The 65,857-nt window shown below is 28.2% G+C and overlaps 3 protein-coding genes across 3 annotated transcripts in view; 2 read left to right on the forward strand and 1 right to left on the reverse strand.

Moving 5' to 3' along the window:
* Positions 1–38,739: 38,739 nt before the first annotated feature.
* On the forward strand, positions 38,740–39,809 carry LOC119689643 (dnaJ homolog subfamily C member 8-like). The gene is made up of 3 exons (XM_038104515.1): positions 38,740–38,851; positions 38,952–39,272; positions 39,334–39,809. The coding sequence occupies exons 1-3, from the start codon at positions 38,789–38,791 to the stop codon at positions 39,673–39,675; spliced, it is 726 nt and encodes a 241-aa protein (XP_037960443.1). The 5' UTR covers positions 38,740–38,788; the 3' UTR covers positions 39,676–39,809.
* Positions 39,810–44,587: 4,778 nt separating this feature from the next.
* Positions 44,588–45,474, forward strand: LOC119662406. Its single transcript, XM_038072011.1, has 3 exons — positions 44,588–44,696; positions 44,750–45,193; positions 45,256–45,474. The coding sequence occupies exons 1-2, from the start codon at positions 44,682–44,684 to the stop codon at positions 45,173–45,175; spliced, it is 441 nt and encodes a 146-aa protein (XP_037927939.1). The 5' UTR covers positions 44,588–44,681; the 3' UTR covers positions 45,176–45,193; positions 45,256–45,474.
* An 18,636-nt stretch (positions 45,475–64,110) lies between these two features.
* Positions 64,111–65,857, reverse strand: part of LOC119662558 (eukaryotic translation initiation factor 5B-like) — a 2,830-nt gene continuing 1,083 nt past the window's right edge. The window contains exons 1-4 of the mRNA XM_038072196.1: positions 65,821–65,857; positions 64,921–65,211; positions 64,644–64,865; positions 64,111–64,571 (exon numbers count right to left, since the gene is read on the reverse strand). The exon at positions 65,821–65,857 is cut by the window's right edge and continues 1,083 nt beyond it. Coding sequence (XP_037928124.1) covers positions 64,159–64,571; positions 64,644–64,865; positions 64,921–65,211; positions 65,821–65,857 — 963 coding nt within the window. The 3' untranslated portion in view covers positions 64,111–64,158. The remainder of the gene's footprint in view (positions 64,572–64,643; positions 64,866–64,920; positions 65,212–65,820) is intronic.

Consider the following 65,857-nt stretch of genomic DNA (forward strand, 5'->3'; position numbering starts at 1 on the left):
AACACCGCGCTATCGAATCTCAGAATGGTCTGCATTATCTCCTCGGAGAGAAATGCAGATCTGAGGTCAGTTGTTGCTTAGGCTGATGAAGTGATAAAGAAGGGCTAAGAAAGAGTAAAAGTGCTTAACTGCACTGGCTCAAATAGCTTCAACATAATTAAAAGTGAACACTACTTAGATTTTTTCATTATGGCTAGTTAGGAATAAGCAAATATTTCACAAAGACGGTCTGTGTAGAATATATGATAATAAATCTGTATTAAATTTTTATTTTATAATATCAAAGGTCAGTTTATTATTTTTGCCAATTGATATTAAAACAAAATTCTCTTGTGAATAAGTATAACTATAATATTTAGTATTTTTACAAATTTTCAAACTTCAAGCTATATTTCATTCTTTATTATACAGTATATATATATTACTGTATGCATATAAGGACTTGGGAGAGCGAATATTTTCTATACTAATTATATTTATTCAATTATATTAAAACTGATACTGTAGCGTGTACAACACAACTAATATTATGGATAATACTATATATATATAGCCAATAAAGTGTAAACTTAATGGAATTATTTTGTGTTGCATTATATTACTACTTTGTAGCACTTTTATTGAGATATATGCTTCTTCTTCTTCTTCTTCTTCTTGAGTTAGTGCTATTACGCACTTTTACTCTATAATGGCTGGGGGGTTTATCACTACCCCACACTAGGCTTTAATTAGGCTAAAAAATCATATCATTTATTTGTCTTTTAGTTGATGACGGACCTTAAATCAGCATATCTTCCTGAGAGTCCAGAATATGTTGAATTTTAATTTATGGCTTGAGAATATTATTCTTATTATTAATTGAAAAATTTTCTTCGTGCATTTAGTTAACTAATTGGTTCACCAGTGAAAGTGGACAAAGCAGTACTAGAGTCGATGTATCCAAAATTATTGAAATTTGTGTGATGAAAAGTGTAACTAAAACATTGGCATTATTAAAAACTCCAACAATCGGATTGGTATAAAATGTTTTCTATCGATTGATTATCAAATCTAAATTTGTCTATAGCTACGAAGATATCATATCTGAGTTGTCTACTATCAAAAAAGAAAATCTAGTCTAAATTTTAAAACATATGCAATTCGAAACAGAAAAAAAAGTTGCGAAGAATGGGTTCCAACTGCTTTTTTAGATTTAGGGCTCCTGTATGTGATGAACGCTTAGCAGACTATATCGAACGTAAATTAAGTTAATAGTAAATAATTAACTTTATTAATTAATATAGTAAATGAAAGCAAGTCCTTTAACTTAATAATAATAAATCAAACAATCTTAAAAAATTTCATTTAATTTAAATCACGATTTCTTGTTCGGGTATGCTTCTGTTACCAGCCACTTCTCAAAAATAGAATCACAGAACACGAAAAATAAAATGATTTTGCATGATATAGACTAAAATATCCTGTGTCCTCTTCTTGTTTTCATTAAACCATAGAAGTTGAAAAATTGAACAAAAAAAAATTATTACATTTATTATTAACATTAATTTGTTCAGGCTAATTTAGCTGAATTTTTCAATTATAATTCAATAAACTTTCAGTTACGAAAATGGGCCTATTGGCGCATTGTGATGCAGTATAAAAAGCTAAAGGTTTCAAAACCATCTTGTACCTTTAGCAAAGCTTAGAATGCTCTTTAGAGGAAAGTACTGGAGCTGATCAAGACCCCCAAAATAGGTAGTTCAATGTATCTTACTGTGAACTGTGGAAAGGAAGATTTCCTTTATATATTAAAGAAGCAGAAAAGTATGCTTTAAAGAATGTGTTGAGTCTTAAAAATCCTAGTATCTGAAATATGACCGCTTCAAATAGCTTACATAATTAATTAATCTAAGAACAAACCAACAATATCCTTATCTGTGATAATTAATACTGATATGTTATTTATAAATGGTTTCGAAAATTCTGTTCGCTCAAATATATTTTTAGAAAATTTTATATGTATTAAAAAATGGTTTATAAAATTATTAGCTAGAGTGACTTCAGAAGTAAGCATTTAACTTTACACTTAAATAAATTATGGAAATATAAATAAACATTTTAAATTTAATTTTCCATATTAATTCCAACGAAATGAATTGTTTCCTTAATAGAAACAAAATTTCTTGAAAGAAATTATTTTCTGAAAAGATGTGGCTGAAGTTTTAATAAAATTTTGTAACTTACTATCTTTCGCATAATTTAATACCTTTGAAATAATTACTTTAAATGTAAGCTAAAACTAAAAGTAAACTAAAATAAGTGCTAAGTAGTTTTTGTAAATCATCAAACTCAATCAAATTCAATCAAACCACTTAATTGAGTCCATCTTCTGTACACAAATCAAGACCGAATTCGTATTTGTTCTAATTACAAGCTGATTTAGCACACAAAATGATTTTACGTAATTCTCGAAAGTATCTAATCCTTAAATGTGCTACTTCCAAACCGGTATGAGTAATTATTAACATAGTATGAGATAACTGGAGTAAATAGTGCAAATGACAGTGAAATGGTGCTCTTTATTCTTCTCGAATTAAGCATAAAATAAAGACTTTTATCATTTTTAATAAGTTTGCTATCTTAAAAAAATTATAGTTTATTAATATAAATATTAAATATATCAAAATTTAAGTTAAAACAAAACAAATTTAAAATTTTTCGTGATGAACTCTCAAATAACTGTAATTTGCTCAAATTTTTCAAATTTGTGTCAACCATGTGCACCATTTTACCGACAATATACAATTCTAGTACATGTCGACTTTGCTAAAAGGATTGCATGCAAACAACCAATTATTATGTCACTCAAATCCCTTACTCAACCTAAATTATTTGATAGTAACTCAAACGATAACAATATTTTTGGTCAAATTGTTTATTTACTCAATAAAATTAAATGCTAAACTCATTTAAATGCATTTGTTAAATAATTTTTTTACTTAATGGCAATTTCATAATATAAACATAGCCAGTATTTAAGTACTTTCCATTAAAACACTCATAATGCAGTTTATAACTCACTCGAAAACATAAACATTACTTTCTTACTCATACGTTTTGATTAAATAGATACTCAATCAAAGTGAATATTCACTAATATTCATTTCAAGTGCATTACTCAAAACATGCTAAGAATAAGTAGTGAACATTTACTCAATTATTTACTCAACCACTCATTTTGATTTCTACTACTCACAGCAATTGTGAGTGTAAATTTTGTTTACAAATTCTCATGGCTAACAGAACTCAGCTGGTAGCGCTAACAATTTGTATTGCTCTATTGCAGTTTACTACGATTTACTTAAGCCATATATGTATATTGCTCACACAGCTGTTTGTCATTACACTCGTAACCTCAAAACCCTTAAAATATCAGAGTACAAAAAGCAAAAGCAAAAGTAAAAGTAAAAGCAAAAGCAAAATCAAAAGCAAAAGCAATATCGAAAATACAAGTAGAAGTAAAAACAGAAATAAAAGTTACAAAAAATTCTGCACGGCTACTAGCACTACTACCGCTACTTTGCAATGAAAACAACAACAACAACAACAACAACAACAACAACAGCAGCAGCAGCAAAAACGACAGCATTAAAAACGCAAGTAGCACATGTACGTACGACCCTTTTTGGCCGAATTCCTTTAACTTATTTTCATTATATGAATTCATTTTTCTTTTCTACGCTTGTATTGTATCTCCCACGCTGCTTTAACTGCCACCCCTACTGTTACTGCTCCCGCTGCTGTCACTGCTGTCACTGCTACCACTGCTACTACTGCTGTTATTGCTACCACTGCTACCACTGCTGCTGCTGCTGCTTTTGCTAAGGCTATGCCAAAGTAGATTTGCCCTTTGTGCACGTTATTTTTTATATTATTTTTGTTGCTTATTTTCTTATTTCGGCTATACATTTTTTCTCTCACATTTTTGCTTCAATTTTGTTTTCTTTTTATAATATTTTTGTTTTTTTTTTTTTTTTTTGATTTTCGTTATTTGCTTCGCCTTGTTTCGCTTTCATTTTTCATTGCGTTTTTCTAGTTTACTAGGTAATCCTGTGAAAGTGTGTGCAAATGTATTCTGTTAACAATGTTTATGTGTGGCGAGTGTGTGTGTGTGTGTGTGTGTGTGCGCTCATGTTTGGCTATGTTTTATGTAAGCGCAAATCATAGTATAATATGTGCTATATACGTAGGCATGTCACAACCACTACCAATGTTTGTGTAACTTTGTGTAAGTTTGTACTGCAATATACATCTCGGTGTGCACGTAAGTATGATTTTTTTCGTACAATGCTTCTCCTGCGGCTTTTTTTAATTGTCTATGCAGTAGCAGTAGTGGCAACTAACAGCACAACCATTAGCAGAAACTTTGCCAAGCCATCGAAAGTACACAAATTTACTCAGATAAAAATGTATGTATGTAAATGTTCCTTTATTATTATAAATATGAAGACATTTTATTTACTCATGGTTTTGTTAGTGTTAAATCAGTAATTACCAATTTTGTAATTGTAATTACGTGAAGAACTATTACAAGAGATATACTAAATGATTATAAGCACTCATACTCATATAAACTTTATCATGTCATCCAGAATATTGAACAGAATTTAATTGCTTATCACAGCAAATGTGATAATGTGATGTGTTTTTAATACCATAAATATAAAATAATAATCCAATATTAAAAAAAATAATAATAAATACTAAAAATTTAATAATAATAATAATACTAGGAATTAATATTAAATCCTACTCCTCTGCTAATTATTTATTATTAAAAATATATGAATTTATATTTATATATATTTATATTATATTTATATAATATAATTTATATTTTATATAAATATATATCATATATATCATATATATATATATCATATATATATCATATATAAATATTATCATAAAAAAATAATAATAAGTACTAAAAATTTAATTGTAATAATAATACTATGTGTTAATATTAAATCCTACTAGTCTGATAATTATTTATTATTAAAAATATATGAATTTATATTTATATATATTATATTATTTTATATAATATAATTTTTATTTTATATAATATATATAATATATATCATATATATTATATATATCATATATATATATTATTATATATATATTCATATATAAATATTATATAAAATAATAATAATAAGTACTAAAATTAATTGTAATAATAATACTATGTGTTAATATTAAATCCTACTAGTTTGCTAATTATTTATTACTAAAAATATATTAATTTATATTTATTTGTATATATATACCATATATATTTATTTTATATTTATGTAATATAATTTATATTTATTTTTTTATTATAATAAAAAAATAATAGTAAATACTGAAAATTTAATAATTATTATGCTTGAAGTTAATACTAAATTATACTCTGCTAATTATTTATTATCAAAAATATATTAATTTATATTTATTTATATATTTTTATATTATATTTATATAACATAATTAATATTTATTTTTTTATTATAAAAAAAATAATAATAAATACGTAAGATTTAATAATAATAATACTAGGAGTTAATACTAAATCCTACTCTTCTAATAATTATTTATTACTGAAAATGTATTAATTAATATTTATATTTATTTAAATATATATTTATTTTATATTATAACATAATTTACATTTATTTTTTTATTATTCTAAAAAAAATAATAATAAATATTAAAAATTGAATAATAATAATGCTAAATGTGGATACTAAATCCTACTCCTCTGATAATTGGCTGTTATTAAAAATATATTAATTTATATGTATATATTTATTTTATATTAATTTAACATAATTTACATTTATTTATTTAAAAAAAATAATAAATGCTTAAAATTTAATAATAATAATAATACTAGGAATTAATATTAAATCCTACTCCTCTGATAATTATTAAATATTATTTATTGACGAATTTTAAAATGATTTTAATTTAATTGCATATTTTTAGGAGCACACAAGTTATAAGTTGAAGATAAATTTTATCAATTATAATAACAGTAATATATAATCTTTTTTATGTTACATATTTACTATTTGTAAACTCTAAGCTTAATTTAAATTTTTATTACAAATTAATTTGAAATCTTCCTTTTCCAGTAAAAATATAAGTGTCACGTACATACAAAGGCTTAGATTAAATGTTGACAAATTTTAAAATAAGTAGTGAAAATGACTATTGTATTAGATAGAACGAAAAGCTGTATTAGCTTTTCGTCATTAGCACGGTTAACGTTCATATCTACTGTGAAAGAATCAACTGACCAACGATATGAAAGCATTCCATACTATCAACTGGCACTGTGAACGAGTATATTACTAAATAATGGCATGAAGTTACAGCAGATCTATATTAATTTTGAACAAATATATTAAACATCAAGTAGATGTCTGTATGGAATTTATAGTGCTCGAACATTATATAGTGAAAAGTGACGATGCTAGTTGCAACTAAATTGTATTACATAAATTTTACGATTTCCGATGAAAGCATATTTACTGATTTTATAGAATAACTATAGGCAATATCGAACTATTAATAGATAACGCAAAACTATATTCTGCTAAAGTATCTTTTGTTGGCTTAAAAATAATAATAAAAAATTCAGAAACCAACGAGACTTTAAGGAAGACGTACCCATCATTTAAAGAGAATTTCTGTCATTCCTTTACCATTTCTGGTTTGATCTTATTTCAATTAAAGAAATATTTACTACTAATTACTGATAGTTGGATATAGAAAAATAATATTCTAAGAGTAAGGATAAATATTGAGATATGGCTTGGATTTGAAAGTAATTTATAAACCACAGCCAGCATATTGTCCGCTATTACCAGTAATAGCATGCCCGGAATAATTATTAATTTAATGACATAGACTATCAGCGGTTATTTAAAAAAAAAAACAGATGAACGATTATGAGCAGATAGGTCATCAGTTAATGATAGACTAATATATGAAATGCTTTTATCGTTATTTAAATAGGTATTTAATACCGCCTTGAGTTCTGGTAAAGAAAACAGCAGCAAAGGCTACACCCACTTCTATATGCAGATCTGGATTTCTGCATGGACTTTTGGTTTCAAACAAAACATGTGCTTTGTTATACTTGTTATAAACTTTTATTTTAAAACCCCTTGTTATCTTAGCCTGCAATAATAAAACAGGAAAGCACACAAAACACTCCATTACAGAGATAACATGGCCCCAGTCACAAAGTTTATCGTTGATCTCACCCGCTAACTATACGTAACTCCACCCCCTTCAATATTACCTATTCTACTTAATTCATGTTCTTGCTTTCTGGCTTAGATGAATCTAGTTCACTAGGTATTAAGTCGATCTACACTCATCTCTCTTCACTGATTACTGGAATGAAGTTTCCACATTGCTGTGGAAATCTTCTCCATTCATTCCAAAGAGGTGATGTTAGTGGCTTCAAGTCTCACACTGTGGCTTTCGATGCTTTCCAACTACTGCAAAAAAAATAAAAAATGTACCAGTACATGCTAACTTCGTGTGTCATCCCATTATATTCATTCAAAAACAACAAACAGTATTTATACAATATATGTCAAATATATGTATATGGAACGAGACAGTAATACAAAGAAATTAATAAGAAAACTACTTAATGTGTATAGCCTAAAATTATGCAATAGGTTATGAAAAAAAATACTCATCCGTATTATTTTATATTCGTTTGCTATGAAAATATGAAATTACAATATTTTTATTTGATTTATTTATTTATTGAAAAATTTTATTTATCGTTCTTGTTTTGTTTTTTCTAACTTCATAAAATAAATCTATATATACGTCTAGTTTTGAGACCTTACAGATTTTTCAGCTTCTCTCACACTAACGAATCACAGTTTGTTATATTCTGACACCTCTGCCTTTATTGAGATTATGTTTTTGTAGTTATATTACTTCATTTTTTTATATTATCGTTTGTAGTGATTGCGTAACATAACTGTTAATGTATTCCTTGTTATAACATTTAAGCCAAATAGCAAAACCCTACAAACGAACAAGCAAGAAGGAACGTTGGTGGCGAAAGCAACAATTAATAAGTAGCTCAGACTCGTTCTTTTTAATATACGAGCACATGTCTACACACATCCACTTATATTTATGAGTACATATTTATATACAACATAGAGCTTTGCGTGTCAAAATTAAAGAAAACGGAAAAAAAATTTTTACAAGAAAGAAAAATCAACAATAAGCAGTAAATGGTAACTTGAATGTAAGTGTTTTTTAGCCCAGAGCACTTCATGTACAGCCAATTACCAGTCAATAAAATTCCTAAGCAAATTTCGGTTATTTTTTACATATACGTAAAAAAATAGGTTATAACTATTTTAGGATTATACAAATTAATTATTTGTTTAATGACAATGTCTAATCAAGTATTAAGTACAATTGCTATATTATTCGCAACAATTTCTGATAGTCACTTAACCTTAAAAATTGTGAAACTGTATAGAAAAAAAATCTATTCAAGCTTAACAATAGTCCCATTATTTACAATTATTTAGTTTAATTGGAGTGTAGAATTAAGTTTCTAATCTTTCTTAATAATATATGTCTTGTTTAGGACTTATTTTCTCTTTCTCCTCTTACTAAACAGTTTATAATTATTTTGTTGCATACGTATAGGAATATGCAAAACCCAAAAAAACAAAAAAGTGCTTGCACAAACCAAATTACAACTACAAATGATATTCGACGATGCAAATGGAACAAGGGAGAGGGCACTCTCATAAAACTGAGTCGTGTTACTATATGAAAGACATGGGGTTGGAATCCGTCGGATTACAGGTAGTCTGGCTTGTTAGTCATGATTTGAGCAGATTACACATGAAATAATATCGCTGTTAACTCTTATATTAAGGTTAGATTTAAATTCAAAACAAAGGCTTTTTTACTGTGAAGAACAGAAATTCATATATACAAACATATATACATACTCGCATGTATGAATCATGTATTTTTTGTTTATCATAGATGCTCCTACTTCCACTTAAGAGAACAGAAATTCATACGTGGATGCCTATTTACACATTCCTACTCCTAAGATGCATATATAAATATAAGATTGATAAAAGGATTCATCTACAGGTGACCTTTTCAGTGATCTTCATATTATGATTATTATCTCCAATTGTTTCTTCGCCTTGAAGTATGTCTGTACAAAATATTTAAAAATATGTTGAAAATAAGACATTGTTGATTTTGTAATCTAGTATCTTCATCCTTTTAGTTGGCCATTACAGACGTGAGTCGTACAACCAATCCTTTGATGTAGTATATTAGGCTTAAATACAACTAATTAAATGAATTGCTTTGCAGTACATATTCTTGTAGAATCCCCTTGGGTCTATTTAATGCAATTTACATGACGAAACATGGATGTCGCAGGAGACTTAGGGACTAAGAGAGCAAAGCAAAATACTAGAAATCAGAATGCTAAATTAAAAATAATCTTTTTTGAGAGGATTATAGAGAGCTATCAAAATGAATAAATCAATCAGCTAGAAAGGATAAACGATTATGAATCGAGGAACAAGCTGGTCAAGCAGAAGCTGCAGCAGCAATAAGCAAGTTCACATACATAAAAAGCCCCATTACGGGTCGAGATGGAAAATGATTGACAACAGCAGAAGAACAATTGATACAATCCGCTAGAACTACGGGCTTATACAGATCAGCAAATACTAGCTGAACGTATATCACGTATATCACGTTCAGCTAGTATGCTATCTGGCATAAATTGTTCATCACAAACAAAAATCGATGTAAATAATGCTATGAAAAACCTAAAAAGCAGCAAGCCATTTGGAAATGATAATATCTGTGCTAAATTATAGCACATACAGAACTGACAGCCGCAATATTACTGCAGTGCCATACTAATTTCAAAAATCTGAAATAAGGAGTCTTTACCGAGCTTGTGGAATGAAGGCACTCTAGCAAAAATTCCCAAAATAGGAGACATCAAAGAATGCAACAAGTATCGGGGCATAACCTAACTCTCTATTCCAAGTAAGATACTAAGCCGAAATCTTCAGGACATTCGTATACGCAGCTTTTATTGACTTCAAAAAGGAATTTCATAGTGTCAGCAGAAGATTTCTTTGGAATATTTTAGAGAAACGACAAATTTAAATCACAATAATAAATCTTACAAACGCAATGCACACGGGATTAAAGTGTCGAGTATTGCACAACGGGTTGTTATCAAGCACATTTGAAGCAGCTACGGAATTAAGGCAAGAGTGAATATTAGCAACACTTTTATTTATCCTCGTGGGCAACAAAGGCATCCAGTGGAATCCATTCATGCACATGGAAGATGTAAAATATGCAGATAACGTTTGTCTACTCAGCCATACTTTCAGAGACTTACAAGAAAATAATGCAGCACTTGGGATAAATGCAGCAATCGCCGGCCTAAAGATTATTCCCAACATGACAAAAGTAATCGCTGCGGGATATAGCTTAACCTTTTCGCCAGTTGCTAAAATAAAAGAAGAAACAGTGATATGCGTGGATAAATTCAATTATCTAGGTATCATAGTCGCAACAAAGAGAGGCACTGACGAAGACATTCAGTCGCACTTAACCAAAGCCAAGACTGCATTTGGCATGTTACGTGTTGTGTATTTACACTCGCACAAAACTTTGCATACACAACTCCAACGTAAAGTCTATGCTATTCTATGCTTGTAAGAACAAGAGAACAAATACCCACGCCAAACATTAAGAATATGGTTTTGCAGAATAAGAATTGCAATCACCAACCTATGGGCCGTCACTAATCAATCACTTGCTACTGTTGAGATATTTAGAAGCAAATGGCGCAGAATAGACTGCAATCTCCGCAAACCCACTGAAAATATTGCACGCCAAGCTCTGAGGTGGAATCCTTAAGGCAGATGTTGACCTGGAGCGCCAGCTAGAGCTTGAAGGAGAACAATGTAAGAGGAGCTAAGAGAAGTTAATTATTGCTGGAATGATATCTGCCGAGAATCAAGTAACAGAATCCGATACAAAAGGATGATGGAGACCCAGTGCTCCAATAGGAAAAGATAATAAGAGAAGAAGAAAGCAAGCTTATTATCTCTCCTTTAGGATCGATTATTTGAAGTGTTCATTGGTTAATTTGGGAGTGTTTTAGTATGGCGATGGGCAATTTCTTCTAGTATCCGTCGTACCTTCTGTTACCTTATCTTATTTATTTGAAAACTGCAATACTCGCAATAGTAGTACAGAAACATAAAATATATTATTATATTATATATATATGTATTCTAGTTTAGTTCAAAAAAAAAAGTTAGTTAGTAATAGTAAAGTAAATTCTAGAGTTGATCCTAAAGTAATATTCGAATACTACCAAATATCCATCTTCGTTGGGCATTAGAGACATCTAACAATTTAATTATCCGTATAATATCTTTGGGTAACAAGTGCCAGAAATCTAAATTTATTGAATGTATGTAACACATAAAATATTTTAATCGATCCGTGTTAGTTTTTCTAATAAATAGCTAGTCTTTTTCTAATAAGACCTGGCTGACTGAGGCCTATGTAAAGGTAACCTATTGATGTATGTAAAAATAAAGGATATTACTTTGTCATTTAATTAAAAAGAGTACAATCCTTTATTCCTATATCAAAGACATCAAGCAGTGTGTGAATGCTAGATTGCAAGTGGCCGACAGTGGCAGAATAAATGAGTAGTGAGTAGTAGACCTGAATTATATATCTTCCAGTTTTTTCAACCGTTTAAATAGAAGTGTAAAAATTTTTACGAATTGCACTGTTTGATTTATATTTTATGTCATAGGTCAAAAGCTTATGCATGCATATTTGACTGGCAAGAATTTTTTCCATAAACTATAGAAATATTTTCAATAGATGGTTCTATTTATACTATTGTCCTAGCACAGCATGTTTCATTTTTCCATATAAATTCAAACTTTGTGGTATTATGCTTAAGTTTTTTATGTTTCAAACAAAAATTCTTTTCAATAAGAGAGATACGTTGCCATCTGTGGTGTGTTTTTATATTCATTTCAATAAATAAATAGAAAAATGTTTTTTGTGTATAAACAAATACTATGTGATATTAAATTGAGAATTCATCTATAAATAATTTTATTTATAACACTAAAATCTGTTAGCCATAATTTTTAATATTACAAAAGCATTTCAGATAAAAATTTTGTTAGAATATTCTATAAATATCTTTAGAGTTAGTTTGAAATATTTTACGCCGTTGTATATTTTGTTATATTTTGTTTGCAGTAAAAGCCATAATAATTATTTATAAATCAAATAATTTAAATATATTAATAAAATTGAAAATGATTCTATATTATTAGATATGTATTTATTTAAGTGTCTTTTAGCTTTTCCAACTTCACAGTTATTAACGTACTCTTCCCACAATTTGTAAAAAATAACTCTATCCTGAGAAAGAAATGAAATAAAATCCGAAATACTGTTGAAATTTATATGAAAGATAGTATTAAAATATATAATAAATTACTTTATTCTAAGAAAGAAGTCAAATACATTAAGACCGAAAAGTTTTCGGAAATTCTCATTTAAAATTCGCGCGCTGTATATTTTTCGATATTTTAAGTTTATGTAGTTTGGCAGCAATTAAGGAAAATTACTATGCAAAAAATGAGCGCGATCTGTCAGACAGTTCGTTTACGGCAGCTGTTGAAACCAGTTCACCTCAGTAGTGCGTTGCGAAAAAAACAATGGAAAAAAATATTGGACAAAGAGTTTGCATCAAATTTTGTGTTTCGAACGAAATTTCGTGTGCAGAATCGTTGCGAATGCTACAAAAGGCTTATGGGGAATCAGTTTTATCGAAAACTCAAGTTTATGAGTGGTACAAAGCCTTTCAGGACGGTCGTACGACCGTCGAAGACATTTCGCAACGCACTACTGAGGGGAACTGGTTTCAACAGCTGCCGTAAACGAACTGTCTGACAGATCGCGCTCATTTTTGGCATAGTAATTAAGGACAGTGCTGCCAAACTACATAAACTTAAAATATCGAAAAATATACAGCGCGCGAATTTTAAATGAGAATTTCCGAAAACTTTTCAGTCTTAATGTAAAATTAAAATACTAACGAAATTTATATAGAAGATAGTATTGAAACATTTAATATTAAGTTATAAAAATTAAATAAATTACTCTATGCTGAGTAAAAAGTCAAACAAAATTCAAAATGCTAATAAAATTTGTGTAGATAATAGTTATAAAAATAAAAATATTTAATTATTTAAATTGGAAACTAATAATAAATAATATTTATTTATTTTCTTGTATATATCCACAGGTTTGTAATTAGAAACCAAGCTTGATCAGATCACATTTCGATAACATTCTTTATTTGATGAGAAATGGAATGACAATCATTGGAAGTTTCGCACATGCGAATCTTTTTCGAATATAAAAAAATTAAAACTGCAAATTTTGTCAAAGATAATTCAAAAGGTTTATTTCACATTTAAAACAAAAATTCTGCCAAATTAAGATAAGCGATATTGAAATCAGCAGTCTTTCATAATATCCTCCACTTTCAGGTTGGGGTATAGATAGGTGTGAAAACAAGCAAAGCATATAAACACACTTTGATGCCAAAGCGATGAAGATATATTTCAAAAACTTGTTAAATTCTTTGCAGAAATTGATATATATATAATAAGATCACTTCTATACAGAGCTCTATAAATGAGATCAAAAATATAATATGGGAAGAAATTTTTGTACGTAATAAAACTCCAAGAAAATATAAAAATTAGAATTTGAATTAAAATAGGTACTACAATAAGATATAAAATAGAATTTGAAATGAAATTAAAATTCCTAAAAGGCAGGATGATGACTCCTAATGTGAAACTTGTACCGCCAATCGACACTAGCAATCCCTCAATCTTTAGAGCAAAGAAAAAAAAAAGTGTGCAATATGAATATCTGCCACAGACCTCTTGTACTGTCAACCGACCCTAACTGAACAAATATTCGTCAGTCTTTTGTTTAAGGTAATAGAAAGAGTGCAATACGAATTTTTGAATATGCCACAGATCTCTTGTACTGCCAATCGACCCTAACTGCAGAAAAATTCCTCAGTCTTTCGAGAGAAGAAAAAAGAAAGAGTGCAATATGAATTTCTGAAAATGCTACAGATGCTGCTATTATAATATTTATTATCAAAAATAGATAAACGAAATGATATGCTTAACAACAGTGCAGTTAAAACGATTTCAAGTACCATAATATATATCACTGTACACACCCGAAAAGACATATCGAAAACCCTAGTAAATATTGAGGAATATTATTTAGGAACTTGTTTCGCAAAATAAATCATGCGTAGAGTGGGCAGATAAGTTCAATTAATTTGCATCGAGATGTCATAGATAAGCCAAGAAACAAGTTCCGTTGAGGGCTATGTGTCCTCACTGTAGACAGATTTGGTTGTTAGCAATTCCATCCCAATGTCATATTTTCTCAACATTATCATAATGTCTTTCTGACTTTCTGTCAAGTTCAAAGAAAGAACATCACTTGAAACAATAGTCGGAAAACTAAACCGATAACTAAAAACATCACAACGAAGATAATGCTAGGTACATGTAGCATCAAGAAGTTTTTGTGATAATATATTTATTTTGTTGATAATTGTTTTCAAAAGCAGGTTGAAAGATGAATACAAAAGAAAGAGAAACCCGGTAAATAGAGTCTATTAAAACCTGACATCAGCAATGGGAAATAGTTAGAAAAGAATATAAAGTAATTGAAGGATATAGCTTTATTGTTTAAAGTCAGAATTGATATGCTAAAGCCAAATGAAAACAGGATTCAGTTGACTAGATTAACACAATCCAGTATGCATAAGACTTGTTAGACTGAGAATACAAAAAACCTTTTCTACTTAAACAATATTCCACTCTGAATAAGTACAATCGGTACGTCAGTTATTAGTAATATAGATAAATAAAGCATTTGAATATTTATATTTAAAAAATAAAATAAAATAAATCAATTAAAAAAGAATTTTAATATGATGGCATATGGGAGTTGAATCATACATAAAATCACTAAAATTCTAATATTCAAAAGAAAATAAATACAACATTTTAGATATATAAAGAAAACTAAAAAATTACCAAAAAAAAAAGAAATTAATATGTCGAAATTATATATTTATTTATTTTTATATATTTATAGACTATAATCGAAATATTAGTGAAAATAAAAAAATTTTTTTTAAACTAATTTAAAAATTTTTATATTGCCCAATTAGTCCGTTTAAAAATATATAAAAATTAACTAATTTAAAAAAATAATATTTATTCAAAGTTATTTTTTTCTTGCCGAGAGTGGTGGGTCTTTATGACGAAAAGAAACTATTTAAAAGTTTAAAAGTTAAATTAAATAAATTTTTATTCTTGTCCTTTCTTTGCTATTCGAATGCGTCTAATTTATATTTCATTTCTTATTAAAATGTTATTTTCGTCATAGCGGAAGAAATCTATTTCAAGTAGAAAAGCGGTTGATAGTAAGGATATTTTAATATCTATAATTCATATTTATTTTTAAATAAGGAGAATACTTAGACTGACCATTCTGCCAAATATTTATCAGTGGTCTTTGGAAATATCTATTCGTTTATTTATACTTTTGTGATTTTTGAAATAAGATTTTTATTGATATTTTGGAAATATTAAATATCGAATTTATTTTTAATAATTTAATTTCTAAATTTCGCAAAACTGTCAGGAAAATATATTATAAAACAATACAGATATCTAACGACTCTTGAATCGTATCTCAGATACTCGATTCATGTATTTCAGATAAAAAAAAACGCTATATTTGAAAACAGAAGCCCTAGAATAATATTACGGACCTATAAATGGTCTACGTGGAGTATGACACGGTTCCACCTTTACACCTGACATTATTTATTTTTAATCCACTGCAATTATATAAATATTATATATTATTTATAATATTTACAAATGCAATATAAACAATTTGAAAACTGTTAAAAAAATGAAATCAATTAAAATAATTACAAAATTTTCGGAAATGTTGAAAAAATACTTGAATTTTTCAAATTCAGTAATAGTCCATAAAATATTTAAAATATTTAATATAATAATTAAATAAGAATACAGTATAAAATACATTAATATATTTAATTATTATATTTAAAAATAATAGAAAAATAGAAATTTGTAAATTTTACAATACAACTGTAACTTTAAGAAATTATTAATATATTAACAATTTGCTAAAACAATTACAAATTAAGAAAAATTAATTATTTAATTAATTTCATTTATTTTACTTGTCGTTACTACTATCTTAATTTTTTTAAAAAATACTTATATATTAAACAAATAAATAATAAATTCTTTTTATGGAAATTTTAAGTTAAAGGTAATATTTCAGATTATATAAAAAAATAATAAATGCTTACTCCAATTATTTAATTAATTTTACTTTTTGTTATTATTATTTTGTTTAAATAGATTATTTATTTTTTTCTTTTTTTTATTATTTTAATCAATACAAAAAAATAAATAAAGCATATTTTCTATATATCTATTTTTATGTATTTTCTATTTTTTAAGTTATTGTGATTTAAATAATCTATACAGTTTTTATAACAAATTGAACTCTTTTTATTATTCAAAAAATTAAACTAAACTAAAATAATTAATTTTAATTGCAAATTTGTCTGAATTAAATTCCTGACACTGGCATTTCAAAACTTATATACGGACAATTAAGCCAAAATATATTTTTAAATATCACATATAATGAATATATAAATCCAAATATTCACTTAATTAAAAAACAAAAATCACTTAATTTATTTTATGAAAAATTAAACATTTTTTTATAGAGTTTTTTCTACTTAAAATATATTTTTTAATATACTTTTTGATTAGGAAATAAATAAGTTTAAATAAAATTTAAAATTAATAATTTTACTATAGTATTTATAAATAAATTTTTAAATTGTTTATTTTATAATTTTTTATTTTTGATTTTTTCTATTCAAAAAATAACTCTTTACCTACAACGAAAAAGTTTTGATCAAAATTAATAATTTTACAAAATATACTGTCAATGAATTATTATTATTTTTATTGCTATTTTTTTTGAAAAATAATTTTTGCATTTAAGTTTTCAATTTTTTTTTTATATAAAATAAAACCTTCACGAGTGACATAAAAATTTTATGTATGATTATATTTTATGGAAATATTCTGTGAGATCTCACACGAAAGAAGAAAACTACTTGTTGATACTAAAGGCAGAAAATATACATAATATATTTAAAAATTTTATAAAAAATAATATTCTTTTGATTAATTATAAAAATTATACTTAATAATCCAAGAACATTACAAAATTTATTGAAAGTAATAACAATTTTAATATATTTTAATTTTTTTTTTTGTTATTCGGTAAATTTTTTTATTAATAAACGGTTTACGAGTTATTTGTGTTTATATTTATTTATTATATTATTATGTTTTTATTCTTAATTATTCATTTAGTCAATTTTTTGATTAATAAATGTTAAATTCATATTTGTTTTTACTTAATAAAATTTAAATTGCGGTGTTTTCATTTTTATTTGAAAGGAGTTTTAGTGTTATATTATTATTAAATACATATTAATAAGATTTCAGTATTAAGTACTTCAATAAAAAATATAAAAATTATAAAATAACCATTAACTAATTAAATAATATTTAAAATACAAATCATCACAAAATTTTTAATATGAAAAAATAAAATTTTTAAACAGAAAATATTTCTTAAAATTATTAAAACTTCGAAACTTGTAATCAATCATTTCTAATTACACAAATTAATTTTAATTATACATTAAGTATTATAAATTTTTTTAAAATTAAAATAAAATAAAATTATAAATTACAAAACATATCTTCAAATTATTTAAACTTTAAAGTTAAAAATTGAAAGCTCAAATAATTTCAAGATATATTTTGTAATTTAAGATTTTTATTTTATTTTATTTAAATATTTTTAAACTTTGAATCTTAAAACCATTTCTGATATCACAAATTAATTATATTTATATTTATTTAGGTTTAAAAATTTTTAATGAAATAAAATAAAATAATATTAAAATAATATCAATAATATAAAATAATAAAATAATATTAAAATTACAAAATATTTCTTGAAATTATTAAAACTCCAAATCTTAAAATCATTTCTATTTTCAAAAATTAATTTTTGGTATATTTTAAAGATTAAAATTTTTTAATAAAATATATTAAAACAAAATAAAATTTTAAATTATAAAACCTTTCTTGAAATTATTAAAATTCAAATTTTAAAACCGTTTCTACTTTCAATAATAAATTTAATAAATATATTTTAAAATTTAAAAATTTTTAAGAAATTAATATGTAATAAAATTTTATATTACAAAACAATTAAAACTTTAAATTTTAAAGTCTTTTCTACTCTCACAAATTAATTTTATTTACATATTTTAAGTAATATAAAATAAGATTTTATATTACGAAAAATTTATTAAATGAAAAATGATTAAAATTTTAAATTTTAAAATCTTTTCTACTCTCACAAATTAATTTTATTTACATATTTTAAGTAATATAAAATAAGATTTTATATTACGAAAAATTTCTTAAATGAAAAATGATTAAAACTTTAAATTTTAAAATCTTTCCTACTCTAACAAATTAATTTTATTTACATATTATAAGTAATATAAAATAAGATTTTATATTACGAAAAATTTCTTAAATGAAAAATGATTAAAACCTTAAATTTTAAAATCTTTTCTACTCTAACAAATTAATTTTATTTACATATTTGAAGTAATATAAAATAAGATTTTATATTACAAATAATTTCTTTTGTTCTCTTAAAAATTAATTTTATTTACATATATAAAAGCGTTTAAACTCAAAAGGGTAAGTTAGACTTAAAGCAAAACTATCTAAATAAATCAATCAAAACCAAATTGTGGAGAAAATCTCATAAATAATTTAGAAATGTAAACAAATAAAATAAAACAAATAAATTAAATAAGTGTCCTACGCCTTGTAGCTTATGGAAAATAAGACACAAAATTCATTTGTAAATAAACTATAGGATATTATAAGCTATTTGTAAAGTAAAAAATTCATAAAAGAATAAATAAATGCCATCTAAACAATACAAATAAATAAAGATAATCCAACATAAGATTAATTTAAATAATTTTTACGCTTTTAACATAAGTATATAATGCACATCTTACCGATTTTGATTCACTCAACACATTAGTCCTTAAACTAATGCCTACTAATATAACAGAAAACCTCAACCTAAAACTTAACAGTACTCAACCAACAAGGATTTTATTTAAATATTTCTTCCTGATTTACAAAGTAAACTATACACAACACTCACACACACTCACATAAACGATTTCAGTATATTTATTTCACTTAAGCAAACACATATATATATATATGGCACTTAGAATGTTCACACTTCACATGAAAGCAGTTTGTTAACAACAGTTTGTTACCACTTTTGGTATAAAAGTTCTAATTTTATCAGTGGAGACCGTAGAGGCTTTGATTTGTGCATTTTCAACTGCCAGAAGCCGACTGTGTTGTGAATTGGTAGTGACTGCCTTTTATAGCAAATCGACGTTATGGTTAATTTTTGGAAATTTCCAACTTAATTATTTTGTTTGTGTAGTTTTTATAACATCCTACACCACATTATAACTCACTCCTGTCGGAGTGAGGACGAATAACTGTCACAAACTCACAAACTCACAAATTGCTCTAATGTGAGAGTAAGTTTATCAAATACACTGGCAAAATAAATGTAAACAATATTAATATTTCGTTAGGAAAACAGCACATCCAAAAACAAAGCGGCAATCACGCATCATGCGATAACGATGCCACATGAATCGAGTTTAACATAACTCACAAAATTCCTATGTTAGTTAACAGTTAATGTTAAGGATGATCATCTATGAGAAATTCGGTTGGTGTTTATTGAAGCACGTGTTCGTTAACAGAGTCAGCGTATAATGTTAAATTATTAGTTGATTTATCATGGATTTTCTGTTTATTTGCTTAATTAAGAAAAGGTTTTAATTTGAGAATAATATATGATTGTGCAAAAATATATTATTTCAAAAACTTACAAGTAGATTAATTTAATTTGTAATTAGGAATATAAATATTTTCGTAATTATTAGTTCTGAAGTAACGAATACGTAAGTTATTTAAGAATAATTAATAAATTTTTTAGTTAATACTTTAAATTTAATAATTCAGAAAATTCAAAGTTAATAGTATTTAATAAATTTTGTAGTTAACACTTTAAAATTAATAATTCAGAAAATTCAAAGTTAACAGTTATTAATAAATTTTGTAGTTAAAACTTTTAAATAAATTATTCAGAAAATGCTAATTAATAAATTTTATAGTTGAAACTGTTAAATTAATAATTTAGAAAATTTAAAGTTAATAGTAATTTTGTAATAATTTATAAAAAATTATTATTAATAATAAAATAATAAGAAATTAATTAAATTTGAAAATGTAATATTAAATTTAATAATAAAAATTCAATAATTAAATAATAATAATAATACAAAATTTTATTTAAATTTTTTAAATAACAAGTAAAAAATTAATAAAATATTAATAAATTAATATTAATAAAACTTTTAAATAAATTTATTATTAATATTTTTGTTTTTTAACAAAAAAATTTTTTGGAAAATACATTATTTAACTATCGTATTGACCAATTAGCCCGTTAAAATACAAAATTATTCTAAATAAATAAGAAAATTAAAAAGTAAATAATAATTAATAAATTTTGCAATCGAAGCATTTGAATTATTAGTCAGAAATCACAAAATCAGAAAACTAAAAATGTTTAAATATAGAGGGTTTTCGAACAGTAGTAAACTACAACAACAAAAACTCATTCTATATTATTTTAATTAATTTAATTTTTGGTTGACCATAAAAATAAAAAATTAAACTTAATTAAATGAAAAAATAAAAAATTACTAATAATAATAAAATAGTAATAAATTAATTGAATTTAAGATATGTAAATTTATTTAATTCGAGAAATAAAATTCAATTATATTAAAAAGTTCATAACAATTATTAACTTCTATAATTAAAACTTTTAATTGAAAAGATTAGAAAATTAAAAAGCCAACAATTTTGTAATTGAAAATATATCAGAAAATTAAAAATTTGATGATAAAAATTAGTAAAAAATTAAAAAGTAATAATAAAATAAATTTTGTCATTAAAACTTTTATATAAATATATTAAAAAATTAGAAATTTATTAATAACAAATAAAACATTCTTTTGTATATGGATTTATTCCAAAACCATTATCACAAATTCTTTTTTCTTAACATTTTATATTTAATTATAATTTGTTTTTTATTTTTTAATTGAAATTAGAAATTGAAATTATTTTTCCCATAATCCTATTTTAAATTTTTTTAATTTACTTGTATGAAGTTTACCTTCATGTATTGTAATTATTATTTTATAAATGGGAGTATACCATATATGAAACGAAGAAATACTAATTTGAACTAATTAAAATTAGATTAAGACTATAAATTCAAGATTCAAAATAAATTTAAACTTTGATCAGCATTTAAAAAATATTACTTATATAAAGTATTTTATTTAAACTAGAATCATAAGATATAAGAAATTAAGAAATTAATTGATTTTAAAAATGTTGTATATTAATAATATATTATATTATATTATATTATATTATATTATATTATATTAATATTATATTATATTATATTTATATTATATTATATTATATTATATTATATTATATTATATTATATTATATTATATTATATTATATTATATTATAAAATTAAATATATTATAAAATTAAATTGAAAAGATATGTTATGCATATAAATTTTAAAAAATACTGAACTACATCTTATTCAATATCTTATATATGTCAATATATAAATATCAATATATCCTCTTCAGAATAAATGAAATATAAAAGTGTGGACATTTAAATTCACTGCACATTGAAGTAATGAATCTCGCTTCTATAGAAAGCATTTCGTAGTTTAAAGTTGAAAACCGATTTTATTTACGTTAACGTAACTCGAATTTTGAATTTTTATACAAAATCTCTTGAATTTATAGTTATTACGCACACAACTTAAACCAAAATAACCAAAATCAAATATAAGAAACAAAATTAATTGCGTTACTCATACGCAGTGTTGTACAAAACACGATTCGGTTAAACAAAAAACAAGTGTCTAAGACAGTTATTGTTCTAAATTTCTAATTAGAAATCTACTTAGAAGGTGTAATAGAGAAGCTGTATATCAAAATACTAATACTAAAGAACTACTACAATAACAATCAATTAAAATCTTTATAGGTGTTATGAAATCGTATAGGATAGTTATTTTAACTACCCTATAATGACTTTTGCTGAAACTGTACTCTAATTCATGTGTTAGTGTTCAACATTGGCTAAGAGAAGGAGACAAAATCTTTAGTGTTCTTTCTATAACGATCTGACGCACTGCCTGGTTCGGAAGTTCGCCAAGGTTGTCGACTTGTCAGTTTGGTTCACATTCACGCGAATGTGGAAATTTTGCCTTTCAGTATTGTTTCTACACTGACCATTGGACCATTGGATCTTTCTGGATTTCATATTAATAAAGCATGGTAACATTACAAACCATTATTTAAGCTAAAGTGGGTTTTTTGCACAAAACCGCCAATACAACCTAATCTGACCTACACAATTAAATAATTATATTTTACATATAAAATTTAAAATTTTATTTTAGACTTCAAACACATCATAAATATTCATAAAAATAATGTATTTACTTTTTATGATATAGGTATATATTATTAAATATATATTATTTACATAACTATATACAAATATTTAAATTTTTTGTTATATAAGCAAATGGCAAAGTGCAACCCTTCCTTCTGAATAGCATTATAAGCTTTTTCAAAGGTTCTAAAAGGATCTAACGCTTGAATTTTTAATTATACAGTAACACAATGGGATTATAGATCTAAGTTTCCTATATAAGCAAATATTATTAACTAATTCAGAATAACACATATAAGCTTTATGCCACATAACAAGGTATAAAATTAAATCACTTACGGCAGAACTACAAATCTAGTCATCTGGTAACTCATCCAAAACTATAAAACTATGAAAGTCGACAATAAAGCTGAAATGATTGATATTAAGATGCTGCATATAAATTTGTGAGCCTTTAACGATCAAGCAATACGAGTAAGAGGAGTAGTTCCATATATGAACTTGCGGGTCATTAACGAGTGATTAATAAAAGTTAGAGATATATCTTATGGAATTTTAGCCTTCTTAAGACCTTTGTGTTAACTCATTCTTCGAATTCGTTAGTTGTTAGTCGAGTTTCAAGGTTCTCAACACTATAACTGATTTTAAGAACTGTAACGGTCTTCTGTTTGACTATTTCTTGCAAATTATAACTTACAAACTAAAATATTTATTATGTATTATATATTATAATATATAAAGCACAGGGAGGTTGTATTTCAACTGTCGACCTTTGTAGTCCACACCAAGACAAAGAGGAAGAATTGTCAAACTCTCAGTAATCAAGTAAATGGCCACACTAAATAAGAAATCGAGCTATATCTCTTGATAAACTGGGTCTTTGAAGACAGAAAAGAACGATTAAAACTCATATCAGAAGTTTTGTAAAATTCTTAATTAAAATGTTTAAAGACTATATATGAAAATTCTATCGCTGAATAGAAAAGTAGTTAATTTTGAGAAAATTTTTAAATAGAAAAAATTAATTTTCAAGCAAGTGAGTTCTTTGGCTGATCAAGACCAGTAGTTAGAAATTTACTTTTGTTGCGCGTGGTAGGGCATTCAGATAACATCAGTTATTTTAAAAAAAATTACCATCTTATTAAACAGTCATATTGAGATAGTAATGAGTGTAAAGATGTAGAAATATAGATTTATTTGGGGGGAGATAGAGGGTGGCTTAAATAAAGCAACTTGAATTCCATCCTTGGCCACCTGCTTGAAATAATCAAACAGCTGTTTTGAGTACTGTAAAATATCTATCAAAAGTGATCTTTGAAAAAACCTATTGATTTTTTATGTGGACGATATTTAATTTTTTAAAAAAATCACAATAATAACAATTATATTAATTACTTTTTATTAAGATTTGCATAAAAATACTTACACTAAATAGCAACACATTAAAGGTAAGGAACAAATTTAAATGAAAATCCAAACAAATACTTTGATTTCCTTATTTGATAAGTTCATTTTTTATGTTTTTAATAAACAAACTTATACCTATGAGAATCTGATACTAAGCAAAAATGCTATAATTTAATATTTCCAGTGACTCCAATTAATTCGTGTTTTTTTTTTTATTATGCAAATCACCTGTAATTGCCTGTGCTACTAACTAGAGATACTAATGATCGGGTTGCCTAGTAGCGGCTACTGGACCCGGCCAAATGCGACTAAGTATATATAACTAAGTATATTTATTCCTTTCTATATAAGATGCAGTATTTTTCGAACGCCTTTGATTTTCTATAAATCATATTTTTCTTTAACAAAAAAGTCTTCAAGGGTCTTAGACAAATTAATGATAAATGCAATTAATGAGCTTCCTTACAGTACCGTACATACAATATGAGTTGTATTATAATTAAACTGAACCACTTATGTTACCTGTAATACTGCAAGTAAACTAACCAATACCGCTGCAACATATTTCCAACACTTAAGTTCATCATATACACAAGTTAATTAAAATCATTAAAAAAGAAAACATATCATTTGAGAAATATATATATACATCAGCTATTTTTCTAGGTTAAAACCTACTTTATATATATATATATATATGCATTTTTTACTGCATAAGAAAAATATATATATTTATAAGTGAAATGACATTTTTTTAGAAAACGTCCACACTGTGGTTCCATTTAATTAAGAGCCTCTTATGCGAAGACAGTTTTATACAAGTGCTCCTAAGCCCACCTACACAAAGGCAAAAAATGTAAAAATACCAAAAAATAAAAAAAATTTAAAAAAAAGCAAAACAAAAACGGAAAAAAAACAACACCAAACAACACACATTCACACTCACAGCCACAAGCATTTGGCTTACACAAGCATACACACAACAATAGGAATAATTTCGTAAGTCATCTGTTTGTTTGTTGGTTTGTTTGCTGCAAGAACATTTACCATTGGCACTCACACAAGCACACACACAGACAAACACTTTAATACTAACAAAAGCATACACACATTCGCACAGTTGCTGTATTGTTACATTTCGTTTTCATTTTCGTTTACATTTGTAAATGATTTTTTTCGTTTAAAAGAAATATTTATTTGTGTTTGTTTGTGTTTTAAAGTTTTGTTTTTTATTACAGACTTTACTATTAACTAATATATTTTTATTAAATAATTTTAATATTACTTGTGTAATTACATATATATATTATTTACTATGAATAGTAAATAATTATTTAAAATTTACTATTTACTATTCATTTTATTAATTTTCTTAAAAAAATTTTTTTTTTATTTTTAATATTTTATTTACATGCATTCTTTTATAATTTCATTCTATTAAAAATAAACTAGTATTAATTAATTTTTGTGCAATATTTATAGTACTTAGTGCATGCTAACTTTATGTAATAATAAATGTAGTTCATTTTCATTTTCTGTTTTGTGTTTATTATATAAATAAAATTATAACTAATTTGCAAGTTGTTAATTAATAAATTTTTGTTTTAATAACTTTATCTAACAATTTATGTATATATTGAAAATATATTTAATAAATAAAATAAATTAACTTATTATTAAAATTTTTTGCATTCATATTAAGTAATTTTCTTTCTATTTATTTCTTATTTCTGTGTTGTTTTATTTATTTGTTTTTATTTTTTCTATCTTTTTTTTTTGTTTTTTGATATACTGCTCTTACAAAACAAACGCGCCCTTCACCTCACTTCTGAAATTCTCACCGCGACTGCTTTAGTAAATGGTGTAACTGCCGTTACAACTACTAACACCGTTATGGCCATTGCTACTGCACCCTACTCCCTCACACTCGTGTAAACACACACTATTACAACGTACAACACGCTGTAATATCCTTTTCACACACACACACACACACCTAAAAATTTTTGTGAGTTTGCTTTATTGCTTGATTATATAAAATAGAATTTTCTATTACAAAAACGAACATTTTTTCTTACTGCAAAAAATATAAATATTATAATAAAACATTGCATTATTATTTCTATTGATTATAATAAATAATTATAACAAACTATTACTTATTATTTAGAAAAAAAAATAAAATGTAAATGTGTGACATTTTAACATAAGATTTATGGCATTAACATTTGCTTACATATTAACGTTATTTCACTTTATGTTATTATTGTACACTTTTGAGTATGTTTCACTTTATTAGGATTTTTGAGTGTAACATTCGATCGAACGCAGTTGTAACTCTTTTTCTTATTCTTCTTTTGTTTCTTGTTTCTTTGTTTTTGTTTTTTTTTTGTTTTTTTTTTGTTTTTGTGTTTTATTATTGTATTTGTTATAATTGCTATTATTGTTTTTTCATCAGGGACTTTTCTGCTGTTTTCGTTTACGTTTACGTTTACGTTTACGTTCTGTTACATGATTTACATGAACAATTTGCTCTGCACTAAAATCAGCACAAAAATGTTTGCTTTACCGTCCGCGTTCCTTCTGAACGTCGTTGTGTGTCACACAACGAACAAAAGTGTTTTTAGTCGCACTCTGCAGACAACGTGGCGTGTATGCTTGCGTGTTGTATGTTTCAACTCATTACGGTTTTGCTATAAAAAGCTCCAACAACAGTCAGAGCAGCGCGGAGAGCAATGAAAAAGCACTGAACAAATATGGCGACTGCGTGTAATGTTGTTAGCAGACTTCACTCACATTTGAGTTCACTGAAAGCTCTTCACATTGAAAATGGTGCTTGAATGGCAGAAAATTGTTGTTAGTGCAGAATCACAGCACACTTTACAGCACATAGTAGACCTACATGCTTTACTAATAAACCAATATGAACCACAGCAATATATGTTAATATTTTTTTATGATATTATTTATGATATTAGTATTTCTATAAACTGATATAATAATTATTTAAAAAATATTAAAAACTAACATGGTTTTTTATATATTGTTTATCTGACTGTAGGTCCTTTCTAGTTCAATAATTAGGCGTTCAATATTTTTTATTATACTCTATATTTACTTTATACTCTATAATTTTAAAAATTTTATAATTGAAAACTAACTAAATTTTTTTTTTTTTCACGGTGTAATACTTCAGTATCAGCACCAACAGTTTACGAATCCATTGAGAATATGAATGTACTAAACAGTCGTCCTTCAGTTCTCGATATTTTTTAATTTTTATTTTTATTTTAGATCTCGAATTGAATTCCCTCAAATAGTCTAATATTATTTTTAACTCCATCGAATTGTCTTCCTCTTCTCCATTGTCTTTTTTTGCATATTTTTCAGATGTAACAATCTTTAGCTGTTCAATTAATAAAAGAATTGGAATAAAATTATCTAATTTTAGGTCGAAATTTAATGTGTTTTATCACTTCATATTCTTTTAAGTTAGATTACAGATTTTTACATTCTTGAATAGCCGTTCCTATCCAATCTTCATTTGATATTCTCAATTTTTTGCTATAATACTCTACAATGTTCTGGTATTATTTTTAACTCCATTGAATTGTCTTCCTCTTCTCCATTGTCTTTTTTTGCATATTCTTTAGCTGTTACAATCAAGTGCCTTTTTTTAACATTCTTGCATAGCCGTTCCTATCCAATCTTCATTTGATATTCACAATTTTTTGCTATAATAATCCACAATGTTCTGGCATTTTTTTTTTTAACTCCATCGAATTGTTTTTCTCTTCTCTATTATTTTCTTTTGCATATTCTTTAGCTGTTACAATCAAGTGCCTTTTTTTAACATTCTTGAATAGTCGTTCCTATCCAATCTTCATTTGATATTCTCCATTTTTTGCTATAGTACTCTAATTGTATATCCACAATGTGCTTGTGTTATTTTTAACTCCAGCTATAAATTTGTTATTGTTTTTCAATTATATATTCACAATGGTTCTATGTTTTTTTTAATTTCATCGAAGAATACTACAGTTCTCCTATTGAATATTCACAATATTCTTATATTATTATTAACTATATGCAGATATATTTTCATCGTCTCTTTTGGATATATCTTAGTTATTACATCCAAGTATCTTTGGTTAAGATTTTGGATAGACGTTTCAATTCAATCTTTCTCTGGCTATATCTAATTTTTATTGCCATACTCAAATTATATCTCTAAAAATTTCTTATAATATTTTTAACTCCATTGATGAATTTATTATAGTTCACCTAAAGTATGTGGGTCATTCTACTACAAATTGGACGGATTTTCGCAAAAAATGTTGTCATTACCTCCGATAAAAAAAATATGACCATATAAATCCAGCAATAAATTTCATTGAAATGTTAGAGACGATCGTCATGTTCAAAAATATAAGAAAGATACTTCACTCCAGAAATGGTTTAATATTTCTGTAAATCATTCTATAAGAACTACATTGAAATATTGTTATAACTGCTTTGCTATTGAGAAAAGCCGATAATAGATTAATAACGAAAAAAATTTTTTTGTTTCCTCTTCATCTTCAACATGTTTCCTCTACCTACAAAATCTGCGGAACTACTGCTCGTAGCCAGTAAAAATAACCTGTAATTGCCGATGCTACTCACTGGCGATAGCAAACCACTGATCGGGTTTGCCAGTGGAGGTTATTGGACGCGGCCAAACACGACTCACAAATAAGGGCCAACTAAATGAGCAAATATTTGTATGCTTTTCTATATCAGATGCAACATTTTTCGAATTTAATTTTTCTATAAATTTAATTTTTTTCCTAGGAAATATGGATCCATAAAGGTTTGACAATTAGGAATGTATAAACGTTTTTAAATGAACATATCTCAGGCTTCATAAATGATATAAACTTGAAATTTGTTGCGTTTTACAGATAATTGATTGAAGTTTTAAGAAAGTTTTCGTTTGAATTTGGATTTGGGTCTTCTTATATACTCTTTTCTGTAGCAATATTTTTAACAATAGTAATCATATACTTTGTGGCATTTGGGAAGTAAGTCGTGACCCTTAGGAAATACCAATTATACATTACACTCCATACTTTCATAATTATAGTTATATTTATTTTTCTGTGGATTCTTTAAAATTGATGCAGGACATCTTCTTCATCGCTATTGTTGAAGTCATCGTAAACAATATTGAAAATTTTAATATCGTGATTTAAAAATAGATATGACGCGAAACTAATTTATTTAATAAAAATACTTCTGAGAAGAATAATATCGTAAAAAGTTAAATTTTCATGAAAAATTTAATGAAAAATTCAATTCAGAAATAAAAATTTTAAATTTTTGTATCATTTCTTGTGGAACATTGATGTAATGGTGTTATGGTGCGAATGAGTAACATATCAGGCGCCTGATAAATAAATTTTTTTAAATACTTCTTAAAACAATATCACACTGAAAATATTTATTTTTTAAGTAGAAATTATTAGTTAATCCGAATCTTTACCTACTGGTTACTGGAATGCGATCTTAGCCAGGTGTCTTCTGATGCCTGATGGCTTAAGTCTTTTCAATTCATTCCAGAGGGATGGTTTTAATGGATTTAAGTCTCACACTATTGTTGTTTTTCTACTACTAAACAAAAAAAATATTTAATTTAATTATATCTTTATATATTTCGTTACTCATTCGTAGGACGTGTCCACACCAGCTCAATCTTTGGGCTTTTATGTGTCGTGTTATAGTTAGGTCTTCGTTCAAAACATTCAATTCGTCGTTATACCATATACGATAGGTATGTCTTTTAAGCACACCCGGTCAAATATTTTCCTGAGTATTTTCTTTCGAATCTCAGTAGCAGGATGTTGTCGCTGGATTTAAGGACCCATGTTTCACTGCCGCAGGTAAGAACCGCTCTAATGACAGTTTCATATATACACAACTTTTGTTCCTTTGATAGTAGCGTTGATTTCATAAGCTTGATATGGGCAAAATATGCTCTGTTAGCTGTTTTAATACGATCTTGTATTGCAAAAGTCGCATCTTTACTTCTGCTGAGAACTACGCCTAGATATTTAAACTCGTTTACAGACTCGAAATTGTAACTGCCTTATTTTATACTCACATATATGAAGTCTAGTGTATCCTTAATACTTATATTTATCCTTAATACTTAGTATTGCTTTTCTTTGTAAATTAAAATAATAAATTTGTCATAAAATAGAAACTTTCGTTTTAAAATCTTATACTAAGTTAATCGTTATGAGTGCTGTCCTATAGTAAATGATAATAAATACTACTAGAATTGCTAATCGATAAATGTATTTTAGTTTCTAAGTTCTTGAATGAAAAATCTGTATAAAATAAAATTATTTAATCGAAAATAACTAACAAAATTGTAGTATAAGGTTACGTGCATGAATCCGTCTGTCTGTAAGTCAGGCTGGTATCAGGCAGAGTCCTTTGAGTATTAAATTTATACCATAAACTTTCTGCTAAAAAAGAACTTTTTCACCTTGTCATTATATTTCTTTGGTTAATATATTTAAAATAATCACAAAGCTACTACATACTTTTCTATTGTATAAAAGGTATTCTCATATCTCATTATGTATTATATATATAGGTCATAAATAATTGCTAATATATGTTATCCAAAAAATTTTATAAATATGTATGACAACATTTAATACGTAAATTATTATTTTAAAATTAGTATTAATATTTGACCATTCAAGAATGTGTAGGATATTAAAATTCAAATCAAATTATTTACGTTATTAAAAATAATAAGCCGATTTGCATAATACTAAGTATTATAAGTTTAAGACAAAAAGTAAGATGAAATTGTCACAACATGAACACTTTTAATACCACTATTTAATATAAATTTTTTTTTATAATAGATACTTTAAGAGAGGTTTAGTTAAAGTGGGACCTTATATCCAAACCTCAATTGGGCTACAATAATAGCCCAATACAAATAATATCAATAGCCAGTGTTACTTAATTTGATTTGTAGATTAAGTTTGTATTCCTATCGATTGAAACTTAAATTAACTAAAACTGTAAGTTATTAGAAGTATTGGAAATCTAGACGATTTCTTAACCCGTTGTGTTTGCATAAAGAATTCGAAACCATTTTGAAACTTGAACAAAAAAATATATGTATTATATTTTGTAAGTAATGAAACTGCCTTAAAAATATGACTTTGGAGTTAGTTAATTAATATTATATTATTTAATAAAAAAATATTACTCAATTTTAATTTATAAATTTGAATATTACTTAATAAAAAGGTTTTTCGAACAGTAGTGACCTACAACAACAATAACTCATTTTATATTATTTTAATTAATTTAATTTTTGACTGACCATACAGCTGTTGGGTATTGCCAAATACCCATTATCAGTGATCTTGGAAATAATTCTTGTATTTAATTATTCGTAAATAATTTTTTTGAGACTGCAAGTACCAGGAATCGAACTTAATTTAATTGAAATTGATATGTGTGAATATTATTTTACCATAAGAAGAATTTTATTATTATATTGTAAAATAAATAACTTAACCTCAATTTTGTTATTAAAAATTAAAAAAAAATTACTCTTTTTGATTTATAAATTTAATTAATAAATTTGAATATTACATTTTAAGATGATTAATATTACTCATTTTTGATTACACTTATAATATTGAACATTCATAAATAAAATATTTATTTTATTATTATATTTCAAAAACAATAAATCTCACTCAGTTTAAATAAAACTAATAAATTTTAATATAAAATAAAATAAATTTTAATTGAAATTTTAAATAAAAAAGCAGTATCGCATTGCCAACTTTTTTAAACTAAATCCTTTCACTCACATATAACATTTACTCAAAATTGAGTCAAAACTCAATTCCTACGTTAAATTTCTCTCAAAATTGAATTAAAGCTTTTTCCTTCCATTATAGCAGCTTTCAATAGAGTAAACCAATTTAGAAGAGCAGCAAGAGAACAGTGGTGCCATAACATTTCACTCAAACAAGTGCAACACTCAACGCACACCAAATTGTTACACTCATACATAAGGCATAGACCACATTCCTGCACATTAACCAATTGTTTACGCGACAAAGATACTCACACATGCCACAACTGACATACATTTATCTCTTCACACAAACGCATTTCCCCAAATCTTAATACATGCATATATGAATACAAACACATACGCAAACACACTCATTTCTATGATTGTATTTGATAATTTCCGGTTGCAAGTCGCGTAAACTAGGCAACGAATATGCAGCACATAAAGAATAAACAAAAATAAATAAATAAAATCAGTTGCAAGCCAAAATTAAATTAAAATTACCCAGCGTCATGCAGAGCGCCGAGTTTGTAACTTAGATGTTATGACAATGATGACATTTGGAGCGTGTTTCGGAACTTCAAGGTTCTTTCTTTCTACATGTTTACTCGTCGTCCTTATGTAAAGTTGAGAGATTATGTTCTTCCAAACAGAGTACTAAGCTAAAGATAATTCGTCATTGCAGTATTAACGGAAAAGTCAAACAAACTACTTAGTATAGTTCGCTTATCCTGTCTAACAAAAAACGAAAAGACAAAACGATAAAAAAGGGTCTCGTCCTTTTACAGCATCAAGCAACTAAAAAGTTTATAATGTTATATATATTAATTATTTAATTAATTGATATCTGAAATAAATATACAACATAATTCATTAAAGCAATTAAGTCAGACAGTTAAAATGTTCTCATTACTAAGTCAACATACATCCACAGAAATGATTATGTTTTACGAGAAGAATTACTTCAAAAACAGTAAATTTTTAATAAAGCAATAATTAATTTACAATTCCACGTTATTTGAATGAATTATATTTGTAAGTAACAAATACACTCAATTAATACACAAAACAACATTGTTATTGTTGCAAATTTAGTCCTTTTTATTTATTTATTCAAGCTTCCTTTTTTTAGGGACCTTTGCCAGCTCTAAGTTTTCCCTCTTACAATCATTTTAGGCAAAGAATCAAGCTTCGAGGTGGTCTTTAAACATTTGAACTCTGATATAGTAAAACAATGGGTAAACAGACCAATATAACCTAACCTAAGTTGTACATCATTATTATGTTAACCCTAATTGAGTCAGTGCATTTGAGCACTTTTACGCTCTATTTACAGCAAGGTTTCTTCATAACCCCTGTCTACGTCTTGACTGGATTTTTGTTAATCACTTTATCAGACCAAGCAATAATTGACCTCAAATCTTCATACTTCCGTGAGGAATCTGTAACTGTTCTGAGATTCGATAACGCAATGTTGGTAAGTCTGTCAGTTTTCGTGAATCATTTCAGGGCTCTATGCTTTAAGTATTTATTGATCGGATGTATCATATTGTATATCAGATTTTAATGTCTGTATAAACCATATGCCAATTGAACTAGTATTTGTTAACCTTTCTTGAGAGTTAAAATAACATGTTTCTAAATCTTATGTTCTTTATGTAACCCATATTCTCTTAACAAATATAGTATATAAACCTAGTTGTTAAGGATTGGAATAGAAATGCTAATTATACTCGTATATATATATTTTTTGTTTTATTTTGGAACATTAAATATACATATGCAACTTACAGTATCATCAGCAAATGCAGCAACAATGGAGTTCTCTGGCCTGACAAATATCGGACCAAACCGGACCAAGCATGCTTCTTTGTGGGACGCCTGCTTTTATAGGTTTTAATCTGAAAAATTATTTTCATGTATAATAAGTATTGCAACTTCCTTCTGAGTTTCCGTTTTTGCGCTATTTCATGTCTAAGCTCGCGCGGATTATTAATGCCGAATTGTTTTGTTTTGGTCTGAGGCGTACTTTCCCAAATTACATTCTGTACAGCTTTGGCAAACTTTAACGCTTCAATCATAATCATTATATTCGTTTTATTTTAGTCAAAAATATTACCAATCAATTTTGCTTTTAGTTAAAAAGGGGTTTTCTTTTAGAAGCATCACATTATCACTTAAAGTAAGATACACAGAGAAGGAATTTGAGTTAAGATTCAAATCTTCTTCAACTTGCGAATAGTTAATTGATAATTTATGCGTTATAAAAAAGTCTAATAGGTCTGGCACCTATTATTAGTTGGCCATTTTGCTGTTTCCCTATGGATATAGTCGTCCATTTTTTTTCACGTAGTGCATATGAGAGAGCTCGGCATACTCGGTATGTTTTGAGTTAAAGTCTCCGCAAAGGACACATCTGCATTTGTGGTGCTTAAATTGTTGCTTATAGCCTTCAGTTGTGATTGTGAGTCGCGGAAGACTATGAATCGCACCACTCGTAAAAGATTGCTTTCGGGTCTTAACAGTTACATATATCAGTACTGAGGTGTTCCTATTCACAGTGTTGTATACTACTTACGATAATGACTGCGCTTCCGCCCAATACTTTCTTGCTGAGATGAATTGTGTGGTATGTTTTAAAGTTTTTAACATGATGATAAGACCCTTTTATAAAATCAGTTTCAGATATTAAATAGATATCTTCTTTTCGGTTTCTAGTAAAGCTTCAAGTTCATTCTTATGGCATTTGTCATACTTAAGCCATTATTTATGCCTATTTCATGGGAAAGATTTAATTAAGAAAACATAGAATACTAATACTAAGGGCAATACTAACATATTTCCAGTAAGATAAAAGAGTTTTAAAGGAAATACGCCATTTTTCATATGATTAACTTAAAGTGTTATTATGTAGCACAATAATGTAAAGAAATGTTTTTGACAATCCATTTTTAACTATATATATTAAACTTTATGTTTTTAATAACTGTGTTTAGTATTTTAATATACTTATTACAATCTGTATGGGTTCGTCGTGTATTTTCTTTATTTTCGGCTTCTTGTACCAAATTCGATTAACGTTATCTAATCGAATATAGTGACAATGGATAATAAACAAAAAAATTTCATGCGAAGTAGTTTCTATCTAATTTTTATATATACTGACATCGAGCCACATTCAATCAATTTTATTGTTCTAAGTTCAAACCTATTCATTTTAAGCAAAACAAGTCGATAGAATTAGCAGTTAGATACACCAGCATTTTTTCATCATCCGATATGCTTGCTGCCTATATCCACTTTAAAACTACTTGTGAAAACAGAAGGTATCAATATCCCTGACCATAGTGTTCCATGAAAAATGTCATAGTAAATTTTTACTAATATGACGGCAGTCTGCAACTAAACCTTCACAAAGTTCTTCCATAAACTACAGAGGTAATTTTATAAAGTATCTCAAATATAAATTTGAAAATAAAACTGATGGCTTAATAATTATTTTGACAATTATAAGTATTTAGAGAAAATTAAATTCAAGTCAGTTTTAGAGATTAGAAAAATCAAATGAACATACCTGGTACTGAAAGTATGCTCTTTTCCCAACCAAGAAGTAATATAATATTTAGTAAGTGTTTTTCAGTTGGGAGAAAAATTTTTCTCGTCAAATAGTGTCGGTGTTTATAAATAAAAGCTAATTGGATCAGAAACTTAGATTTAGTACAACGTCTATATTTCACATGGGCTGCACACATTCAATAAACATTACTCGGACTGCGCTAAGAACTAAAAAGTATGAAAAGCCAATAAAATCTAAAACTTCTCACAGAAATAATTTGTGAAAGATACACAGCACTTTAAGTATAGCTTAGCTATCATTTAAAGTCACGATGATCATCCATAATATTTACTGAGTAAATTGTTTAAAAAAAATTTAATATTGATAACAAAAAGGGTACGTGCTCTAGTCTTTAACTTGCTTTGACAACCTTGTCCTGGAAAAATTAGCTCAGCCGGGAAAGTTAAGTGGGAAAGCATCAAGAACCATTTTAGGCGTGTGAAAAGTTCTTGTTCACCAATAAGGAACTGTTTTTTGAAGTACGGATAGTGAACATTGTTTACATTTGATTTGAAACCATCCAACTTATCGTTATTTTAATCAATTTTTATGTTATATAATGATGTAGCTCTTCATTTAAAATTATCTCGGCAACCATCTCGGTTTTAAAACCTAGCGGTTTACTAATAGTAAGTAATGCTATTTAAAGATCCTAGAAACTGCCTAATCTGAAGTTCTTTTGTACACATAAAGAAAAATTTTTTTTTATAAATAAATTTCTAATAACTCTTCCATTCGCATCATAACCAAATCTCTGTCTTCTGGGATGTCACTTTATAAGTGCAAACGTTAAAAATTAACTTGTACTGTAAGACAATAGATTACATAAAATAGTTTCTCTCATATTTTTTAAAAAAAATTGTGCTAAATTTAGATCCACTCAGACGATATATTTGATGAATCTAGCGATATTTTATCGTCTGTTTAATATTCAAAACGCTTGATTGGTGGATATACATTTCTTGAGCAAGCTATTATGTTAGTTCTCTGATCACATTAATAACTTTTCGCATGCCATTTTGTTAGAGTGCTCGAAACGCTTAATAGATACGACGAATTATGGATATAAGGGTTTTTGAACTTGAAGAAGCTGTTGATAATAAAATTAGTTTGTTTGGAACAAGCTTACCCACCTACACATAGAAAATTCCCTCATAAACGGAACGGCTTCTGAGTTTAACATCTTCGATTCACCTAAATTTTTTTATGTATATGAATTTCAAAATAAAAAAGGCCCTATCTCGGAAAATATTTTTAAAATTATTACCTATAATTATGAATTAAGTATAGTATACTGCAATCTAAAAGGTCTATTGTAAATTCAAATCAATTCTATATGGATGTGTAGCGTTCAGCAAGGCCTCAAATACTTCTATTCGCCAGCTAGAAATTGCATAAAGCCGGGCTCTGAGAAGACTTTTCAAGGTGTAATGGTACTTTAGGACGAATTACTTCCTCAGGGACCTTAAGATTGATTAAAACAAAAAATACATTAAGGTTATAACCCTGAAGGTATGCAAATCTGAAGTTAATTATTGCTTAGTCTAATGAAGTGATAAACAATAATCTAGCCAAGGCGTAGAGAGTGGTTATGAAGAAACCTCGAAGTTAATAGAGAGTAAAAGTGCTCAAGTACACTAACTCAACTAGCCTAAACATAATAATCAAATCAAAAATACAAATTTAATATATTTAAATATGTTTTTCGAAAATTTATTTAACTTATATTAAGTGAGTAGACGTAAAATGTGAGAGACAGCATTAATAATCTATCCAAAATACTTTTAAACGTAATGCCAACGGGAAAGTTTTAGTTTCTTAATTAGTTTCTTCATGTTGAATCTAAATCAAAAATAAAAAATTAAACCTTTCAATGAATAAATTTAAGAAAATTTTTTTTTAAATTAACGGTTAATATAAGTAACTAAATATTAACAATATTAATTATATATATTTATTGCAAGAACTTGGAATTTGTTATCTTCACAAAGCCAAAAGTTTCAGGTGTCCATCATTTATAGAGCCTGAAATATTACAATTTGAAAAGTGGTCACAAATGATCTATTTCAAAACCCCATGGGTCCGTCTCTCATTGAAAAACAATTAAAAAATTTCTTCCCGAGATATAGGTAAATCGCCTATTCTTAAGGCGATTTTTTTTGAGCTCACTAAAAAATAGCTGCCAAATCGGAGGTAATGAGGTCATATATCATGTACATCAAATAAATATATATTTACGACAAAATGTTTAATATAACACAAGTGCCTATTGTGAGTTATCTATTTCCGATAGACAATAGAAAAGCTTCTATCGTTTATAGACACAACCGAATTTTGGTATTGTGAACCAATAGAAATTTTTCTATTGTATTTAAGCAGTACAAGTTTGTTGACCCGATAAAAAAAACTCTTAATGGCAAAATATTTAATATTACATCGATATTGGCTAAACGTTTGGTTCAAAAAATATGCTGTTGAGCATTGCATTTTCTGCTGTCATTATTATTGTTAATGTATTTAAAACTGTCATACAGCCGCTTATTCACAATAGTACACTTGTTTGTCTAGCAAATTTCATAATAATTAAAAATTTACCTTCCAATTAACTCAGTAGACAAATGTCGAAAAAAATTCATAGTTGCTACTACAGGTACAAATTTATTTAATTATAGCAGATACATATTCATTTTAATAAACTGACAACTCTGTGTCACTCAAATTTGACAAAGGAGGTGTCGATTTTATATCTTTTGATTTTCTACCAATTTTGACGTCTGCAACATTTAGTGATTTTTTTTTCTATCAACAAATAAAAGTTTCAAAACTTTTCTAAGTTAATAATTACCATAAACACTCAATTTTCATAAAATGTCGAATAATTCAGATGATATGTCTACTTCAAAGAAATCGTTTAATACATTTTATATTGAAGTAAGTTCGTTCGGATTCTGCATTTATAAATAAATGAATATATTTGTACATATATATGTTCAAAATATTGAAATTTGGGTTCCATACGGATATATTACAGGTTAAAGAAATAGAAAAACGCGATTCTGCACTAACTTCTACTCAACAAATTGATCATCTACTAAGACCAGGTTCGACTTATTTCAATCTCAATCCATTCGAGGTACTGCAAGTGCAAGCAGAAGCTACAATAGATGTCATAAAGAAGCGTTATCATACAATGACTAAACTAGTTCATCCAGATAGAAATCCAGATAACAAAGATCGCGCACGAATGGCGTTCGATATTGTAAATCGTTCTTGGAGAACATTGGAAAATGAAGTCACACGTAAGAAATGTTTGGACATCTACGAAGAAGCTAAAGAGCGTACCAATCATATGGTAATTAATGATAGTATATAAAAAAAAACAATTTATTCACATCTTGTGTGTTTTATATTAGATTGCAAAGAAGCGTAAAAAACAGAAAAAGGAACATAAACGTTTTGAGGATATTCCCGAGGATGATCCGGAGAACTACAAACATGCTCTCCATGTCATGGTTATGAAGCTTTTCGCAGATGTGGAACGAAAACAACAACAACTTGAACAACGTGATCAAGAGGATCGGAAAAGAAAACGTGAAGCTGAAATTGAAGAGGAGGATATACAAGAGTATGAAACAGAATGGCAAAAGAATTATGAAGAATCTCGCCAAAGTCGCGTTGATAGTTGGCATGATTTTCAATCAAAACATATGGGTCGCAAATTGTTACCACCAAAACATAAACCAGAAACCAGATAAATTCGTTTATAATATTATATAATTAAACACACAACATTTTATAATTTCATTAGGATATACACTTATTAAAAAACACCACTTTTGAAACTATGACAGACAAATAAGACAAATTCAGAGACCGTCTTACAAAAATTTTAATACATTATTATATAAATCTCAAATATACATTGTTTACAAATTTGATTTGAACATCAAATTAAATAAAAATTGTATAAATATCTTTTTATGAAATATTAAAGGTTATATTAGAATTCAGTAAGTATAAAAACTAGCTGTAAAAACCATATCACGCTTTATTGAATTTGATGCCGTTTTTATTCTACGCTGCAACCCCGGATTTCGAATACGTACGTAGCCTTGTAGGCTGCGTCCAATCGCTGTATAGCAGAAACAATGATATCTTCTTGAATATGTGTTGGAGTCATTATTTCTGCATAAGCCTAAATAAATATATGTAATATTTGTTGAAATTAGTTATACATTATTACATTTTAATTTGTTTTATTTCTAGCCCGTTCGCAAACTATATACGCGAATCAATCCAATCCTAAAGGTGCTCTCCAGATTCGCTGATGTAATAAAGAAGCTCTTCCTGTACTGTTCTGTCATTGATTTGAAAAATTCTTCAACGCACTACAAAGACGAATTATTTTATTTATTCATTTTAAATTAAATATATCTTATTAAATTATTTTTTCAAATGATTTATGTAATTAATTTATGCATAATATTGTATACAGACATCGTACAGACACCGATGATGGTGAACATTCTGGTCGTTCAATTGAGGTGGTTACTCCAGAAAACATTAAAAAAGTCCAAAAATTGGTTATGTCTAATCTTAAATTGAAATTGCGTGAGATAGCTGAGACCGTAAAGATATCAGAAGGCAGTGTGTTTACAATTATGCATGAACATTTGACCATGAGAAAGTTCTTTTCTAAGTGGGTGCCGCGTTTACTCACAGTCGATTAAAAGCAACAATGTGGTGAAGATTCGGAGCAGTTTTTAGCCATGTTTGCACATATTAAATCAGATTTTTTGCATCGATATGTGACAATGGATGAAACATGGATCCCTCATTTCACTATGAAATCAAAACGATCATCATCTGAATGGACTGCAGCCGGTGAACCACGTCCGAAGAGTCCAAAGGCACAACAGTACAGTCAGCTGGGTAGGTTATGGCTTCAGTATTTTAAAATGCACATGGTATTATCTTCATTGACTATCTCGAAAAGGGAAAAACCATCAATAGTAACTACTCCACGGCATTACTGGATCGTTTGAAAGCAGAAATTATAAAAAAAGGACCGCATATGGCAAAGAAAAAAATTTTGTTTCATTAAGACAATGTACAATGTCACAAGTCAATAAAACCGATAGCAATTACATGCACGAATTACACTTCGAATTGCTTTTTCTTCCACCGTACAGTCCAGATCTGGCCCCCAGCGACTACTGACTATTCACTGATCTCAAAAAAATGCTCGCCGGTAAGAAATTCATCTCAAAAGAAAAAGTAATTGCTGCAACTGAAGCCTTTTTTGAGGCAAAAAAAAAATCCTTCTACAAGCACGGCATCGAGAAGTTAGAGAAGTGTTGGAATGATTGTATTGCCCTTGAAAGAGATTATATTGGTGAGTCAAATCGATTTTTGGCAGAAAAATTTGTTTTTCTTAGTTAGTCACACGACTTATTGAGTGATGTGTTATATACCATATATAATATAAGTAATACAATAAATAAAGTTAATTATATATATCAGTTTTTTATTCCAATAAATTAATTGTTTTTAATAATTTTTTTTATGAATTTAATAATATAATTATAATGTAAATAGTTATATGAAAATCTAACAGTGGTAAGCAAGCTTCATATTTAAATATTTTATTTAATTTATTATGTTATATTGTGAACTCTATAAATTTTTTTTTTTTTGCTTTCCCGCTACTCTTACCAACTACATTTATGTATGAGTATTTCTATACATTTTAACATTTAGATTTATTTGGACGCTTACTTGTTGTGCTGTACAAAAAACGAGTGTTACTCATACGCAGTGAAGCACCGCCTTCACATGTCATTTTAACATGTTTTGAAATTAAAAACCAATACATAGAAAATGACTACGATTGCTCTAAATACGCACATTTTAAACGTATTAAAACATCCACTTAGCGAAATGCACAAATGTGCTTACTCAAATATATATATATGTATATATATATGAGTGTAACCATATAATATACGGGTAGTATACACTTTTATATAAAAACACTTTCATTACAAAACTAACGAAACGTAACAAAATGCAACGAAACAAAACAGAAACAACAAATAACACGGTTGCATGCCTTAATTTCTTTAAGCATAAAGCCAACGTGAGTCTTAAAATAACAACTAAAGCATCTGCATACCTAAATGCTTATAGTTGCAGATCCCAACGGGAATATTGGAGTTAACATATTGCAAATGAGTTAACATTTTGCAAATCAATTCCCACCTAAGTGTAATCAGAAGCACTTTTAAAAGAAGGCCGTTTTAAAGCGGCAGTGGCAACGAGTTCAACATAAGAAAACTACGGGATTCCTAAACGAGGTATCGTAAAATATTGCAGAAACGAAATAAGAAAAGAATTTATTTTTTTTTTATATACCTCCACACATTCCAAAGCGAAGAATATATATTTGCTTGCAGACGGAGAAGTAAAATTCCCGCTGGGTGCAAGAATGCCAACAAACATAATGTCTTCATGCCACTTACACCATGAAAGATGGCCCGCAACACAATGAACAAAGTAAAATGTTGCAATCAGTTAATTCAAGTGCATGGCGACAAGAAAAAACTGAAAAACTGAAACAAATTGAAAACACAAAAACAAAAACAAACACGAACACAATACATATGCCGTGTGTGTGTATGTGTTGCATGGAACGCACACAAATGTATAAATTCATGTGTCCTGACACAGATTGAAAGTTTGTGCGATAAAAAACCAGCCTTGGTAGTTGATTACGTATATTAAAATGCAATATTTTACAGAATTTTGAATCTTAATCTCGGTTAAAATACGAGTTTCGTACACATTTCTGTAGTGTTTTAGTTTTATTTTTAAGACTAAAAAGAAAATTTTATTCAAAGCAATTCATAAAATAAATAAATTCGTAAGTCGTGAATTTGGGTGTTTTTCTGAGTTAGTGCAACTGGACACTTTTACTCTTGCCTATGGTAGTTGGGGATTTTCTACAGAGTCCTTCCCATCTCTTTGACCAATTTTTGTATTCCTTCGTTGATTATTCGATGACTCATCTAAGATGTACATACCGCCCCGTGCGGTTAGTGACTGCTCTAAGATTAGATAAATCCCTAAATAGGGCAGACTGTCAGTTTTCGCTTATAGCTTCAGGGATCTGTTCCTTATATATTTTTTGACTAGGTCTTTTTTGAGATCTTTAACTATGTCATGCGTGCGAATGTATCATGGGTTTAGTGTGACATATCAAATATTAAATATTAACTTGGATGGCATAATTATAGGATGAAAGAACTGAGCAGTATGCTAGTTCGTTCATCCTAAATAACATAACATTCTATAATATCATAATAACTCGTAAAGCTAGAAAACCTTTAAATATTACAATTCAAAAAAATCGATCAGTTGCTTCTAATCACGTCAACTTAGTCTTTATGAAACTATTTTCTTTAGGGATAACAGCGTGATTTTATTGGAGTGTTCTTATCGATAAAAAAGTTTGCAATCTCGATGTTGGATTAAGATTCATATTTAAATGCAGAAGTTTAAATATAAAGTCTGTTCGATTTTTTATTGTTACATAATCTGAATACAAGCCTGGGTAAGCCAGGTTGGTTTCTATCTTTAATCCAATAAAATATTTAAGTACGAAAAGAATTAATATTTATTTTAAAAAAATTAATATTATAAATAAATTTAATTACTATTTTATATATCTACATATTTATGTCTACCAAATCCTATATACACGAGCGGAAGTACAAAGAATATTAGTGAAATCGATGATAATCCCATTTGCTACCCATGCTACTATAGTGTACTGTTATCTTAACTCTAAGCCGGCCTATGTGGTTTCATACTTATTTACCTTCTTCTATTCCTCTATTTTGGAATACAATTAAAAATGTAACGTTTTTTTTTTTTTTATTTACTCAGAATAAGTTATGAACTTCCGTTCATATATTTTCAACCCTTCAGACGGTTGCACTACTTAGACGGCTAAATAGGAAAAGAGTGGCAAACTTAATGCACAGCGATTTGGAAAATAGCTTCGTTTTTACCTTAAATATTCCAATCAAATTACTTATTAATACCTCTTGTTTTAAGAATCGTAAATAAAATATAAAAAAAAAATATATATATATGTAAATATATATAGATATATTTATTTTCAACATCGATTTTTGTGAAAATCGTGTGTTTTTAGTATTTTGCGAGTTCTAACAAAAATTTGAGACAGTAACTCAAACACTTTTTTCAGGCCGTTTATTTCAGTATTTATTTAATTCAATAATTTCTACAGGAAGAATAAGGTCCAAACAAATCATTTTCATTGGTGTCTTTCTGACGCCATCTGATTACAGCACAAAAGGTCAATAATGGTCGCAGCGCTCCACTCCGTTGGGAGCTAGTTCCATTCTGACGGCAAACTTTTAACCTCGCTCCAACTTTTATCGGAAGATTGTAGCTCAGTTCCAATCAACCTCCTCCGGGTCTTCTAGAGCCTTAGCGGTTATAGTTCATGACTTGTTTAATGATATCGCCAACTTTTAGTATAGAAGAATAGAATAATAGAGCATGCCATGGAAAATATATTAGAAATGAAATATAAAAAAAATCTCTTTATGATTTTATTTCACACAATTATTGAAATGATTTAGAAACTAATCTGCATTTCTCAGTTCGGAACAATTTTTAGGCATTACTAGATTAGAGAGTTTGTTTTGGTAATGAAAAATATTTTGCAATAATGGACTGTAGACGAGTAAGTTTTCTTTCATAAAATTTCTGAATTATGATCAATCGTCTCATTAATAGTTTAGCTACGGAGGTGGTGATGTGGACTTCCAAAGGCTTGCAAGGCATCAAATGATTGATTATTACAACTTGCCACTGGTAGGAGGAATACATGCTACTCTTGCATATCCTGAACTTCAAGAGCAAGTGCAGCAACGGTTTCAGGAAGATGTACAGATGTGCCACGCACGCCTTAGACGTCAATTTGTAATTCCAGATTCAGCGTTCGACATTTTCTTCCAGTATTTGAAGACTGGCACTAATATTATTGCTTTTGAAACATTTACATTTAAAATGGATTACAGTCGCGACAACAGACAAAAGCAACTATTGTTCCAGAGACGATTAGATCTATTTACCAAAGTATATTACGGTCGTCGATTGGTTGAATTAACAGTCCGCAGCTGGCAACAGTTAAGACGAAATCAAGTAAATAACACTTCTTAACTTTACCGGAACTGTAAAGTAAGGAAAAATAATCTTTAATTTGATATATATTTATGATATCGATGATTGTTTTATTGCAGTTGGTGTCAGTTAAATCTTTCATCTATATTATTGCATCTCATATGTTGATGATGTTACCTGAATCATTGAAGTCAACGTCACTTACTAACTTTTCTCCAAATGACTAAATTGTGCATGTTTATCAGTTAAATGTTATTCAAAATTTTGCATATAAATTATATAGCTGTTTCCAAATTACTGTAAATTATCTGTAAATTCAATTTGTAATTAAAATTGACTGTCAGTATCATGAACACATTGTGAATATTTTGAGAAATATATTAAATTCTTTAATATTAAAAAAACAGTCGTCTATTACTTATTAGTTTTAAAGATATTATTAAGAAATAATGTGACTATACTCGACAAACATTTATACCGGAAACCAAACCCTACATAAACGATCATAATGATTTTTCATAACCTCCTAGTGCGCCATTCTATCAACAAAGAATGGAAAGATCTTGTATATGTGACAGAACTTACATATATAAAGTCGAAGCAGCTTTTAACCAATTTTAATATTACTGTTGACCCACAGCAAGTCGATGTTATCATAGCACGGAAATGTATGTATGTTATGAAACATTTTTCTGACAAACTAAAATGCCAAATGGCTTTAAAGTGCAAAAACTTTTTGAAAACGAGTTATTTTTCTAGTTGTTCTTATATATCACCAAACACTGGCCAATAGTCGGTGACCTCTGGTGTATGAAAATCGTGAGTATTCATGGAAATTTTCGAAATAACACAGTCATAGATGTAATTATCAGCAACACACAAAAGTGCTCAGTCAAACTCAGGAATCAACAACCCAGCGACTCGAAAGCACCTATATAAACCCGACAATTGAAGAATAACCCCGACATGGAAACGAAATTGGACGAAGTTTTGATTAAGGATAATTAATTAAGCTGTTTAGTATCATGAACTCTTTTCAATAACTTTATTAGTATTGTAATTATTAATTACTCCAGTAGACTTTAATCAGTTTAACATCAATCAGTTAGGATGTCTAACATTCTACGAGCAACTAAAGTTTCAATCTAACGCTTGTAGAACGCTTGCGATTGAAAAATTTTTTTCTTTCTCCATTCTTTCTCCATCCAGTCATCAAGAAAGAGTAGAGAATTAGTATAATGACGTTGCTGCAAAATACTTTACTTCAGCTCACAGTTCAACTCCTCTTCCAAACAATAATCAGGACTTAAGAATAAATATATGAGAGAATTTATTGCACAAATATTGATAGTTGAAACTGACTTAACCTCCGCTATGTTAACATAAATAGTAGTCACGAAGCCAAAGGTTATTTTGATGATATGCCACGTTCAAGTGCACCATTTTCGATGTACACAGAAATAGGTAAATTCAATTAAGTCAACAATATTTATTAATAGGTTTTAAACCATATTCTGCTAGTTCATGGAAACTAATCAGAGTAGATCATCCCATTGATAACGGCACATCTTGATCGTATAACAAAGATCTTTATTTTTAACAATCTTCAGGACCTCCATATACTATATCTGAATCAAATGTTAACACAGTTGTTAACTCTATTAAATATTGTAAACTTATAAAAGATATTTAAGCTTTAAATCATTCTCATACTTGAAAGAAAAAGAGAAAGTAATTGCATATTATGTACATAAAAAGTACATAGGCTTCGGTATCTTAGACACTGGCAGATAAACTATAAACTTAACTGGATGTGCAAGGACAGTAACCGTGTGTTTTTAATATACTACATTAATATCACTTGATAGAAAGGTAGTATTATCTAAATGAATATTTTTCTGATCATGACCAAATAAATCGGTACTATACTAACAGCATTTAATTTTTTGATTCAGCTAATATTGAAAAGACAGGGTCTGGTAGTTTCTCAGATATAAAACAATCTGTTGAAGCAGATACAAATTCACAAAAACTATTACGGTAGCAGAAGTTATGGTAATATCTGTAGATTAATATATCTGTATATATATATTATTATTATTGTAAATTAACATATATCTAACGGTAATATATGGTGATGAACAATGCACTCAATATTGCGCAAGATAAACATTTTAGACAGTGGGTAAATATTTTTACGAGTAATATTTCAAGAAGTTTAAGATTCTGACGATTTTGATCCATAGAAATAAAGTAATACATTTCAGTATGCAGGTCAGACACACATGTATTCTAACATTTGTGTATCTATCGGCAGTTTATACGCCTCGATTATTATATGTATGTATATTAAATACAAAAAGAATAATGCAGCATAATTTTTTAAGTAAAGTTATTATATGAATTCTACCTATTTTACTTATTGTTTTTTGTTCCCTTAGCTGTTGTGTTCTGTTAGTTAACCTTAGTTTTACTAACCAAATAAATATACACTATTGGCCAACCGATGTATCCGGGTACCCATACACAATTTAAATACGAAATCCTGCAACTTTAAAATGTGGTATATATTTGATTTACATGTATTTATTTATATGTAATGAAAATATTTATGGAATAGTTGTACCATCTGCTCAAAAAGTACTCGGATTTTGTAAATAAAATTCACAAATTTAAATTTTATTCCCAATTTATTTTATCTCCTTCAAAATAAGCTCCTTCTTAAGCGATACACATATGCCAACGCTTAACCCAATCTTCCATATACTTTTCGTAGACGAATTCTCTTTTACCGATTCAATCGATTCAAAACGAAGGGGCAATATGAGTTTTGGGAATAGGAAAAAGTCGCACGGCTCCAGATCTGGCGAATATGGTGCCTAAGCGATGACAGTGGTGCCGTGTTTGGGTGTGTGGTCAAAAAATCGCGTACAACAAGAATTTTCCATAGTAAAAATCGCTAAATGTACTTGAGGTAGTCTCACATTAACAACTGTTGTAAACAAACTAATTAACAGATGGCGCTCAAATTTGTACCATATGTCAAGAAAGGGTGTACCAACATAACAAAAAAAATTTTTTTTGAAAAAGGTTTATATCTTAAAGAGTAGTTAACAAACAACAAAATCCGTATACTTTTTGAGCAGAATATAATTGGTTTTCAGTTTTTAAGTTAAGTGATTGAAACTGTATGTTTTCTTTAAAATTAAGTGAGATTATTTGTCTTGATCTTTATCAACAATATTTTATTTTGCAACAATTAAATTTATAATTATAAAAAATATTGGGAGAATAAATAGGTTAAAAAAATTATCATGCACATTTACAATTAAGTGCAGTAATTATAAAGTTAATTTAACTTTATTAATTGTGGAATAAAAAAAAGCTTTAATAATGTTGAAGATCGAATAGAAACGTAAAATTAAAATAATTACTAACCTCGCGTATCCTATAGACAATGAAAATATCATTTAAATGTTAAATTATTATTAAGGAATTATTTCTATCATTTTTTATAGAAACATTTTAGGTGAACTAAAGACCAGTTCTAAAGTAAGCAAAAGTTTTTATATATAACAACTGCAAATACTTTTGACTGAACCGATTTATTTTATTTACAGTAATCTGTTTTTTTTTGTACAGGTCTTTTGGGATGCGATTGAAAAATGTCGGTTATCAGCTGGAACTTTTGTAGGCACCTCCATGTATCGGGTGTTTCTTTAGCTGCAATAGAACTAAAAATGATACTAGTGTCTATCATTTTTCAATCAGCCCAATTTTTGATTATTTTTTGCAATAAATGCAGCAGTATGGCATCAATGGCAGCATGAATATTGGCTTCCAATGTTTTAAGAGTTGCGGGTTTGTCGGCATAAGCCAATCACTTAACATAGTCCAATCCTCATAAAAAGTGATCGGAAGGTGCTAAATTGTACGGACCAGTATGAGGGGACCAGTTAACAGGATCATTTCTACATATAAAGTTGTTACCAAATTGTTTTTTCAATAAATTTCTGTATGGTCGATGTCATTGATGTTTACTGAATAATTTTTGGAAACTAAAATTCAGTCAGCATGGCTCCATAGCGCTCACCATTCATCGGAACGACAGCTCCTTCCTCATTTCGAAAGAAATAAAGACCGATGATGCCACTAGCTTGTAAACTGCACCAAACAATTAATTTTAATGGAAGTAATGGTGATTCGTTAACGGCTTAAGGATTATCTTCGTTTTTATATGTTATTAATTAATTAAACTAATTAAAGAAAGGTACACGTTTAAACTGCCGGAATCCTATGTTGATGTTTGCCGTGTGAAATTTATAGTCACATAGAACTTCGCGAAAAGTTTTATTTCTTTTCAAAGTAAATTTCCACAATCTGATAGTATTGTCTCGTGTTAAACGATTCATAATGAATTGCCAAATCTAAGTGAAGAGGATTCACATTCCTCAAGTGTGTGACATTCTCAAGTGTCAAAAGAAGTAATTATTATTATTATTATTAAAGCCTTGCTCGATGTCAAGCAGTTGATTTTGAGCTGCCTCTTATATTGGGCATAGGCTATCTATAATTCGTTTCCATTATCTTCTTTGCAATGCGATGTCTCTGATCGCGTTGATACTGCTGTAGTTTCAACTAAAAGTTAAACGCTTTTATGTAGAGGAAGGTCGCCCTCTACGCCTGTTGCATTGGGGATTATACTGTAGGGCCATATTTGCGATATTTTCTAGAGGTTTGCATTTTCTTCTCCGAATATCAATATTCATATCTCTCATATTTGTTTTGGACCATAGTTCCTCGTTAGTGATAGTATTTGGTCAGAAGATACGAGCTATTCTGCGAAGATAGCTGCGTAGTAGTAAAAATAATAGTATGCTTTTATTTACTATATTGTATTTAAACAAAAATGCTTTTAAATTTAAAAAAACATATGAATTCTCTAACTGTGGCTGTATTGGGTAAAATTGTAAATGTTCAAAGACTATAGGGACTGTGATTCTTAGAACTTCTATGTAGACAATAATAAACTAAATTGCGATAAATTGTAATATTTAACAGATTGAAAAGTTCATTTGCCAAAATATGCTTATAATTTATGTTAAAAAAATAGATTGACAAAAAATATTATTTTAAAAAAATATTATTTCCATGGAATTACCTTTTTTCAATCAATGCTTCTATCAGTTGTGTTTTAGTTTGACATTACAAACATTTTTCATTAGGCCCTTTTCTTAACCTGCTTCCTGGCTACGCCCATATTACTGAATATTGAATCTCGTTCTGTAGCTAGGAAAATAAGTAATTTGTCTTTTGTATCTAAAAGTTCAATATCCGTTTGAAATTTTTTACTGGTTTGAAAGGCTTTAAAATGAATTTGGTATTATTTTATTGTCTGCTGCTAAATTAGTGAGTAAGTTTAGTTATGGAACAAAATGAATACTAATATAAGAAATGAAGGGATAGTAGAACTTGTTTCCAGTGTTTTTTATCAAAATTTTATAAGTCACTGAATTTGAAACTGAAAGCAAACTAGAATTGTTGTTATGGCCTACGTGTATATAAGTCATGGTTATGTATTAAAATGTGGTTTTCTCATAAATATAGATACCACAACTTTTGGATACTACCAGCTTATGCAGTTGCAAATCCTGATTAGTTAAACATACATTTCATGATTGCATTAGTCTCAAAAGTGTAATACTAGATCACATGTGTTTGTTAAGTGACTCATACAGTTTAATATTAAATATTTTAATCATTATCATATTATTGGTTACTTTTATACTTCAAGTTTACGTATTGCTCATGTAATAGTTTAAATAACTGTTAACGTTAGTACTTTTATATATGTTTTCCTTAACATATTTTAAATAATAGATGATTAATAGGCGTGTCTACTTTATGTTTCAATGTAACTATTAGTATTATCCTAATTGATTGTCGAGCATCAATTGAGGTATTTAATTCTAATGGCTCAATATACTTACATCTGAATTCATATCGAAAGATAATGAATTCATGTTATAGATAATTTAGTTAGTTTTAACTTGAAACGTAAGTAAGAAAACCACAGAACGGCTATTTCAACAGATAAGTAGTTAGCAATTAAGTCACCTAATTTTTCTGAGGTGACTTCTTTGACCAAATCTAACTCATATGGATCCAATTTCTTCCAAACTTGGAAGAAATAAATCGCGCTTTGCTGTATACCAGGGCAGATCCGAAATAAGTGCTATATGTATTAGTAGAAGTAAGAATGTGAAAATTTCAATGATAAGATCAAAGAAAATTCTCATCTCTAACGCTATTATTAATGATATGTAATATCAGCTTTTTTTTATAACTTTTTGTGGCATGTAGCACATTTTTAACTGCAAAGACATATTTTAAATACATAAATGATAGTGTTAACAATATAAACTTTTTCAAGGTAGGTAGAGCAGTTAAAATCCTCCACTTAAACCGATTGTAAATTCATAAAAATGTTCTAAACATCACGTACAGGTCATATTAGTCAACGTTTTGATTTGTATCAGTCGTAAATAATAATATAAAAAAAGACAAATTGGTCGTTTAACTGGCAACTGGTATGCATAAACAATACCTATGAGCTTTACATAGAAAATAAGATGCAAAATCCTGATACTTTTTGAGCAGAAGGTATGTAATACTTTCATATACAATGACCTACATAATCATAAGTACAAATCAACAAAAAACCGCTTTAGCTTAAGTATTCCTTTCTACCCAGAAATGTGCTAAAGCTTATATGTATAGTATAGACTGTATAGTTTGGTTTCTATTCTTTGATCGAAAAAGACGTGTAATATTTTTGTGCTTTGTCACATTTTTTATACTGAAAAGGTTCTGATAATTCTATTCGTACCATGCAATAATGGCTCGATAAAGATTCGAAATATTTATACAATTTCTATGACTTGATATTTATACTACACGTCTATTACATGAATTCAATTATTTATATTATTTATCAGAAAATTTTATACTCTCCATTTTAGCATAAAACTGCATAAAATATTTTAGAGAAGCCCTGATGCCCTGACCTCAAAACTATGATATGGTCCTTACTTTGTTTAATTAGTGACTTAGTAAAAAAAATTACTAGGATAATTTCACAATATAACAACACATAATTAAATTGTATCAATATTATGATAATATATAGCACAATTTTATTCAATAAAGATTAAAAAATCTATATAAACTTTTATAGATGTATTTTGAAAATGATGATATAGAATATTTAATATAAATATTTATCAACTCCAAACAGTACAGTTCAATTAGTTATAACTTCACCATTAAAGTCTGTATTTGCATAAGTGGGAAAGAGTACTTTTATAAGTTGAGCTATTAGCGTAAGCCATTAATGCTAATGATCTCAGAAATTCTACAGTTTTTTTGTGATCGTTGTGTACACTTATCTCTTCTAGTAGTGGTTACCAATCCCATATATATTTCAAATTTCATATCTTCATATGTAAAAAAAATTATTTTTATTGTTTGACAATACAGAACTCTTGAACCTTTCAGTTTTTTCATGATCACATTGTATAATTATAACTCTTGATCATCTTCAATGACTATACATAAATTCTTAAAACATATCTAATTCATCAGAGATGAATTAGATCGAATAATAGATACATGCTTTTCAATAATCCTTTTTAATTGTGAATAATGTATCGAAGTTCAATTCTACGGTGTTCATAATAGAAAAACGATGAAAAGAATACAAACACACCTCATCTGATAAATTTATTCGCTATGATTTCTTTGTGACTGTTGAAATTTCTTTTGATTTTGACTTTTATTGGTCCTCATCTAATCTTTTACCAAAACTAAAGTAACATTAGCTATCTTATTCGCTTCAGTTTTTCCTTAATAACTAAAAAATTTTAAAACATAATAAGAGTTTGATAACCCTACTTTCTCTAACTGGTTTTTTGGGTTTTGTCAGTTTCTAGAGTTCATTATTATATATCCAAAATAATAGCTTCATAATCGCTGTGTGTGTGTGAAAAACTTATACGCTGTCTCTATGTTCCAGTCATTTATGAACGTGAGATCTATTATATTCTATTTTCTTTTTGTATGTTAATGTATGAAAAACTTATATACTCTTCCTATGATTATTAAAATTGTGAAATATCATGATAGAAACGTGAGATTTAGTATAAGTTATCCTCTCTCTGAATGTTAACGTAACTATTTTATTGACTGTGTGCAATTAACCTATTACATGCAAATTTAACACCGTCTCAGAGTGTGACAAAAATAAAATTAGACGCCTAAAATTCGTCATTTTCTAAACCAGTAGAGATATACATTGTCCGGTAGATGAAAAGTATCAAAAGCCACAGTGTGAAATTTCAATCCATTAAAACCACTTCTTAGGAATAAATGGAGAAGATTTTCAGAGCAATACGGAAACTTCATTCCAGTAACTAGGTCTGACAAATGGAAGTGAAATTTCAATCCATTGAAACCACTTCTTAGGAATGAATGGAGAAGATTTTCAGAGCAATACGGAAACTTCATTCCAGTAACTAGGTCAGACAAATGGAAGCGAGAGGTTTAATTCCTAGCGAACTAGGTTTATCTAAGCCATAAAGCATGGACGTAGCGTAACTAGAATGGGTGTAGTGGATGATGAGGGGTTATGGCGGAAGCACTGGAATTAGGCTAGTGATAGACTGTGTGACCAGTGTCACAATAGCCTACGTTGTAAAGAGAGGGACATTACGTAAAAAAAACAAAATTTTATGAGTAATGGGTGTTATAGTATGCAGAACATTACAAAACTTTCTGGATCTTAGTAATTCAGTACAAGTATTAAGTACACCAAATTTAATTTTTCTACGTTTCTAAGCTTTTGAGATATTTAAAAAATGGAAAAGTGGACCAAGGTTAAATTCAACTACCACACCCTGTATCTGTTAGGAGACCCATAGACTCAACTCTATAATCATCTACATTTACTCTGCGCTATATTTTTTCGATTCCTTTTTCTAAAACGAGTCTTTTAGCTCCGAATGCATCTATTGATTTCGTGGGTGGTATTCAAAAAAGCGACTAAAGGTAAAATGAAGGAAAATTTTTAAAAATTTTATTTTAATACAAAAACAAAAACAAAAAATATACTAAAAATATTTTATATTGACTCGTGACAACAATGCCCGTAGGCTGCGCAACATTTCAATAAAAATAAGTCAAGCGGTGAAGAATTTCAAGATGAACGAAATATGAATAAAGATGTTGCCTGCATTTTTTTTTGTTGTTTTTTTTTTGAATTTTTTTTTTGTTATAGTGAATTACTTTTCACTGGTAGGAGGACAAACTGTAAGGACATTTGTAAATATAAACAGCATGAAACTATAGCAAACAAAAACACAAAAGTCAATATAAACACAAACATAAACGCAATACAGAACATGAGAACAAAACAAAACCAAAAATAAAAACAACACAACATGAATATGTGTGTTAAAGCTCATATAAACAGCATAAAATGCAATGACAACAATAACAACAACAGCAATAACTTTAGAACAACTATAAGAATCACAACGACAACAACAACAACACTATAATTGCTGTAAAAAGTAGTTTAATAGCGGCATTCAGCGGTTTTTATATGGAACTAGTAACTGCTTATGTACATACCATACATATATGTATGTATATAAAAATGTGCATAGAAACGCAGCGCACATGTGAAAAGGCAAGCATACCAACAAGGCAAACTAGAGGACTTACACATACGCACACACGCACATACGCACATACTTACATGCGGGTAGTATGTCGTATAGAGTAACAGTAATTGAAATGACGTTTATGAATGTCGACGTTTCAAGGGCACGTTGTCACAACATGTTTCACACAGCATTGCGCAGCTTCAATGCGATGAGATATACTGCAACTATGCAATGGAATTGCGTAAAATAAAAAAAAAATTTAGTAAAATTATTAAAACGTAAATACCCAGCAAACCTTAAGAAACATTTTAACTATTTAAGATACTTAATGGATGACTAAATTAATTTTAATTAAATATTTTGTTTTTGTTTTAATTCTATTAAATACAGTGCAACGATAAAAGTATCCCCTGGAATACTCCTCTTCCACATGTTCAATTTTTGCTAAGTGCATATTACCGATTTCAGATCCATTTCAGTTCCATTTCCAAAAAGTAACAGGACATTAACTGAACAGCACACCAAGAATATATATATATTGAATCCTTTAACTCCTAGGAGGAGCATAGGGCCGCAACAAAGATCTTCCACTCAGTACGATTGTTGGCTAGTAGCTTCAACTCTCCTCAGCTTTTCCACATATCTGACATTTCATATCAATTTATCAATTTGTCTTATTTAAATATGAACAGGTATGCCCCTTCTTCTGCTTTCCATCGGGTTCCACTCAAACGCCATTCTTGTGGTATCACCAGTCGGTTTACGCAAAGTGTGACTGACCCAGTCCCATTTGCGTTTTTTGATTTCGGTTCTTGTAGGTGTTTGTTGAGTTAAACACCATAAACGTTCATTTGGAATTGTTTTTGGTCAAACTACTTTAATAATTTTGCGTAATGATTGATTTACGAAAACTTGTAGTGCATTGATGCCGTTTGTCGCAGCATTCCAAGATCGACATCCATATAGGAGGCAAGATTTTATGTTGGAGTTAAATAGTTTGTTGTTATGATGCTTTCAAGATAGCAGAAAGACTCTACATCCTCAAGACAGCAGTTGTTTATAATAAAAGAATCTTGGACGTTAGCATTAATGCGCATAACTTTTGTTTTAGCAACATTGATTTTAAGTCCCGTTCTGTTTGCCGTAGTTACTAAACGATTAGGTAGCCACCTAAATCCGCAACCTTGGCTCAATGCCTTTGCCAAGACTACTTCGAACGCCGATTTTTATGAATATTTTGTCGCTTAAATATTTTAGTAGACCAAGAATAGCAAAGGTTAAATAATATAGAAAATTCAATTTGTACTTTAGAAGAACTTGAACTCCGTATAAACCACAAAAAAATAATAGAAATACGAAAAACACTGGTTAAGCATATCCTACCATGTCTGATGAAACTTGTTCACATCATAACGATAAACTAAGAGATTCAATTAAGCCTATTAATCCATTTTCTGTGTCCTTCAGATAGAAGTGATAGCAAGACACTCTGCAGTAAAATGGGTCCTCAGTCATACGATATAGTTGTCTCTATCTTCGCGAATATTTTGAATATGTCAGGCTTCATACAACAAGTTGCATGATCTTGATACTGTCCGACTTATATACATAGGTACCCGGATACAGACACTTCTGATATAACTGAAGAAAAAACGAGATTACCAAATAAAGCATGCCGCTCTTTGAAGTTCACTGCTCAGATATTGCTATACATTCACAATGCCACAGCTGGTTATTAAACGAAAATACCAGAAGTTAATAAGAAAAGCTATATATAACATAATTCAAAATTGAATTGACCGCAGTTTGGAACACTTTGTATTTAACTGAAAGTGCTACCTTGTCGTTTCGTAAATCACTTCTCCATGTGCTGTTAATTGCTACTTTTGAATCTTTTAACCTTTTATTAAGATGTGTTTCGAATGTTGCATTATATGATATCCAAACACCTAAATACTTATATGACTTAACTACTTCCAATTGTTCTCCGTTGAGATGCATGTTTTTTAAATATAATTATTTTTGGTTTTGATATATTGACTTCTTAATTCCAGTTATTACAGTTCTCCTTCAGTCTATTTATCATCAGCTGCATCGCTCTTGGTGAATCTGCAAACAGCACCACATCATCTGCATACATCAGAATCTTTATTTACATACCACCAATCATTATACAACCGTTTAAAAAGTAAACCAGATCATCCAAAAATAATGTAAATAAAAGTGAACTTAAAACGCAGCCTTGTTTAACACTTGACTGCGTAAGAAACCATTCAGAAGTAATATTTCTATCCCACACTGCTGCTTTACTACAGTAATAGAAGCTTCAAATAATTCGCATTATTTTTGTTGACAAATTTAAGTTCCCAAGCTTATAAAAGAGCGCATTTCGTAGTATTGAATCGAACTCCGCCTTGAAATCCACTGCATAGAGCTAGGCTTGAAATACCCTATCTCCTACAATACGCTTTTACCAGCTCTAAAAGAAAGAATACCACCTGCTGTGCCTATGTATGGGCACGACTAGAACGAGATAAGTTGGTCAGATTGTGGTGAAGTGACCAATAACTTAACTAAGTCGGTACCTATCAGTTCCTACGAGTAAGTAAATTTATGCAGATGTTTGTGTTAACTACATCGACATTTAAATAAATGTTTTTTATTTCTTTGTGAGCTAAAAATATGCAAAATAAACCGAAAAATGTCAATGTTGATCTAATCGTTAATTGATCATCCCAGTGCTTTATCTTGATCAAAAAATAAAGCTAATAGATATTCCTATAAAATTTAATTTATATTTGATATTTCACTAAATCATGAAGAAGGGACTGTGGGAGAGTACAGCTATGCAGTTCACTTAAATTAAATAAATTTTTTTTTATTATATTTAATATAATTTTCAAACTATTAAAGCTTTTACAATAATAATAATAATATTATTTTAGAGCTAAAGAAACTATTTTTATTAACTAGGCGAATTTGTGACTAACAAAAAATTCTTTTTTATTTATTTTTTTTTTTTGACTATTTTCTACTATTTGCTGCAAGTGTACGCATAACACTTAAGCACATTCACTTACTACCAACGAGCACAAAACTGAATAAGATTTTTTCCAAGTTCTCTTACATATACCAACCATACAGACTCTTATAAATATGAAACAAAACACATCTTTAGAAATAGTCCTTTACAAAACATATACAGGATGTATCACTTCAAGGCAACATAATTTCTTATATGATAAGTTCGTTTTTCAGTATTTATCAAGATGAACAGACGCAGAAGAACCCGATTTTTAGTCATAAAAGAGAAAATTTTATTTAACACTAACTAATGTCACTCATACGCACTGATGTTTTGTAAAAGAAAACCCATCAAAAGCTCAGTTTGATAATTATAGAAAGTCAATTGCCAAATACTTATCATCAGTGGTCTAGAAACTATTTCTTATATTTATTTATTCATAAATATTTTTTTCAGACTGCAAGCACCAATTATTGATCTCCTGCCCTCTGTAATTTGAAGATCAGAGTCAGCGCTCTTAAACAACTAACCCAAATCCGTAATTGACTCGTATGTTCGCTCTTCTTTCTGGAGTTTTGTTAATTTGCCGTGAAAGTTCACTAAATTCATTTGTTGTATTATATTAGAGCTAAATCATAAACTACCTGTAAAATACTTGAATTAATTGATTTTATTAATTTTTACTTGTTAAATTTAAATATTATTCTTTTGTAGAGGCATTATTTATTGCATGCATTTATATTATCCTTCACTGTTTATTGAACCTAATCTAGGTAGAAAATACACAGAAAGTCATGCTAATGTTACTCCACGATTCGCTCAGGCCGCATTTGTAAGGTAATTCAATATATCTACTCCTATTTTATTCAACAATAATTTTATGAACTTTTTTTTCACATCCGCTATGACGAAATAATAATAATAATAATAATTTATTTGAAGCAAAGCTTTAAACACCACTATTCACCAGCTAGAAATTGCACAAAGTCAGGCTCTGAGAAGACTTTTCAAAGTTCCATGGTACATTAGGATCCCATCAAAAAGTATATAAAGGATAGAGCCCTGAAATTATTTGCGAAATCTGACAGACTTACCAACATCGCGTTATCAAATCTCAGATCTGAGGTATGCAGATCTGAGGTCAATTATTGCTTAGTCTGATGAAGTGATAAACAATAATCTAGTCGAGGTGTATAGAGGGGTTTTGAAGAAACCTCGAGTTAAAAAAGAGTATAAGTGCTTAAGTATACTAGCTCAAATCAGCTTTAACATAATAATTATTGTACTACTGTTCAGAATCCTTTCCATTGAAAACAATAATTAATATTAAGAATTTAGTTTTTTATAGATAAAAAATCACAAGACAAATTTTTTTATGATGTTAAAGTGATCATGAATTAATTATATTAGGAGATAATATTTACGATATTATTAAAGATAATTTTACGAAGCATTTAAATTCAAAGAGCTCTAACTACAGACACTATCCTGTGAAAAATAGTTATTTATGAATGAAAAATAAAACTAACAATGTATGTGAACATTAGGAGTGCGTAGATCTCAAGCTGCTACGATCCCAACTTACTCCAAATTTAGGGATAGGGTTGCGTGTTTTACATCCAGCCGGAATACAAGTTTTAGACTTGTTTCTATTTTGAAGATATCATGAAATGAGTTGCAGAATAGCACGCTAATACGTGTAAAACTTTAACTATAATATATATGCGTGAACAGTCTGGTATATCTTCTTCTAGACTGCTATAATTATGATATGTCAGGCCTAACATTGCTTGAGATGCCAACCAAAAGCATAGCACCATTTGAGACCTGTGTACAAAACTCTAGAAAAACAAAATTTATAACCACAAAGGGTAGTTCCTAGGCTAAGTTTTAATTGAAGACGGAAGTAACTAGTTACCCTTAAAATAATAAAATTAATTAATTAATTAATTAAAATAAGATGAAATTGATATTTAATTAAATAAAAATTAAAGCACAACGTCTTATTGTGCTTAGCGGCGTTTACTATTTAGTGTCCCGCACATGTCTTATGTGTAGGCGTTCTATTCTATAATGTATCAATAAGTAATACGGAATGTTCTTTTACAGATTGTATTTTACAAATAATAAATATAAAAAAAATATTGTGGCTATTATAACAGTACCATTTTTTCGGAAATAATGTTTAACACTATATTTTAAAAAAGAAAATAGGTTAACTAAACCTATTTTTCTATATGTTCATTTCTTCGTAAATTGAACCAAGGAACCACTTATAAGATGGAGTCGCTTTTATTGCAGAAAACCCTGTACAATAAATAAATAAATAAAACTGCAAAAATAAAGAAGAATCCATAAACTATAGAAAATTTTTTTTATTTTAAAAAAAATGTGGTTTTATTTCTTCTACTTTATTTTTGGAACTATATGAGGCATGTTCCTTGCTTTATTTTTGTGTGCTATTGCAACATGTCGTACAAGAGTTGCAACGTGACATTGCAGCACTTATAATTTAAGAAAGTCCTTTCAATCCTTCGCGTTTCTAACTTTAATTGGTGCACCAACTGTTGTAAAGACAATAATTCTATATTTAAAAATAATAAATAAATAAATTAAAACCTTAAAAGGATAATTTTAAAAAAATATTGCCCATTCAACTTAAAACAGGCTAAAAATGATAATAAAAATAAATGTTTTTAGGCGGAACTTCTTTTATTATTTTATAGATTATGTGATAATATTGAGTCCATTCAACAAAAATTCCATTATCGCAAAGAAAAACATTTATTATAATAAGTCTGTTCCACCAGTTACTAGTAGTAAAACTCTAGAAAAACACAAGTAAAATACAAACTGAGAGCGTAACACAAATAAAGTGCCAAATTACGATCTTTACACAGATTTTCATGGAACAGCTTTCTGTAAAGTCTGATGAGAAAACCAGTACTGCGCAAATAAACAATACAAAAATTTAAATTCAAACTAAAACAGCTGATTCATACATCACACAAACTTTACTTGAAATTAAATGTACGAGTAAAGTCTGTGTAGCATTTTCAAATTTCGACAGGGATGTTACGCTCTCTCAGATGCTCTTATTTACTCGAAAATTTGCTGCAAGTAGCCTGTGGAACAGAATATTTACATATATAAACTCGAGTCCTGTTAACTATTAAGCGATTGACCCCAACGCCTCAATAGCACCTCGTAAACTATTTGGCTTGAATTTAAAGTTTATTGAGTGTGCTGTACTTAACTTTATTAGTTTCTTAATTTGAAAACCTCAGAGATTACTATCTCTGATATTCTCTGACTATTATTCTGGAGTTTGGTGTCGTATGAGGTCTAGAATTTCCCGTCATATTAGTACCTTAAAGAGAGATAATATAAAAAAATTTTATTTTAACTGTGATATTATTAAGTACTTGAAGCTAAAATAAATTTTTAAATAAATATTATGCTTTTATATATAGATCCAATCGTGACTTTTTATGTAGGGTTGTAAGATCTTCACCAAAGTCAAATTTAAAAATCTTCATTGAAATTAAGAAAACTATTGAATTATTTTAAATTATTGAATTATTAAATTATTAAATTTAACAAAAGTGCATGAAAAATTGTTGTACTCTTAAATCTTTTAAAACATTTATATATGATCAACTAAAAGCTTATATTAATTTTTATTATTTTTATTAAACAGTAATCAATTGTTAAAATAATAATTTGTTCGTTTAATTAATTTTATGTTTTGGCTATCCATATAGCTTTTCCAAGTACTGTGAAATACATATCATCAGTGGTTGTCCAAAATAACCTATTAATTTTTGATACTGCATATAATTTTCAATATTATTTTATTATCTTCTTAACTCCAACTTATTTTCCTCAATTTTGACTCGGATGCCCAATTTGTGTGACTCAAGGTTGACGACATATACTTTCTCTTTCACCTAAAGCCGTTGTTCTATTAACTTACCAAATTTAAATCAATCATTAATCCATAAAGTAGAGTATTACTCATAACGGATGTAATCCTTGTAATTTTAGCAAACACATAACATCATCATATTTATCGACATATATTATATATTATACCGTCAGGCTAAAGAGCTGGATGGTAACATATCCTTAATCAGCAGAAGAGAGTTGAAGTTGCTGCTGGGATATTTAACGGGTAACCATGGACTGCGTTACCATCTTAACAAAATGGGTCTGTCCGAAGAGATAGATTGTGGACTCTGCTTGGAAGCAGACGAGACTTGCATTCACATACTCTGTGATTGCCTAAGTTTGATTTGCGCCAGGAGGAGGTCACTGGGTCGAGAACTACTTCCCCCTTCTGACATTAGGAGATCCTCAACAGCTGACATTCTGTCTTTCATTCGGAACGCGGAGTGTCTTCTGTTCGGTTAAGGTATGTTGCAGCAAAAAAAAATGAACCATGGTCGCAGTGCTCTACACCGTTAGGAGCTGGTTTCCTGTTTATTCCAATTCCTACTATATATTATATATTATGTATTGTATATATGTTATAAATTATATTTTATGTATTATGTAATATATAATATATATTAGGTTAGGCTAAGTTAGGTTGAGGCGCATGTTGACAGTTATCAGCACTTACACTCGGAGGCAAACGAGTTGCCGAAGATAACCTTTGTTATTTTCGTATACTATCCTTGTTAAACCATTTAGTTTTCCAGAAAAAGTTGAGGAAATCCGATAACTTTGATTTCGTTATCTCTTTAAGGTAAGAGGTTCAAGATTACTTACTTACCTTAGAATAATTATTGGAAAATTGTATGGAACGTATCAAAATGCATGTTGGACTCTACAGTTCTTGGAAAGTACGATGTTTGTTTGTATTTTATTAACACCGCATTGGGTAATGTTTGCATTATATTCTGAGGGAAACTATTATTACAAACTTGAATACTTTTGTATAATTTAAATATTAATGATTTGTTTAAGGCATAATATCCCTAATTTGGATTTGTATGTGCAGACAAATGAACCAAAGTTACTACTGCAAAAATAATCAATTTTCAATTTAATTATATATGATATAACTGTTCAAGACAGAGGTTTCTTGTTTTCTTTGAAGCGCCTCGAGGAATTGGGAAAATAGTATTTATTTGATTCATCCTAGCCGAAATACCATCGCCAAATAATATTGCATTGATTATATACATCATTATTAAAAATTGCTGAAACTCTGCTGGATGATGATAGAACTGTACATTCGACTATCAAAGTGTTTTTAAATATTCCAACTAATGGATTTAAAATAAATAACAACTCAGAATAGAAATAATTCTTAAGATTTGTTAGATCATTATTTGAAATAAATGTTTATGACAAACCTTAAATTCCACACTGTAAGACTTTGAAGAAAACCGCAGATTTTTCAGCATATATAGTACCTTCCCTTGTTCTGTTGTACTCGGATTTTGTAAATAAAACACACAAATTTAAATTTCATTCCAAATTTATTTTATCTCCTTCAAAATATGCTCCTTCTGAAGCGATACACATATGCCAACGCTTAGCCCAATCTTCCATACACTTTTCGTAGACCCGTGCAGGTACGGCTTTTAGTTCCATCGGCGAATTCTATTTTACCGATTCAATCGACTCAAAACGCTTACCACGAAGGGGCAATTTGAGTTTCGGGAACAGGAAAAAGTCGCACGGATCTAGATCTGGCGAATATGGTACCTGAGCGAAGACTTTGGCTAATAGCTTTGGCTAATAACCGAAAGAGTCTTGCAAATATCTTATAATACAAAGAAGCTGTATTTAATATTTTTCCAAATTTAAAGAACTTTCACGTAAATCTTCTTTGGTTAAGCGGAAAGATTACATTGGCTAGTCAAAATGTTGATGTTGATGGTATCAGTATAAAAATTTAAGACATGATTTACAATAAAACGTTTTCATTCAAAACCGTGAATGCAGTTATGGACATTAATGGAAGTGTTAATTTTCTTACCAAGTCCCAGACCTTACACCCAACAATTACCCCTCTACAACGAAGCCTCTTTGCTTCTATATTGTTATGAAGCACTCTAGCAATTTCATTGTGGCAATCGTAATCAATGGAAAATTCAGTGAGAAACACGTCTGCTTAATTAAAAATTATTTAATTAAGTATTTATTTAAAAAAAAAAAACTTGTTTATAAAATAAAATATGACAAAAAAAATCAAGTATAAGATAAAACAAAATAAATTTTTAAAAGATTGTAAAAGTGATTAATATCAGTTCAGTCACTTAAATTACCGTATCTCCATCTAAGCTACATTCTAGCAAAATATGGTTTTTTGTTATCATATGTAGGAGCGACTCCATAAAGCGACATGGTATATCTGTCGTGCAAAAGTGTTCAAATATAATATCTTCAGCAAATCTTCTTTCATCAAATGAACTAATCATTGGGTTAACTTCACTCGTTTCATATTTTGACTCGTTTTGTACTTGACTTCCTTGACTTTGCTCATCAAATAGCAGGCGAACAGGAGTTGGATCAGAACTCGGATGTTGACCGCAACCATGACGTTTTTTAATTTTAATATTACCCTTGATGTCTTCTGCTTGGGGCTCAGAATTAAATTTTTTCACTGTTTTCTTCTGGTTTATTTTTAACAAAGAAATTGATTCTCTTTTCCTGGTATATGGTTTCATTACTACAAAATTGTATACAGATAAATTTACCTAAGGATTATAAAAATTCAAATTTATATAAAGTGTTTACTTACATTTGTTATAATTTGCAGGACCTTTTGTATATTTTGGCAAGATTTTTACTTGTTTTGCTGGACTTTTCCCATCAAAGAAAAGACAAGCCGGAGTTGAATTAGAATACTGATGTTGACTGGACTCAATCTCACTTGCACCTATATTTGACTGTTTTTTTGATGAAAAATACTTTAAATCCTCTTCATCTACCATGTCAAAATAATTTTTTATAAAAACTGAAACTGAAAAAATTAAATTAAAATTATTGAAAATTAGTAATCCTAAAATTTTACTTACAATCGTCATGGTTTGAACACTCATTATCTGGTGTCTGGAGAAGTGAAGTAGACTTTAAAGCCATCGCTGGTAATACATTTTGTTGACCAATTTTCTTAATTTTTTTCTTTTTAAATAGATATTGATTAGTTTTTTCATTATCTGGTTTTTTAAGAAGCGAAGTAGACTCAAAAGCTATCGCTTGTAAAACATTTTGTTGACCAATTTTCTTAATTTTTTCCTTTTCAACTAGAGGTTTTCGTGCTTCCGCAGAGGTACATGGTAAATCCATTCCATTTGACTGGTCTGAAACTGAAAAATTAAAGTAAACATTATAAATAAATAAAAATCATTTAAATATATTTATTGCTATCAATTGATTATTCTTCATATTTCAATTCTCTTTCAGTGCCAGGGAAAGAGGAGCACACTAAAAAAATAAGGATTTGCCATCGTGGATTTGGCAAGAAATCAAATGGAAATCAAATGAATTTCATTGATTTACTAAAAATATAAAAAAGGCTATCTTCCATTGAAATATGTGGCATTCGAGACAGCAAAGCAGATCGGATGATGAAAAAATGCTGTTATCTCTAACTGCTGATCCTATCGACTTGTTTTGCTTGAAATGAATGTGTTCTAACTTAGCACAATAAATTTGATTAAATGTTGCTAGATGTCAGTATATGCAAAACTTAGATATATAACTGTTTCGAAAAACAATTTTTTTTTTTGCTTTTAACAAATAAGTGGATAGCAACCAATACATACATATTGCAATAAGTATATTAAAATACTAAACACAATTGCCAAAAATATTTCTTATATGCAACATTATTATGTATAATGAATATATATGCATATGTATAAATATATATAAATAATGAATAGAAATAGAGAATTGTTAAGAAAACGAATTACACTTATTATGCTGAGGCTTTTCTTCTTCAACAATATT

Source organism: Teleopsis dalmanni, chromosome X (assembly GCF_002237135.1).
Source record: "Teleopsis dalmanni isolate 2A chromosome X, ASM223713v2, whole genome shotgun sequence".
Classification (NCBI taxonomy): Eukaryota; Metazoa; Arthropoda; class Insecta; order Diptera; family Diopsidae; genus Teleopsis; species Teleopsis dalmanni.

Coding starts and splice junctions, on each gene's coding strand:
- LOC119689643 (XM_038104515.1), top strand. CDS start 38,789: ATGTCGAATAATTCAGATGATATGTCTACTTCAAAGAAATCGTTTAAT. Junction 38,852..38,951: donor TTAATACATTTTATATTGAA/GTAAGTTCGTTC, acceptor GATATATTACAG/GTTAAAGAAATAGAAAAACG. Junction 39,273..39,333: donor AAGAGCGTACCAATCATATG/GTAATTAATGAT, acceptor GTTTTATATTAG/ATTGCAAAGAAGCGTAAAAA.